The sequence below is a fragment of the Diceros bicornis genome, chromosome 34 (assembly GCF_020826845.1).
Source record: "Diceros bicornis minor isolate mBicDic1 chromosome 34, mDicBic1.mat.cur, whole genome shotgun sequence".
Taxonomy (NCBI): Eukaryota; Metazoa; Chordata; class Mammalia; order Perissodactyla; family Rhinocerotidae; genus Diceros; species Diceros bicornis.
Genome location: NC_080773.1, coordinates 19,253,781 through 19,314,728, shown reverse-complemented (window position 1 = coordinate 19,314,728; position 60,948 = coordinate 19,253,781). Strand labels below are relative to the sequence as shown.

At 53.5% G+C, this 60,948-nt stretch overlaps 4 protein-coding genes, 1 long non-coding RNA gene and 2 pseudogenes across 6 annotated transcripts; all 7 read right to left on the bottom strand.

Moving 5' to 3' along the window:
* Nucleotides 1-335: 335 nt before the first annotated feature.
* Nucleotides 336-2,586, bottom strand: APOC4 (apolipoprotein C4). The gene is made up of 3 exons (XM_058530984.1): nucleotides 2,472-2,586; nucleotides 813-954; nucleotides 336-529 (listed from the first exon to the last, which is right to left on the bottom strand). The coding sequence occupies exons 1-3, from the start codon at nucleotides 2,545-2,547 to the stop codon at nucleotides 364-366; spliced, it is 384 nt and encodes a 127-aa protein (XP_058386967.1). The 5' UTR covers nucleotides 2,548-2,586; the 3' UTR covers nucleotides 336-363.
* Nucleotides 2,587-9,020: 6,434 nt separating this feature from the next.
* Nucleotides 9,021-11,948, bottom strand: LOC131396978 (apolipoprotein C-I-like). Its single transcript, XM_058529544.1, has 4 exons — nucleotides 11,835-11,948; nucleotides 11,673-11,749; nucleotides 11,030-11,177; nucleotides 9,021-9,904 (listed from the first exon to the last, which is right to left on the bottom strand). The coding sequence occupies exons 2-4, from the start codon at nucleotides 11,728-11,730 to the stop codon at nucleotides 9,760-9,762; spliced, it is 351 nt and encodes a 116-aa protein (XP_058385527.1). The 5' UTR covers nucleotides 11,731-11,749; nucleotides 11,835-11,948; the 3' UTR covers nucleotides 9,021-9,759.
* An 11,055-nt stretch (nucleotides 11,949-23,003) lies between these two features.
* Nucleotides 23,004-34,633, bottom strand: LOC131396977 (uncharacterized). The gene is made up of 5 exons (XR_009216709.1): nucleotides 34,283-34,633; nucleotides 28,703-28,782; nucleotides 28,041-28,100; nucleotides 27,172-27,276; nucleotides 23,004-23,122 (listed from the first exon to the last, which is right to left on the bottom strand). It is a non-coding gene; the product is annotated as an uncharacterized LOC131396977 (long non-coding RNA).
* Nucleotides 34,634-34,656: 23 nt separating this feature from the next.
* LOC131396976 (DNA-directed RNA polymerase II subunit RPB1-like) lies at nucleotides 34,657-38,103 on the bottom strand. Its single transcript, XM_058529543.1, has 5 exons — nucleotides 38,030-38,103; nucleotides 37,962-37,993; nucleotides 37,800-37,876; nucleotides 37,173-37,320; nucleotides 34,657-36,047 (listed from the first exon to the last, which is right to left on the bottom strand). The coding sequence occupies exons 3-5, from the start codon at nucleotides 37,855-37,857 to the stop codon at nucleotides 35,282-35,284; spliced, it is 972 nt and encodes a 323-aa protein (XP_058385526.1). The 5' UTR covers nucleotides 37,858-37,876; nucleotides 37,962-37,993; nucleotides 38,030-38,103; the 3' UTR covers nucleotides 34,657-35,281.
* A 3,799-nt stretch (nucleotides 38,104-41,902) lies between these two features.
* APOE (apolipoprotein E) lies at nucleotides 41,903-44,649 on the bottom strand. 2 transcript variants are annotated; one of them, XM_058529542.1, is made up of 4 exons: nucleotides 44,588-44,649; nucleotides 43,768-43,833; nucleotides 43,059-43,260; nucleotides 41,903-42,735 (listed from the first exon to the last, which is right to left on the bottom strand). In XM_058529542.1, the coding sequence occupies exons 2-4, from the start codon at nucleotides 43,808-43,810 to the stop codon at nucleotides 42,030-42,032; spliced, it is 951 nt and encodes a 316-aa protein (XP_058385525.1). In that variant the 5' UTR covers nucleotides 43,811-43,833; nucleotides 44,588-44,649; the 3' UTR covers nucleotides 41,903-42,029. The 2 variants fall into 2 exon arrangements, with proteins under 2 accessions (XP_058385525.1, XP_058385524.1); XM_058529541.1 differs by lacking the exon at nucleotides 44,588-44,649 and adding an exon at nucleotides 44,082-44,251.
* A 2,036-nt stretch (nucleotides 44,650-46,685) lies between these two features.
* LOC131397591 (mitochondrial import receptor subunit TOM40 homolog) lies at nucleotides 46,686-49,647 on the bottom strand (annotated as a pseudogene).
* Nucleotides 49,648-54,575: 4,928 nt separating this feature from the next.
* On the bottom strand, nucleotides 54,576-57,475 carry LOC131397589 (mitochondrial import receptor subunit TOM40 homolog; annotated as a pseudogene).
* Between the last annotated feature and the right edge of the window lie 3,473 nt (nucleotides 57,476-60,948).

The following is a 60,948-nucleotide window of genomic DNA, read 5'->3' as shown; positions in this document are numbered from 1 at the left end:
TGGAGAGGTTGGGGGCTCCGGTCACCCACCAGGAGTGGGGTCTGGCGTCTCCATCGTGTGAGAAGGGAAGGCAGAGCACTGAATGAGGGGTCACTGTGGGCACCTACCAACCCTGCCTGCTCTCCAGCCTTCACCCCCTGTCCCCAACTGAGGAGCCTGTAGTCTCCCGTCCTCCTCAAGCCCACAAAGGTGGGTCTCAGGACTGGGGGAGGGAGGCATCCCCCCACCGTGCCCCCCCTTCCCGCTATCACTTCTCCTAGTCGTTAACTGCTGGGGGTGGTTGGGTGGCTGGAGTTATCTCCGGCCGCATTGGGGAGGGCCCGGGACAGGGACACAGAGAAGAATTTCTTTATGGTGAACAGTTTAACCCTGGTCCCCGTCCCCGCAGAGGAGCTGGGGACACATGTTGTAGGCCTTGTTCAGGAGGCTCTCCTTGGAGCTGCGGAGCCAGGCCTGGGCGCGGGGACGCAGGTCCCTCAGGTGGTCATCATAGTAGGTCTGCATGAAGTCCCGGAAGGCCGAGGGGCCCCTGTGGGAGAGGGGACATCACAGCTGAGACCCCAGCTACCCCCGAGACTTCGCCCCCGTACACCTGCCTCCCTCTGACCCAGGAGTCTCTGCTCTCTACTCCCACCCGCCACTCCTCTCAGACCCAGGGCTCACAGCCCTACCCCCACCCCCTGCCACTCCCTCGGAATTCAAGAGTCCAGGCCCCGGCCCCTCCTCCCCCAGACCCAGGGGTGCGGGCCCCCCGGCCCCTCCTCCCTCAGACCCAGGAGTCCAGGCCCCCAGCCCCCTCTGCACACACTCACCAGAACCACCGCCACCTCTCTCTGGTCTTGGTCACCAGCGGCTCCATGAACTCCTTCACTTTGCCCCGCACCAGGCCCCAGAGACCACTGGCCCGCCCTGGCGGGGGACTTGGGGATCCTGTAGGCACTTCCTGCTGGCATGCTAGGTGAGACCAGAGGGCAACTTGGGTGGGCTGTGACCCCAGAACCCTTCCTCCTCCGTCTCCCCCGATGCCCACCATCACTCTCTTGGAGGCCTAAGGGCGGCCGGTCCTCTCACCGCTGGCCCCTCCTGTCACCCCTCGGTCTGCCTGTGGTTTTCTCCCTCAGCCTGAACCCCACCTCTCTCTCCCCCCATCCTCCTCCTGATGCCTCCTTCTCTACCTGCTCTTGCACCCCCACTGTGCCCCTCACGCTGTGTGAACCACCTCCACAGGCAGTGGATGGAGGGCACAGGAGGACTTTGTGGCCCCAGTGATGGAGAGTGGCTTAGCCGTGCTGTCCCTTCCTCCTGGTGGGCCAGGGATTCTGCCACGGATCCCATTTCACTTCCTGGCACACACCTGTCTCTCCAGCACCCACCCACCTGGGCACAGCCTCACCTGTGGAGACCAGCTATCACATGGGGACATGTGTACGCGTACGGACAGAGGCACCCGTGTGAACTGTGGTGTGCCCTCGGCCCATGACTGAACCTCTTCAAGACTCAGTTCCCCCTTCTGTAGATTGGGATAATGATAGGCCCCACCTCGTAGGGTTATTGTGAGAATTCAGAGTTAACACCTAGAAGGCACTTGAAATGGTGCTTTGCACATCGTAGGCATTATATAACTGTCAGCATTTTATTTTATTTTATTTATTTTTTTAAATTTTATTTATTTATTTTTCCCTCAAAGCCCCAGTAGATAGTTGTTATGTCATAGTTGCACATCCTTCTAGTTGCTGTATGCGGGACGCGGCCTCAGCATGGCTGAAGAAGCGGTGCATCAGTGCGTGCCCGGGATCCAAACCTGGACCGCCAGCAGCGGAGCGCGCGCACCCAACCACCAAGCCACGGGGCCGGCCCCCTGTCAGCATTTTAAATGTGTGGGCCTGTCCTGTGGCGCAGTGGTTAAGTTTGCATGCTCCACTTTGGCGGCCTGGGGTTCGCAGATTCAAATCTCAGGCACGGACCGATGTACAGCTCATCAAGCCATGCTGTGGCGGCATCACACATACGAAATAGAGGAAGATGGGCACAGATGTTAGCTCAGGGCCAATCTTCCTCAGCAAAAAGAGGAGGATTGGCAACAGATGTTAGCTCAAGACCAATCTTCCTCGCCAAAAAAAATTCTAAATGCACATGCAGAACCCAGACATACATACCAGTACACACAGACACCCTCACACGTGTCCATACACTCAAATCTTTTGCATACATACTCCACAAAGACCCACATGTGCACACAAATACACACTAGTTAACGGACACACATTTAGGACAACTGCATACTCGTGCTTACACAGACACAAAGGCGTGTATGTGACCACTATCACTTGTGCCAACCCCATGTTACACACTTCACACACACCAGATACGTGCACACATCTGCATACCACAGTGTGTACAAACCCACACAGACAGTCACGTACCCCACGCCACTGTGGAGTCCCCACACCCACCCACCTGCTCCTCCTCACCCACAACCCAGGCCAGGACCAGAACGTAGATGCAGAAGGAGGGCAGGGCCCAGGGCCTGCGTCCAGGGAGCGACATTTCTGGGGGCTCTGTCCCTCTGTGCTCGGCTCTCTGGGCTGAGGGAGGGCGAGGCTTCACGGAGCAGAGCCCTCCCCTGGCTGCCTCCCCACGCCCCTTGGCAGAGACTTCAGAGAGAAGGGCCCAGGTGACGGTGACAATCAGGCCATGCCCGCCCCTGCTGGCCTCCCTCCCTCCTACCCTCCCAGCACCCTCGCCTGACAGGGGAAGACAGAAGGTTCCTGCACTGAACCAGGTTCAAATCCTGGCTCCGCCTCCCGTGACAGCCCCTTCTTCTGGCCTCAGTTTCCTCTTCTGTAAAATGGGCCTGCAATCCATCTTTCCTTAATTGAATATAATGACACAAGGAAGCTCTTAACACATAGCCTGGCAATATAGGTGCTCACAGATTATTGCTGTTTATTTCTTTTTCGTCTCTAAAATCTCTTGGGTGCTGGGCTACAGGGCCAGATACACACTCACAGCGAGAGCTGGGTAAGTACGTTCCCTTCTCTGGGCTTCCACGTTTTCATCTGTAAATGGGGATGGTGATAAGCGTCTGCCTCCCAGAGTCCCTGTGAAGGCTGGGAGAGGCCCTGCGAGGGAAGGCTCCAGGCGCTCACAGTAGGAGGTTGTCCACACCAGGCTTGGGCCCCACCCTAGACGGAAGGAAAATGAGCCTTTTCTCTTGGAGAGCCCAGCCACGAGCCAGGGCACCCCGCTCGGCCAGGGAACCGTGGGCTGGATTCCTTGGTCTAGGGTTGCCAGATAAAATACAGGTCACCCAATGACGTTTGAATTTTGATAAATAATAGCTTTTTCCTTTTAGTATAAGTATGTTCCATGCAATATTTGAGAATGATACTAAAAATGATTTGTTGTTTATCTGGAATTCAGATCTAACCGGGATCCTGTATTTTTTAAAATTTTTTATTTATTTATTTTTGTGCTGAGGAAGACTGGTCCTGGGCTAACATCTGTGCTCATCTTTCTCCACTTTATATGGGACGCCGCCACAGCGTGGCCTGACAAGCGGTGTGTCGGTGCGCGCCCGGGATCGAACCCGGGCCGCCAGCAGCCGAGTGTGCGCACTTAACTGCTATGCCACAAGGCCAGCCCCAGGGGAACCTGTATTTTTATGTGACATTATCTGACAACCCCACCTTGGCCAATACCTAAATGACTAGACAGTACCATCCTGACCCAGAGGCTTCCAGCAGAATGTTGTCCCTCCCGGTGGCCCCAGCACGGGCTCTGACACACAGTAGCGGCTCAGCAAATGTTTCCTGGAGTTCCTCACTAACAGTCATCAGCAAAATAAAACCTCCTAGGGTTTCTGTTTGGGAAGGTGAGAAAGTTCCAGAAATAGGTAGTGGTGATGGTTGCACAACTTAATGTCACTGAACTGTATGCCTAAACATGGTTAAAATGGTAAACTTTACATTATGTGTTTTACCATAATAAGAAAGAGAAAAGGAAAAATCCACCATGCAGTGTGTTATGAGAAGCAGCACAGTGTGGGGTTCAGAGCCTGGCTCCACATCCCTCCGGCTGTGTGACCTGGTGCAAGTTGCTTAACCTCTCTGGGCCTGTTTCTTCGTCCATGAATGGGAGTCACGGACTACTTTCCCTGGGTAAGTAAAAGGAGATTGTTTATGGAAAGTGCTGTGAGCAGCGCCAGATCCACTACAAAGGGCCTTGGTCAATGTCGCCACTGTTGGTTAAGCACACGCTGAGTACGCGCTATGCACCAGGCGCCATGGCAGGGCTTCAGCGCGTTAACTCATTGAATTAACTCACAACAGCCTGATGAAGAGGGCATCTTTATCATTCCCATTTGACAGATGAGGAAACTGAGGCTGCCAGGGTGGGGGTGAGACCACTTACCAATGGCTCCTCAACCGGCAAGTGGCGAATTTGAACCGGGCCCTCTCACACTACCTAGCCAAGCCAGGACAACCTCTGCCCCACCTCCCACCGGAATCCTGGAGCACAAGAGGGAGGTGGGAGCAGGGCCCGGGGTGGGGTGGGCCCTGGGGGAGGTCTCTGACCCCCGCTCCAGCTCCAAGGTCAGCAAGGGCTGTTTGCTTTCGCTGCTTGTGATGTTTGCTCATCTCGGGGCCAGGAACAGGCTGAACGTCGCTCAGGGTGGGCCTCAAAAACAACTGGCAGTGAGGGGATGGGGGCAGAGAGGTCCCAGGGAGGGAGTGCAGTGTGGACTGGTGGGTCCTGAGACCCCAGTGTGTGTGTCTGGGGGCAGGGAGAATCTCATCCTGAGCCTGCAACCTTGTGTCTGCAAGATCACCAGTCCTGACTGCCAGACCCCAAAGCACTCTCTCTCTCTGTTTTCCTTGACCCCAGGATCCCTGCCCCAGTCCGCACCCCATCCCCTCACTCCTAAATCCCTGCCCCCACCTCTCTTCTAGTGCCCCTAACCACTGACCTCCCCGGCTGCTCTGGGTCATGGCAGGGAAGTAGGAAGAAAAAGAGGTGGAAATGTCCCCTTCTTTATCTCTTCTTTCTGCCTTCTGTCTGGGAGATCTTTCATTCATTTTTAATGATTGAGCTATTCACATACCATGAAATTCACCCTTTTATTTAATTTTATTTTTTTCAAATTTTTTTTATTTTTATTTTTGTGAGGAAGATCAGCCCTGAGCTAACATCCATGCTAATCCTCCTCTTTTTGCTGAGGAAGACCGGCTCTGAGCTAACATCTATCGCCAATCCTCCTCCTTTTTTCCCCCAAAGCCCCAGTAGATAGTTGTATGTCACAGTTGCACGTCCTTCTAGTTGCTATATGTGGGACGTCGCCTCAGCATGGCCGGAGAAGCGGTGTGTCAGTGCACGCCCGGGATCTGAACCCGGGCCGCCAGTAGCAGAGTGTGAGCACTTAACCGCTAAGCCACTGGGCCGGTCCCACCCTTTTATTTTTATTTTTTGTTTTTTTGTGAGGAAGATCAGCCCTGAGCTAACATCTGTTGCCGAGTCTCCTCTTTTTTGCTGAGGAAGATTGACCCTGAGCTAACATCTGTGCCCATCTTCCTCTATTTTGTATGTGGGACGCCGCCACAGCATGGGCTGACAAGCAGTGCGTTGGTGCGTGCCTGGGATCCGAACCCCAGGCCGCCGAAGCAGAGCGCACACACCTAACCCCTGCGCCACTGGGCCGGCCCCAAAATTCACCCCTTTAAAGTGCATGTTTCAATTGTTTTTAGTATATTTGCAAAGCTGTGCAACTATCACCGCCATCTAATTCCAGAACATTCTCATCACCCGAAAAGGAAGCCCCATTCCCATTAGCAGTCACTCCCCATTGCCTTCTCCCCTCAGCAGAGCAACCACTAACCTGCTTTCTGTCTCTATAGATTTCCCTTTTCTGGACATTTCGTATGAATGGAGTCATGCACTTGTGGCCATGAAAGCACAGTGTTTTCATGGTTCATCCATGCTGTAACAGGCATCAGTACTTCATTCTTTTTTATGACTGAATAATATTCCACTGTATGGATGGACATATACATACACCGGATGTACACACACTCTGTGGATTTTTTTATCCATTCATCAGTTAGTGGGCGTTTGGGATGTTTCCACTTTTGGGCTATTATGAATAATACTGCTGTGAACATTTGTGTACAAGTTTTTGTGTGGACATGTTACAGTCCTTTTGGGTAGGTGCTTAGCAGTGGAATTGCTGCATCATGTGGTAATCCTGATCACCTTCTTAGGAACTGCTCAACTGGTATCGAAAGTGGCCGCATTCGTTCATTTTTGTACTGTTTCCCATCCATGTGTTTGTACAATAAACGTTCATGGGTCAAAAAATTCTGTTGCTCGTCACACTCTTCCCCAATTCTCTTTGCGTGACTCTGAACTGTCTTTCAGGTTTCAGGTGCAATGTCCCCTCCTCGAGGGAGCTCTCCCTGACCCCGTAGGCTGAGCCAGGTGCCACCTGGTGTCCTGATCCCTGCCCTCCCCTCTGTGTGTTGTGTGTGCCACAGGTGAGGCTGTCTGAATGTGCTGGGCACTCAGGGGTGTGGCAGGGAACAAGATAGCCTCCATGAACTTGACATCCTAACAGAGGGAGACACAGACAGTAAACAAGTAAGCGAATAGATATGTGATATATCAGAGGGTAATAAATACTGAAAAGAAAGGCAGATAAAGAGATAAAGGAGAGCAATATGGGGGGGGCACGATGCGAGGGGGGATTTTTTTTGTGTGTGTGAGGAAGATCAGTCCTGAGCTAACATCCATGCCAATCCTCCTCTTTTTTGCTGAGGAAGACTGGCCCTGAGCTAATACCCGTGCTGATCTTCCTCCACTTTATTTGGGGTGCCGCCACAGCATGGTCTGACAAGCAGTGCGTCGGTGCGCACCCAGGATCTGAACCTGGGCCACCAGCAGCAGAGCACGCACACTTCACTGCTACTCCATGGGCCTGGCCCCCAGGGGATATTTTGAACAGAGACCTGGAGGAGATGAGAGTGAACTAGGCAGATATCTGGACACCTGGGGGAAGAACATTCCAGGCAGAGAGAACAGCAAGTGCAAAGGCCCTGAGGTAGGGGCCGGCCCAGCTGTTAGAGGTGCCATGAGGAGGGAGGGGGAGAGGGATAGGGGATGAGGCCACAGAGGTGATGGGGTCAGAGACAGTAGAGCTTGTAGATCTTGGTAGGCTCTTTGGGTTTCCTCTGAGGGTGGAAGGAGGGTTCCGAGCAGAGGAGGGGCGTGATCTGACTTGTTCTAACAGGATGCCCCTGGCTGCTGAGTGGGAAGAGAGAGTAGGAGCTTAGGGGAGTTGAGGGCATTAGTACAGAGAGTTCTATTTATTTATTTCCTACCTTTGTTCTGCATCCTTACCCCTCTTCCTCTCCCCTCCTTAAGCACTCCTCAGATGTGCTTGGAGTATGGGAGTCATGAAAGATATCAAATACACAAGGTTGTGCCATGTGGGTCTGTTCTAATTCTACATCAGTGACACCACCTAATGGATCTTCTCTGGATTCTTTTCCACTCAACGCTGCATTGTTAGATGTCTCCGTGTTGTTGCGAGAACAACTAGCTCATCCTTTCTGCCGCTCCATGGTGTTCAACATTTTTTTTCATTCCCCTAGTGATGACCCCTAGGTCACTTCCAGCTCCCGTCCCCACAAATAACGTAGCAATGAACATCCTCGTCCATGCCCATATGTTTCTCTGGCCCCTGCATTGGGCCAGACATGGGATCATGGGACACAGGACACACAAATGCTTAATGTCACTGGAAGTGTCTGGTTTCTAGAAGTTTCCAGGTTGCTCCCCATAACAATGACCCAGGCCACAGTCCTGAGGAGTGTTGCAGCTTCCCAGGGGCCCACGTCCTCACCAACACCTGGCATTTTGCTCTTCTGCTCTCTGCCGAGTGACCGGGAGCTGACTGGTGTCTGTGGTTGTTTTCCTCTCCCTGCCCCTGAGTTGGAGGTTCTCTTCACACGCAGATGTGCACTCTCTGCAGGAACTGCCCGTCCATCCCCTCTGTCCATGTGACTCTCTTGAGTCTCCAGCCTGAGAGCTTCCTAGGGCTGATAAAAATGACTGAAATATCAATTGACTGACTGCAAAATGCTGGGAAAATGGCCAACTAAAAATTAGTAAGTATTGGATCAAATTGATAAAAAATACATCGTCGTGCCAACCAGCCAACCGCAGTGCAACGCCTCCTCCGATTTCTATCGAGGAATGTGGGTGCACTGTAATATGCCGGATATGATGCCAGCGAGGCCTGGGGCAGGACGTGTGTGCACAGTCGCAGCCGCATGCTCGGCAGGGTGAGGAGGAAAGTGGAGTGAGAATGTGACCCTGAACTTCTCCTCGGGTTCAAATCCTGGCTCTCCCCACTTTGGGCTTTGTGATGTCCCACACGTGACTTTAGTTTTCTCTGCCTCAGTTTCTTCACCTAATAGGGGCAGTGACTGCATCTCCCTCAGAGGGGTTTTGTGAAAATGCAGTGCTTAGGGTTTTTTTTTCAGGTTTAGTGTAATTAATTATTTTATCAGGTATCACAGTCCCGTGGGAGAGAGAGAGCTCTCTGAAGACAGCGACGACCCAGGGTGGGCAGGGCTGGGATGGAGGTGCTTGAGCCAAGGGGAGGTCAAGGAGGGCTTCCTGGAGGAGGGAACATCAAAGCTGAGACTGTAAGGATGGGGATTGTGTCAGTCTGTAGCTCATGTCCTTCCCTGGCCCTCATCCAGATCCCTTTTCCTGATCCTTTGAAGTGTAATAAACACCTCCTGTGTGCACAGTGATGAGTCAACCCAGTCCCTTCTCTTGGGCAGCCCAGCCAGGGCAGAGCAGAGCAGAGTGACAGCCCCAGGCTGGGGTCCACTCCAGTTCTGCACTTCCTGGCTGTGTGACCTTGCACGAGTGGCTTCGTTACACAACCAGGTTCGCTTTGCCTGCCACATGATTATACGAATCACCAAGACAATGAGTTTGCAAAGAAAAGGATTTAATCACAAGGCGGCCAAGCGAGGAGGCAGGAGAATCAATCTCAGATCCACTGTCCCAAAAATAGGGACCCAAGGATATTTATGGGGTAGGAGCAGGATGGTCTGAAGTGGGAATAGATGATTGGAGGGGAGGAGAGGTGAGGTAATTGATAATCTGTGCAAGCGTAGTCAAGCTTCGTGCCTCTTCATAAGGACGCGTGTTCACAAAATGGAGGCATTAGCATGATCTGAGGGTGGAGTCTTTACCCTCTTGACGTCAAAAGGTCACTTCTGGAGAATTTGCAGGCCCAGTTGATGGGTTGGTGGTCTCAACCAGCCTGAACTGGACGAGGGGTCTCAGTTCCTGAAAAACCACTCGTAATTACTCTGTGGATAAGATGGGGTCAGTTGAACTGGTCCTGGGGGGCCCGTGGTGACACCTTCAACTCACAGGTCTTGATGCCCTCATGGGAATAATAGGGCCCAGCTCGCAAGGTTCTTGTGAGGATTCTTTTGAGATCGTGAAATTCAAAGTCCTCAGCACAGAGCAAGTAGAGAATGTTCGATACAGGTGAGTCCTTGCCTCTCTTCCCTGAAGGCACGACCCCCACCCTGTCCCATAGCCCCCCTCCCACAGCAAAGAAGCACTCAGAATTCTCTCTAGCATTTTTATTGCTGGTGGGGGTGGGGGGAATATGGGGCATCATGTGGGAAATCTCCTGTACAGGTGCCCAGGGTATGGAGAATTTCAGAGCCTTCTTCACGGACACGGCAGCCAGGACGGTAGCCACCCCTCCTGGTGTTTCGTGGAGTGGAGTTTTGGGGTATGCTTGTCTTTTGGTACATGCAGGTGTTGTGGTGTAGGCTTGTGATATAATTTCCCTGTTGGCTTCAATACGGGTGCCCTGTAGGGAGAGGTAGGGGAGAGGTCATTGTGTTTTGCCTCCCCCTAGAATGCCTAATCCCACCCCTGACCTAACTCCCTGATCTTTCCCTTCCCCCAAGACAGTTAGGAGGAGCCCCAGGCTGGGTGGCCCCACTTCTGTGCATGTTTCCGAGATGGACCAGAGCCACTTGAAGTCGGAACACCTCACCCTGGCCTGGTTTCAAGGCCGCCCTCTCTGGCTCCCAAGCCTGCTCTTGCCCTGACTGTCCCCTGCTGATTCAAGGGCACATTGCAGCCTCCCTGCCTTTGCTCAGGCTGTGCCCCTGGCCTAGATGTCACCCTCTCCTTGATTATGTGCAGATCTTCCTGCCTCAGGGCCTTTGCACTCCCCCTCCACAGGGAACATTCTCCCCAAATTCGTAGTCCCAGCTGGTTTTTCTGTCATTCAGATCTCAATTGAAAGTGTTGTCTCTTCAGAGACGATCCAGTCTCCGTGTCTACAAAAGCCCCTCCCCGTCCTTGGTTGTTCACACCCACCCTGTTATTGTCTTCTCAGTGCTCAGCTCCCTCTGGCTCATCTCCTGGAATCCCCTCCTTCATGGTCTGTTCCTGCCCCCCTCTGCCTCCCCCCAGAATGTCGGCTCCCCGTGGGCTGAGACTTCATCTTGTTCGTCATGATTATTGCCCACATTGGAACAGGTCCTGGCCCTTAGCAGATGCTCCATGAATATCTGTTCAGGAATGGATGCTTTTCTCACTCCTCAGACAGAGCCACTGGGGGTGAAATGATTATGGAGCATCTGCACTGTGCCCGGCACGACGCAAGTCCTCCAGTTTCCTTCCCCCAGAACCACCCATTGTACAGATGCAGACACTGAGGCTCCTGATCAGAGAGGGAGGAGTGGGTCTTCCCCAGCCTGTGGACACAGGTCTGTCCAAGTCCCCGGCTTGGGTCTTTCACCACCACCCAGGACCATGCTCACAGTGAGCCTGGATGGAGTCAGGGAACCTGTCCCCCGAGTCTGAGCACCCAGAGATACAGCTGTGTGACCACAGGGACCTTGTCAGCCTCTCCCAGCCTCAGTTTCCCCAATGTGTTCATTCATACGCCCTAGGCCTCTCATGCCGTGGGAAGGGTCCTGACCAGGTCATTGAAGCAGAGTCGTTCTTCTTCAACTTGTCAGGGACTCCCTGATCCTTGTTGCCCAGCGTGTGTGCACTCTCTTTCACGATATCCGGGATGGCATCCAGGATGCTGGAGGGCTCCGGGCCCGCCTGGGCCAGGGATGGGCCTGTCCACGGATAGGGGTGCAAACATTTCCCTGCTGGGAGGCCTCAGGAGGAGACTCCAGGGGTGGGAAAGGAGATCCATCAATGGGATTCTTGGGGCGCATGGTGTTAGGATGATGGGAGGGGACACCGGAGCACATGGGGCTGGAGCCACTGGGAATTGCCTTACTCTCACCACTGGACACCTGCCCCTGGCCCCAGCCCCTTTCCAGGCTATAAAAGCAAGACAGCCAATCCTGGAGGGGTGAGAGTCAGTACGTCATCAGTTGCTGGGGCTCCGCTGGGCAGATTTGCTAGCCCCTGGACCACCCTGTAGAGGTGCCTGAGACCCACTTGGCAGGGGACAGGGGCAGGGGGGTGATCAGTGGACAGTAGGGGAATCAGGGCACAGGAGGGGCCCCAGAGCTCTCAAGGGTCCTCTAAGCCTGGACCCCAGGCCCGTGGCCAGCTTCGCACTCCCCAATCTCAATCTCCCAGAGTCTCCTCTCCTCTTTTACCTTCGCAGACCATCCACAGAGCCACCAGCAGGACCGGGAGCGACAGGAGGAGCCTCATGGCTGGTGGGAGGGGCACTCTGGAGGCAGAGGCAAGGATGGGGGTGATCAGTGAGACCCTTCTCCCTCCCCCAGGTCCCTCCTGGCAAGTCAGCGAGCACCTACCTGGACCAGTGAGGGACAGGACAGGTGAGCACCTGCCTGGACCAGTGAGGGACAAGTGAGGTGAGAGAACCTGGCCTGGCCTGGGCCTTTATTAGGCTGGGGAGGGGTGGGGCAGGTTGCCTTCCCTCCCCTGGGCCTCCCCTGGGCCTGCCTCCCCGTGTCCTCTCACCTTTTCCATTTGGGCCCCTTGCTGGTGGGGGTGGGTCGGGTCCCTTTGGCCCAAAGCCTCTTGCTGTTCATCGCCTGCACCTCCAAATCTCCCTGACTGTGGGGACCTCAGCCTGCTCCAGCCCCTCCCCCCAGGGGACAGTCCCCACCCTCCCCTCCTGCTGCAGCCCCCTCTCCCAGCCTCAGGGGTCTCAGTCTCTCTCTGGGTGACTCAGGAATCAGTTCACACTGTACCCCCAGGCCCCTCTTCCATGCCACCCCCTTCTTCACAAGCCTCCTCAGCCCGAACAACTCCCACTCCACACTCTGGGGTCACGCCCCCCACTCCTATCCCCTCCCCGCCACCTCCAATTTCACTCTCAGACTCACCCCTCAAGTCCCACAACTTGCATCTGGGAGCATGCAGCCCTCCCTGGATGCGCTCAGGGGTCTAACCTTCACAGCCCTCACTTTCCCTTCTGGGGAGGGGTCTTCTCAGCCTGTCTAAACCACAAAACCTCAGCTGCAAGGCTCCAGTGTGTGTCCCTCCATCCATCCCACCAGGTCCCCTCTTCCACTGCTCCCCCATCTCCAAGCCTTCAGGGCCCCTGTAAATACTCCATCTGCTCTTCTTCCCCCTCTCAGGCCCCTCCAGGCACGATGACCCCCCATCTCCCCTCCCAGCACCCCATCAGCCTCCCAGGGCTGGGTCCGGTGCTTCCCCCTCTTCTCAGCTGCCTCTGACCGCCAGTGACCCCTGGCAGCTACGGGTTGGGTCCTGGCCCTGGACTCTAGCTCCGCTGGCCTCCAGCCCCCACAACCACATGTCAGCCTGGAGATGAAAGGGACACACAGTCACTACCCTGGCAGGATTGCAACACCCCTCTGGGCAGCTCAGCACTTCCGCTCCCTGTCAGCCCCCAGCCGCCTTCCCTGACATCTGCTCCCCTCCCTGCCCCGCCCCAAAGGAAGAGAATGACAGCTTGGTTTTTCCAGTCCCATCCTCATCTCAGCTATAGGGGTTTCTTTTTACCCTGGGGAAACTGAGGCTCAGCCAAGAACATTCAGTGGCTCAGAGAGGGGCTAAGTGGGGGGGGGGGGGCTTCTTTATCCCTCTCCTTCCCGGACTTCAGGCTGTGTCTCTGGATCCCTGCTCGGATCAGCCTCCACCCCACAGCACCCCTGCCGGCCTGTGTTCCCCTGAGCTCCTTCCCCAGCCCCTGTTCCCCGGGTAGAGCTGACTGGGGCTGTGGTGAGGGGGACGCCGCTCTCTGCTCAGACTCTCCTCTGTGAGGATTCAGAATTCAGCTTTTCCAGGGAGACACATGGCTGGTGCCCCCTCTCTCCCCAACGCCTTGGGGAACAGGCTGAGAGGGGTGGCCCCAGCTGCAGGGCACACAGGGAGCAGTGGAATGCTGAGCGGGAACCAGGCCCCTGGCCTCGGAGCCCACTGACCCTTCCCCTCCTGACTCAGCTCTGGGTGAGTCATCTGCGGGGGGGAGCCGCCTCCACGGGGCACTCAAGGCGGGGCCGGGAAGCTCTCGTGGTGCAGAGTGTGCAGGAGCCCAAGCAGGCAGAGCGACGTGGAGAAGGGCAGGCCTGGCCTGTCCCCTGTGGTGGGAACCCTGCTCCCCTCCTCTGAGAACTGAGGGCCTGGGAGAGGAGAGCCCGGGTGCCTCCTGGCTTCAACCCTTGCTTCTCTGAGTGTTAGCTCCACACTTGACCTCCCAGGCCTGACCTCCATGGGGCAGTGCAGACCCTCCCACGGTGTCCTCTCCCTTCTCTCTGCAGCCTGGATCCAGCTCCCAGTACGCTGTCGGGATAGACAAGAGGTCCACGTCCCAGCTGGGGGAGAGAAGGAACGAGAATGAGGGCAGAGGACAGGGAAGCACATCTCAGAGGGAATGGGCTTGCTAACCCCAGAAGGAGGGAGACAGGCAGAGGGCCCAGGGACAAGAAAACGGTGGGGAAGACACACCTGGAGGAAGGAGGGAGAAGAGAAAACAGAAACAAGCAGGGTGGGGACAAGAGAACCAGGAAGACGGAGAGAGAACAGAGAGAGGTGGAAGAAAACAGAAAGCAGAAAAATGAAGCCCCTTAGGGAGAGCAGGACTGAGACAGAGGCCAGGAGGGGCAGGAGCAGAATCAGCTCAGAAAACAGGGAGGAGAGTGAGAAAAAACCACAGTGGCTTCACCATGATGGGGGCCTCAGGTCTTTGAGTCACAGCACCTCTCTGAAGCAGGTATTGTGAAGCTGAGATGAGAGGGAAGAGTGTGAGAGACTGAGCCAGCATGAGAGAGGGAGACAGAGAGGAACATACCAGAGACAGGAGAGCTGAGAAGGAGAATCAGCCAGAGGGAAGGCCGGGAGCTTGAACTGGAAAAACGACGCAAGAAATGAACAGAGACCCCTAAGAGCTGTTGACAGGGACAGAAAGAAGTAACAAATGATGTAGCTGTGAACATCCTCGTCCATCTTCCCATATGTTTCTCTGGCCCCTGCACTGGACCATACTTGGGATCACTAGGACACAGTACACACAGATACTTAATATCACTGGAAACAACCAGGTTTCTCTCCACAACAGTGACCCGGGCCACAGTCCTGAGCAGTGTGTGCAGCTTCCCAGGGGCCCATGTAACCATCATAGAGCAATCCTTGCTGGCCCTATTGTATCCATAACAAAATGTCAAAGTTGTTCTGCAGGGGCGATGAGCAAAAACTACAAGTCATGTAACTGGAGCGTGCTCAGTGGATGGAAACCTTCTCCTCAGATGACCTCAAGTCACCTAGCAAAGTTCCGTAACAACGAAACTCAATGTGAAGAGAAAGCTGTGTGGGGATCCTAATAAGCCAGGGGTCCCTTGATTTGTAGCACATGGGACTTATAAGATTGTTATACTCTCACTCTCCAATCAGACACCACCAAGCTAGTGTTATGCATACCCACTCCCACTCCCAACTTCATAAAAGTCTGTCCCTGCTTCAGCTCCAGGAGACAGATTTGAGCCTTGCCTCCTGTCTCCTTGCTGGTGGACCTTGCAATAAAGCTCTTTCTTCTCTCAAAAGCAGGTGCCGTAGTATTGGCTTCTATGGGCATCAGGCAGCAAGCTCTTTCTTGGTAACAAATTTGGCAACAAGGAAGGAAATTCTGTTCTCTTGACCACTTGCCTGAAGCTTGGTTGGCCCTCAACAGGGCACTGGCCCTTATCATTGACCCCGGCCCTCCTTCTTCCAATTGTCCTGGGCACCTGACTCTGGGACCTAGACAATATGCCTATTGCAAAAAGGAAGGCCATTGGAAAAGAGAATGCCCCAGCCATTCTCAGAAGTTGAGAGAGAAAATCAATGTGCCTGACCACCAGATGCCGCAGTTTGCTGACAGTGACCAAGAATGACGGGGCCCAGGAGCCCCTATGGATTCCGCCAGCATCATTGACTTTTCCTACAAGGAACCCTGGGTGACAACTGCTGTGAGAAAAATACTTGTAGACTTTCTGACACTGGTGCTACTTTTTCTGTACTAAACACCAGACAGCCCCCCTTTCCCTCAAGACCATGTCCATTACTGGTGTATCTGAGGAAGTCTCTCATACATATTTCATACAACCGCTCAATTGTCACATAGAAAAAACATATCTATGGCACAGCTTTCTGTATATGCCTGAGTGCCCTATTCCATCATTGGGACGAGATCTACTAACAGAATGAAATGCCCAAGTGACTTTTTCACTAGAGAAAGTAGACATTAAAGTCTTCCCAGATCACGGCTGCACTCTTCAAGCCACCCTGTTGCAAGTAAGAGAGGAGTCTTAATCAAAAGTCCCTGAAGAAGTTCTACGACAGATAAGAGTGGATGTTCGTGCTGACAAGAGGCTGGGAAGAGCCAAGATGGTTGGTCCAATAGAAGTAAACTTATGCCCAGACACCAAGACTCCAAATTTGAAGCAATACCCTTTAAAGAGGCATGTGAAAGAGGGTATAAAGCCTCTGAGAGCCAGCTTTCTTAAATGCCAATGAATCTGACTTGGTCACTCCCTATATAGCACTCCCACCCTGCCGGTTCAAAAACCTGGGACCAGAGACCAGCGTTTTGTACAGGCTTTGAGAGCCATCCATCAAACTGTAGAGGATATACATCCGGAGGTGCCGAATCCTTACGCTCTGCTTGCAGCTTCATCTGGGGACTTTTGTTGTTTACAGTTCTGGACTTAAAGGTGCCTTTTACTGCATTCCTGTAAACCCTGAGTCTCAGGAGCTGTTTGCCTTTGAGTGGCACGATCCAGAGACTATTATAAAACAACAATATTGTTGCATGGTCCTCCCACAAGGATTCCAAAATGCCCCCACCATCATTGGGGAAGCCCTAGCCCAGGACTTAAGGGATCTCCCGTTAAATGAAGAAATCTTACTCCAACATGTGGATGACAACTGATTGCTAGTAAAACTGAGGAAGCTTCAGACCAAAATACAATCGTGGCTTTAAACTTCCTGGCAGAATGAGGATATAAAGTCTCCAAGGGGAAGGCACAAATTTCTCAACCAGCTGTAAATTATTTAGGATTTGAGTTATCAAAAGGACAAAGAAACTTATTACAGTCTCGAAGGGAGGCACTGGCTAGGGTGGCTGTCCCCACCACCAGAAGACAACTGTGAGGACTTTTAGGATTGGCTGGCTTTTGTTGTATTTGGATCCTTAATTTGGGACTTGTGGCTAAACCCCTAAATGAAGCTCTTAAAGGAAATGACTGTGAGCCATCAAACTGGACTGCGGAATGCCGTAAGGGGTTTCATGCCATCAAGGAGAAACTTTTAACAGCCCCAGCACTTGCTCTCCTGGACATTGAAAAGCCATTTGATCTTGTTGTATGCAAAAGGCGGGCCGTGAATCTTGGAGTGCTAACTCAGAATTTAGGTGCGCCAGAAGGCCAGTAGCTTGTTTCTCAAAACAATTGGACAATATAACTCAGGGTGGCAAATTTGCCTCCAGGCTGTGGCTGCGACCTATGACCTTTTTTGAGAGGCTGGAGAATTTACCCGGGGCCAGCCTACTCCTGTGCACACTCCTCGCTGTGTGCTGCCTCTACTTGAACAGAAGGGTGGATATTGGCTCACTTCGGGAAGATTGGGCAAAGATCAGACCATACTACTGGACAGCCCAAATGTAAAATTGAAGGTGGTATCCACCCTAAACCTAGACACCATGTTTCCCAGTCTGACAGGAGAACCTGTCCATGATTACGTACAAATAATTGAAGAAGTTTATTCTAGTGGACCCGACCTGACTGACAGACATGGAAGTGTTTACTGATGGGAGCAGCTTCATGGACTGTGGACTCTGGAAGGCCAAGTATGCAGTAGTAACTCATCACGAAATCCTAGAAGTGGAAGCACCCCCTCCAGGTACGTCTACCCAGAAGGAAGAGCTCATAGCCCTTGCAAGAGCCCTGCATCTTGGAGCTAAGAGAAAAGTAACCATTTATACTGATTCTAAGTGTGCCTTCTGTGTTGTGCTTGAACATGGGGTCCATATGGAAAGAGAGAGGTCTATTAACATCAGGAAGAAAGAGATCAAACATGTGGGGGAGGTACTGGCCCTATTAGGAAAAGTGGCCATCGTACATTGCCTGGTCCACCAAAAGTCTGACAGTTATATAGCTAAAGGAAATAATTTGGCCGATCAGGCCGCAAAACTGGCAGCCAGAACCAAAAACCCAGATCCTAAGGCCCCAGCACTCATCCTGAGTGTGGATCTGTCCCTTTTAGCCTCAGTATTCAGAAATGGATCTAGACAGAGCAGATGAATGGGGATTTCATGCTGACTCTCGAGACTTAGATGGTGATCACGACCAAACAACCAAAGAAGGCTGGATTTATGATGAACAGGGACTAGTGCTTATACCCGAGCACTGAATGGAAGGAATTGTTACTCTCCTACATCAAGGAAACCACTATGGGAGAGATGCAACTTATCATTGGCTACAAAAGTTTATTGTTGGTCCACAAATGCAAAGGGCCATCCAAAAGGTAGTACAAAATTGCCTGATTTGCACCAGAAGCAATCCCTAAACCAGGCCACCACCAATAATCAAAGGGGTGCAAACCCGAGGGACAGAACCAGGACATGATTGGCAAATTGACTTTACTGCTCTGCCTAGAGCCATGGAAAGTCATAGATATTTGCTGGTATTTGTGGACACCATCACAGGATGGGTTGAAGCTTTTCCATGCAGGACAGAAAAGGCTTCTGAAGTAACAAAGTCCTTATTAAAAGAAATGATCCCTCCCTTTGGGCTGCCTCTTTCAAATCAAAGTGATAATGGAGGAGCTTTCATAGCCAAGGTAACACAAGAGGTGTCTGAGGCCCTCGGAATACAATGGAAGTTACATGGTTCATGGAGGCTTCAGTCTACAGGAAAAACTGAAAAGATGAACCACGCTCTAAAGAAAACAGTTGCCAAAATACATCAGGAAACTAAGTTAACATGCGATAAAGTCTTGCCGGTTGCCCTGCTTAGGGTAAGAGTATCCCCTAGAAGTAGGCTTCAATTAGGCTGTTATGAAATGTTATATGAGACACTCTTCCCTAAAACTGAGTATTATTGCAGTCTTGGAAATGATCATATTGTAAAGGAATTAGATACTATAAAGTGTGTCCAGTCTCTAGGTGCTACTTTCTCTGCTGTACATAAATGTGCTTCTAGCCGAGTAATGTTCCCACAGATGTTCCCCTGTACTGTATTAGCCAGGGAGATGGGTCTTCCTCCAGACTTGGAAGAATCAACACCCTGAGAATCGACTACAGCCTAACCAGAATGGACTCTATGAAGCCCTTCTGGTTACATATTCTTTGGTTACATTAAAAGGACTTGAACCTTGGGTGCATCCCTCTCGAATAAAAATTATACCCATTTGTAGTTAGGATTCCCTTCATCCCCTCTATGATCCCCAAACAAGTCACACCCTTCAAGGACAATGGCAAACAGAAGGACCAAAACCATCCTAACACTGGGTGGCAATAGAGGCCTAAGGGTGACTTTTCCACCCGAGAGTGTTCTTATGAAACTTGAACTGACCTAAAGTAACTTTTTAGGAAAAAAGGAAAAAACAAACCATAAAACCCAGGGGACTGTTGAATCTCCAGATAAAGAAGCAGCTATTCCCGTTCCTGGAACCAGCCTCTGCCTGATCAGGTTGAGGGACCCGGAGCAGCCAACAGCTGAAGGAGACAGCTTACCCGGGATCCCGGCCCCGGCCTGTGTTGATGCAATTTCATTTTACCTTGCTCTCACATACACTAGCCTGCACTGCCTAATTAATCACTGTTACCTCCTCGTTTTAAATCCCGCAAAAGATTATTCAAAATTTTCGGCTTCTCCCTCGGATAATACTCCGTGGGGACTAGCTCTCTGATGATGAAACCCCGTCATTAACGCATCTTTGCCTGACTCCTTCTGGTACATTGACTGAACCATTTTCTTTGTTGATTCAAATCCAGACTATAAAATGTCCCTTACTCTTCTTTACTATGGTCTTTTGTTCATCTTGGGCTCTCAAGCTTGGAGAGATAATTCCTTAATAAGAATGTCACAGGTTCTTTCAAAATCAGGAAACCTTACTGACTGTAGGATCTGCCGCCCAAAGCCCTACTCAGTACCTCATCATAGTGACCCTATAATAACGCCAGTAATCAATTTCTCAAGCATACCTAATTTCACTGTGACCTATGACAAAAAAACCTTTAGAAGTAACCTATGGGGTCAGTTGATCGACATAGGATCTCCTGTCCCCTGTTTTTCCCTAACTGAGCCTAAATTTGGTCTTCTTCTTGTGTCCTCAGATGAAAAGAATGACCCTGGCATCTCCTCTTGTCAAGGCTTCAGTCATGGTGCCTCTTGGTCAGGATGTTGTAAAAATTGTACCTATTTTTCCCAGCCTGTCTCCCTCCCATATGTAATATCTAAGTGTTTCAACTGAACCAACAAAAATCGAAACGCTCCACTATGTATAAAGACAAGACAGGAAAAAACACATTTTTAGGGGGCACCCACACCTCTGCCAAGTGCAGGTTAAGTTATTCCTCCAGGACATTGCCACACGCTGACCCCTGGCTTGACCATGTCCTAGATGAGGTCCCCCAAAATGAAAGCCTAAATTTTAACGCTGTGTCTGGTATTCCATGCGCCCCCTCAGGGTCCAGCTTTGTGTGTCCAAACAGTAACCCTGGGCCTATATATACCTTGATACCTTGATAGCTGACACATAGGAGGTACTTATCTATTAGGATACTGAGTCACTCTTTTCTCTGTATCTAACTCAAGCAAAGCCCAGCATCGGACTAGTTCTTTAAAATTTTTACTAGAACTAAAAGATCTATATTAGATGAGGATTCGATCTGGGGAACACCTGACAAATATTTGCCTGGGGGTCAGCCAAATTCTGCTGGTTATTTCTTTAGATGAATTCTATTCCCCTGGTGCATTGTGGCAGCTCGTGAACACATGATTAGAAATCTCTCTTTCACCTTAGGAGTGATAGCCAGAGAAACGGCCCAAACTTTAGCCGCCCAGCATAAAACATTAGATTCCTTGGCTAAAGTAGTATTAGATAACCGAGTTGCTCTGGGTAACATACTAGCTAAGCAAGGAGTTGTTTGTGCTGGAGCAAACTTTTCCTGTTGTGTCTGTATAATACCTCTTCAGGGGTTGAAACTCATATAGATAAAATTAGACAGCAGGCCGCCTGGTTCCAACAAGTGTTGGATCTCTTATGAGATCCAACCCAAGAACCTGGGTTGGATCTCATAAGAAATATCTTCTCCTGGATCCCAGTGGGAATAAGGCTGTACTTGAAGCGTTACTTAAGTTGAGTATTGTTATTTTGTGCTTGTTAGGATTTTTATTCCTTCTTGTCAAACTCTGTGTTTGCTGTTGTGTCTCATATCCTGAAACACACACCCTCAAAGCATACGATGACCATTCAACATAAAGACCCAGACCCTGGGACCCCTGGACATTTGCAGCTAAACGCAAAGTAATTTCATTCCTCGAAGCCCAAATCTTCACCCCTAAACAGCAGGAAGTAGTTAGAATGGTCATCGCCAATCAGAATGAGGAATGGACAAAGCAAAGGGGGGATTTGTAACCATCATAGAGCAATCCATACTGTTCCTAGTGTATCCTCTTGTATCCATAATGAAATGTCAAAGTTGTTCCGCAGGGGCAACGAGCAAAATCTGCAAGTCATGTAGCTGGAGCGTGCTCAGAGGATGGAAACCTTGTCTTAGATGACCTCGAGCCGCCTAGGAACCAAAAGTTTCCCAACGATGGAACTCAATGTGCAGAGAAAGCAGTGCGGGAAACCTAATAAGAAGCGAGGGGTCCCTTGATTTGTAGCACACTGGACTTATAAGACTGTTACACTCCCACCCTCCAATCAGATTCCGCCAAGCTAGTGTTCTGCATACCCACTCCCACTCCCAACTTCATAAAACTCTGTTCCCGCTTCAGCTCCAGGAGACAGATTTGAGCCTTGCCTCCTGTCTCCTTGCTGGTGGGCCTTGCAATAAAGCTCTTTCTTTTCTCCAAAGCCAGTGCCGCACATCAGGCTGCAAGCCCTTGCTCAGTAATACCCACATCCTCACCAACGCCTGGCATTTTCTGCTCTTCTGCTCTCTGCTGGGTGACTGGGTGCTGACTGGTGTCTGTGGTTGTTTTCCTCTCCCTGCCCCTGAGTTGGAGGCTCTCTTCACATGCAGATGTGCACTCTCTCCAGGAACTGCCCGTCCATCCCCTCTGTCCCTGTGAGTCTCTTGAGTCTCCAGCCTGAGAGCTTCCCAGGGGCTGATAAAAATGATTGAAATATCAATTGATGGGATGCAAAGTGCTGGAAAAATGGCCAACTAAAATTAGTAACTGTTGGATTAAATCGGTACAGAATAGACCGTTATGCCAACCAGCCAACCGCAGTGCAACGCCTCCTATGATTTCTATCTAACGAGGAAGGTGGGTGCATTGTCATATGTGGGGTAAGATGCCAGCGAGGCCTGGGGCAGGACATGTGTGCACAGTCACAGCCGCATGCTCTGCAGGGTGAGGAAGAAAGTGGGGTGAGAATGTGAGCCTGGCACCCTCCTTGGGTTCAAATCCTGGCTCTACCCACTTTTGGTTTGTGATTTATACAAGTGACTTTAGCCTTCTGTGCCTCAGTTTCTTCCTCTGTGAAATAGGAGCAGTGACAGCATCTACCTCAGAGGGGTTTTGTGAAAATGTAATGTCTAGAGTTTTTTGGTTTTACTTTGTTTTCTTTCAGATTTAGTATAATTAAACATTTAATCAAGTATTATTGAGCCCCTGCACCATGCCCAGTCTTGTGCTGGGCTGTGCCTGGGGACACAGTGGTGACAACAGCTCTGGCCCTGTTCTTCTGGGGCTCATAGTCCAGTGGGGAAGACAGACGTCCCCGGACAGTGATGACCCATGATGGACAAGGCTCCAACAGCTTGGAAGTCAAGGAGGGCTTCCTGGAGGAGGGGGCATCAAAGCTGGTGGTGATTGGGCTGGTCTCTAGCTCATGTCCTATCCTGGCCCTCATCCAGATCCCTCCTCCTGATCCACTGAAAGTATAAACAACACCTCCGGTGTGCATGGTGATGAATCAACCCAGTCTCTTCTCTTGGGCAGCCCAGCCAGGGCAGAGCAGAGCAGAGCGACAGCCCCAGGCTGGAGTCCACTCCGGTTCTCTACTTCCTGGCTCTGTGACCTTGCACAAGTGACCTCACGTCTCTGGGCCTCAAAGCCCTCATGGGATTAAGTGTCTTCAACTTTTGAAGCCTGGTACCTGAGGGTTACTGTAAATATTCAGTAAGAACTTGATTGCTCTTCGACCTTGTTCCCAATACAGAAACAATTGAAAAGAAGTTAATCTTGTTAATTTGCTGTTTTCTTGTTTAACCTGAGGGGTGACTCAAGGGTCACAAGGATTTAGAAGCTTGTTTTGCAGAAGAAAAAGAATGCCTTTAAGCAGGTTAGTGGGGCCGGCCCAGTGGCATAGTGGTTGGGTTCCGTGCTCTGCTTCAGCGGCCGGGGGCTTGCAGGTTCGAATCCCAGGTGTGGACTGATGCACTGCTCATCAAGCCGTGCTGTGGCGGTGTCCCACATACAAAATAGATGAAGATGGGCACAGATGTTAGCTCAGCATTAATCTTCCTCACCAAAAAGAGGAAGATTGGCAATAGATGTTAGCTCAATAATAAGAAGCCAAAAGTACATACACTTAGATATATTTAGCTGTAATGTTTCAGTATTTTATCTTATTTGAAAATGACCTAGATACTCAACACATTTTTATCATTTAACTTATCTTAGCAAAACTCTAAAGTTTTAAGTAACCAAAAAGAACTTGGAAGCTGTTCTTTCAAGTATACAGATCATAAAACATAATTATTATACCCCAAAACTCTTACTCTTTTTCATCTATCTAAATCATTTGTTTCCAACAATTGTGGTTCGATTACCCACAAAAACTTCATGAGACATTAGATAAAATCAGGTATCATTTGGGGGCCGCCCCAGTGGCGCAAGCAGTTAAGTGCTTGCGCTCCGCTGCGGCAGCCTGGGGTTTGCCGGTTCGGATCCTGGGCGCGCACCGATGCACCGCTTGGCAAGCCATGCTGTGGTGGCGTCCCATATAAAGTGGAGGAAGATGGGGATGGATGTTAGCCCAGGGCCAGTCTTCCTCAGCAAAAAAAGAGGAGGATTGGCAGATGTTAGCTCAGGGCTGATCTTCCTCACAAAAGAAAAAAAATCAGCTATCATTTAAAGCTATTATTTTGCTGACAAATTTGTAACAGGTAACATGAGCTTATTTGACTAGTAAACCCAGGCTGCGTGTCAGTATCATATCCAAATACTGACAACTCTGGGGACACGCCTGTTTCAATCAAACCAACAAACTTAAATAAAGCTTTCAGTTAGCAAAGATTAATTTATGTCATGTTAACTTGAAAGACATTCAGGTTAATTTCTATTACGTCTAGAATTTATATAAGCTCTTCCTTTAAGCCAATTGAATAGAGTTCTTCAGAAATTATACCATCCAGAGGTAAAATATCACACATATATAACACACATATAGACACACATACACAGAGTCTCCACAGCTATTGTTTTAAAATTACTGCCATGAATCAGGTGCAGTAATATAAAGCTCCCTAGTTATGAATCCAAATTTTGTTTTAAGCCTTTTTTACTAATATATGTGGAGAAGACACTCAAGATGCTAGATTTTTGGTGAGGGTGCTCTTATGGCCACATTTGGTCTTTCTCCCTTTTTTTTCTTCAGTCTTAGGAATTGGTGATGGGCTAGATAACACTTCCCAGAGAGGCGAGGCAATAATCCTTTCTGAGGTAAAGGAACTGGTTGGAATCTGAACTCCCTCTAGGGCTGCTTTTCCAGTCTTACAAGGATTTTTTTACTGATAATTGCTCTTGATTTCTCAGAAATTGGATGGTAACTTAAATGACATTATAGGTTGATCTACCTGTCCAACTACATCATAAAGGCACAGAGAAGCCACTCAAGTTTTCTCCAAGATGGAGCATCTGGGGCATACCCCATCCAATAGAAAGTGTTTCCAATTAGTTAAAATGCACCCAAGGGGTGAGTCTCCAGGGATGCTTGGGGCTTTCCCCATGGCAGTAAAGCCAGTGTCTGACTGACAGCAGGACCGGAGAAGGGTGCAGAGCCTGACTGCGGGCATCAATACAGCTATAAGATCTAGTCAAGTCCCACTCAGCCCCGGCACTTGTTCCCTGAGCCAGCACAAAGCAAGCCAGGGAGGCAAGAGGCACAAGTCTGGAGTGGGCTGGGGGCCAGGACTCCCAACGCTGGGATTGAGAGTTAAGTCCCTCGCAAAAGCTTGTCAAATTTTCAATTTTACAGAAGGTCCAGGTTCTGCTCAGGTCCAGCCTGAACTTAACCCCGACTTGGTGACAACAGAGGAGGTGACGAACGACACAGACAAAGAAGGAAAAGAGGTGATCAGGTCTCGCCCTCATGGCCTCTTCTCAAGGATTATCAAGATAAGGGTCACACAAACAACAGTTTCTGTGCCAGGACACACAACCCTGGCAGGGTAGTTTAAACCCGAAACCAAAACTGCCAAGAGAGGGCACCCTTCTTGGGGTCGCCAGGGTGATGTGGCCTGGAAACCAGAGAGGAGTTCTCAGGGGTTGAGCCTTTGACTCTTTAAAGATTCCTTTGTTTCTTGGTTCAAAAACTCAAAAGGAGCCCAAAATGGTCACTGTAACTTTAAATTATCTCAGCTTAAGGGCAGGCATGGTGGCACAGTGGTTAAGTGCGTGCGCTCTGCTCCGGTGGCCCGGGGTTTGCAGATTTGGATCCCGGGTGCACACCTATGCACGGCTTGTCAAGCCATGCTGTGGCAGTGTCCCGTATAAAGTAGAGGAAGATGGGCACAGATGTTAGCCCAGGGCAATCTTCCTTAGCAAAAAAGACGAAGATTGGCATCGGATGTTAGCTCAGGGCTGATCTTCCTCATCGATAAATAAATAAATAAATAATCCCAGGTTATCTCGCTAGCTGTTTACAGTTATCTCCATTTTAGGGGGCTTTTCCCAAGGCAGCTGTAACAAACAAGGTAATTTCTAAAGAGAGTTTGTTACCATCACTGAGAAACTCAGTCCCCAAACAGTCAATTTTAAGCTATTTACCGACACAGACACAGGCACAGAAAAACCAGACACCAGTGAATAGTTCCCAGATTTAGGGTATGAAGTCCAACAACTGTTCCCGCTCTGACTGCATGCCCAGATGGTCCTATTGGACCCCAGATGGCCCTGCCATAAATGGAAGGACCCCACGTTGCACTGCCATAAGCAGAAGGATCCCAGATGGAGGGGAAAGGAGTTCATGAGCGTCCTTGAGGTGACTTACCCTATTCCAGATTGGGCCCGTTGACTCACCAGATGCAGCCATTTCTCTTCCTACCACAATCATCATTAGGAGCCATCTGGCATAAGTATGGGAAAGCAGGAAGGACAGTTCCCTGAGACAAAGAGAGCCTCAGCAGCCACTAGGGACTCACCCAACAGGTTGCCCGTCTGAGGTCAACTGGCCACGAGCAGGACTTAATGTCCCACCTGGGGTACCAAATTGTTACCACCCAAGGGGGGTCGTCTGCCTGCTGCAAGAGATGTCAATAGTCAAGAGGCAAGGAGGTAGGAGAAAGGACTTTTTATTACAGCTTGCTAGCAAGGGGGAAGATGGCTGGGGGGACTAATGTTCAAAAGAACCATCTTACAGAACAAATGTTACTGCATGAAGGGCACGATCTGCTCACCGCAAGACAAAAACCAATCATCGAGAGGCAAGATGGTGGCAGTTTATTACAGTTTATTATTACCGGTCAGTTTATTATAGCTTGCTAGCAAGGGAGAAGATGGCCAACTAATGTCTGAAAGAACCATCTTAAGGGGGCACGAAATCTTGAAGTAGTTATATAGGCCAGTGGGTTATAGGGGAGGGGGTTAGGAATGTTGACCCTCTGGTGTTACAGACTGGGAGTCGCCACACCAGATCTTTCAGTTTTCATCGATGATGGCTAACAGCATAGACTACTCTGTGTTCAGGTGTCATCACATTCCTAAGGAACTCAAAACAACAAAGGTACCATCTTATCACAGCTGGGAGGTACATGCACAAACCAGGGTCATAAAATCTACAGAGCAGGTAGGTCTCCTGGTGGGTGCATGTCCAGCTGGGTTAGTCAGTCAGAGGTCATTCAAAGTTACAATAGGGTTTCTTTTCTACAATATGGCTTCCCTTATGTCAAGCTTGCATTGAGCTGGTATCAACTCCCCCCTTTTGTTTTTCGTTCCTCAATCTTGGAGGAGGGACATCCTGTTGATGAGGGACATAGGTTTTTCCCTCTCATTGAACCAGTCTCTTAGTAAGACGGTGATGCAGGTGAGCTCCCAAAGTTAGGCCTATATTGTGTAAGCAAGTAACCGGGTATTTAATAAGACAAAAAGAAAAACAAAGTTAATGGTGGGAGCAAATTATAAACCAGTTTCTGAGGTGAGAGTCAAGAAGATCTCTAGATATCAGCGTTAAAGAATCTTTTGCAGTTTGAAATGCCTCTGATGATGTCATTGGGTATTCAGGTACCTTTCTGAGTGGCTTACACAGCAACAGACATGAATCTCTCTTAAGTTTATATCAAGTCCTCCAGCTTCAGTTTGCAAGGCTTCAGGAAAAAAGGCAGCTTTAGTTCTCAGTGATTCCAAGTGAAAATGATGAAGAAAATAAAAATGGTTAGTTTGGAGATTTGTAGCCAGATATTTCAGGAGACTAGAAGAATTCAGGATCCAGTCCTGGATCCTTTGTTTTACATCCTTAAAAGATGTAAAACACAAACCTCAGGGGCCGGCCTGGTGGCACAGCCGTTAAGTGTGCACACTCTGCTGTGGTGGCCCGGGGTTCACAGGTTTGGATCCTGGGTGCACACCATATGCACCGCTTGTCAAGCCACGCTGTGGTAGTGTCCCATATAAAGTGGAGGAAAATGGGCATGGATGTTAGACCAGGGCCAATATTCCTCAGCAAAAAAAAAAGAGGAGAATTGGCATTGGATGTTAGCTCAATGCTGGTCTTCCTCACACACACACACACACACACACACATACACACACACACACACAAAACCTCAAATATAATTAACGGAGCTAGAATCTAATATCCATGAATGTGTACTATAGTTTCTACTGAAACATAGTTTTTCTCTTTAAAATCACCATCATTTTTACCAAAGATAGCCAATTTAGACTCATTGGTTTGCAAAATAAGTCTAGTTTCAATAAACTTGGCCCAATTATTTACATAAGTGCAGCAAGAATAGCAATCGATTATACAGACTCTTTCAAATCTACTTTGCTGGAACTTTTTATAAGGAATCTCAGATTGAACTTTAAAGGCCTCTCGAGGCCTGGAAAGCAAAACCAAGGACTTTGTCATCACATTTTCCCTGCAATACCTACAGATTTGGGTGAATTCCTCTCTTCTTTTGAGGTTCCCCAAAATATTGAGATTCCAGGCACCTGCCAGAAAAGTGACCTTCCTTATTTACCCAGTAAGTTTGCTGGGAATGCTGTACGCAAGGTACCACTCCAATATTTCCAAGTGGCTTTATTCCATAAAGTCCAATCTTTGTCTCTCAAAAGCTGTCTGGTCATATCTGAGTCTATGCATGTTTCTCTCAAATATGACATTCCAGTCAAAGCTTTGGTAATATAACCAATGCTTTCAATTGTGTCCTGTTATAAGGAGAACAGATTCTTATTGAAATTATGCAAATAACTATATTGCCATGAAAATAACAATATTCACTTACTAAGAGTTTCCAAATTCTGGAGCAATCAGTAGAGAGAAAAAGATAAATGTTTCAATTCTGTTTACAAAAGTATAATTTACTAAATTGCTATAAGTCATAGTTAGCTTAAGAGAAAAGAGAAAAAGTTTTCCTTAAATCTGAAAAACCACATATTTTTAAAATCAGCAATATTTCAAACAAAAGTCATAAAAATTTATAATCATCCTCAGAAGTTAATTTAGTCCTGTGTAATTGATTTTTGATCTTCACCTTCTGTTAGCAGTTTTATGGGGCCATCAGTTTCTCTGTTAGAGTTCTGTAATTTCTTACCCAGTTCAGTTTCATAATCTGATAGTTTGTCAGAAACCTGTATTCCAGAGTAAATGTCAGAGTCCTTTCCATGAATCTCTCTGAAAATGAAAACATTTGCAAAAGCATCAGAGTAAAACAATAACTGTCTGTAAATGCCAAAAGACTTAAAAATGACAATTGACAGATAAACTTGATTAATTTTGTGACATACAACACTTTAAGATAATAACTAGAATTATGACTGATAACTAGGACAGATCAGAATTCTAGGAATGTTATATAATTTTTAAAACACTTATATCAGTAACATTTAACCACATAATACCACCTAAGAAGGTTTATCATCACTTATTTGACAATGCTTCCCACGTAATTTAACATACCAAATAAGCCTAATAAGTTTAGTATCTTCCTCCTTATAGGAAGAGAACAAATTTCTTTGAGAGGTCCCAGGAGCCCTCTGAAAATTCTTAAAGGAAAAAAAATTTTTTTTTCTTCTTCCAGGGCAAAAGAAAGACTTCATTCAGGACTTGAATATTTTTTGAGTGAGGGAAACTTGTCAAAAATATCAAAAGATTTTAAAACACTTGATCAAGTAGGAAACAATGCTCACTGTGAAACAATGCTCAGTTATCCATTCAATCAAAGTGACAACAGAAAGAGTTAAGGGCAAATAGAAAGTTAAAACAGTCAAAAAATATTAATAGAGAGAATTCAGTCTTTTTGAACATAGGAAATTATTTTAACAAAACATAGTTTTTCTGTCTTTTAGGTAGAATTACTCAAAGGTAAAGAAAAACCTTTTTTTAAAGCAAATATATCATTTTTGTTGTTTGCTATAGCTTTATTTCTTTTTTTTTACTCTTTTTTTTATTGTGAAATTTTTGTTGTACATTATTGTTTATCAGTCACCATATAAATGCATCCCTCCACCTCTTGTGCCCACCCCACAACCCCCTTGCCCTGGTAACCACCAAACAGTTCTAGCTGTCCGTGTGTTGGTTTATCTTCCACATATGAGTGAAGTCATGCACTGTTTGTCTTTCTCTTTCTGGCTTATTTCACTTAACGTAATACCCTCCAGGTCCATCCATGTTGTTGCAAATGGGACAATTTTGTCTTTTTTTATGGCTGAGTAGTATTCCATGGTATATATATATACCAAATCTTCTTTATCCAATCATCAGTCAAGGGATGCTTGGGTTGCTTCCATGTCTTGGCTATAGTGAATAATGCTGCAATGAACTTAGGGGTGCATAAGCCTCTTCAGATTGTTGATTTCATGTTCATTGGGTAGATACCCAGTAGTGGGATAGCTGGATCATAAGATATTTCTATTTTTATTTTTTTGAGGAATCTCCATACTGTTTTCTATAGAGGCTGCACCAGTTTGCATTCCCACCAGCAGTGAATTAGGATTCCCATTTCTCCACAGCCTCTCCAGCATTTGTTGCTTTTTGTCTTGGTGATTATAGCTATTCTAACAGGTGTAAGATGATATCTCAGTGTTTTGATTTGCATTTCCCTGATTATTAGTGATGTTGAGCATCTTTTCATGTGCCTAGTGGCCATCTGTATATCTTCTTTGGAGAAGCCTCTGTTCATTTCCTCTGCCCATTTTTTGATTGGGTTGTTTGTTTTTTTTGTTATTCAGTTGCATGAGTTCCTTATATATTATGGAGATTAATCCCTTGTCAGATATATGATTTGCAAATATTTTTTCCCAGCTGGTGGGTTCCCTATTCATTTTGACCCTGGTTTCATTTGCCTTGTAGAAGCTCTTTAATCTGATGAAGTTCCACTTCTTTATTTTTTCTTTTGTTTCCCTTGTCTGAGTAGACATGGAATTCAAAAAGATCCCTTTATGGATGATGACGAGTAGTGTACTACCTATATTTTCCTCCAGGAGTTTTATAGTTAAAGAAAAACCTTTTATAATCTCTTTCTCAACAGCAGACTAAGAGTTTAAGAAAATTATCTCTTTTAAGAGAAAGAAAACCAAATATTAATTTTTGTAACCGCTTACTTTTTATGTTAAAACTTATTCAATTAATTAAACTTATTTTGATCTTAGCCAACTTGACCATGCATAAGACTCTTTGTAGGGTTCCTCTTCCACAAACCTTCTATAACTTTCTTTTTACATTCAGAATTTGTCCCATGCCTTCCTTTCTTCCCTTCTAGTACTTTAGGACAAGTTTATCTTTCTTAACAAAACAAACAAAAATATTTCCATTCTTTATACCTTCTGTACTGAAAACATACGTCTTTCCTTAAATACAAACATATTTTCCTTAATTTTTAGTAGATTTAATCACATATTAGAATTTTTAACCCTTAGAAACCTTAATTTTTAAGTAAAAACTAAGAAGCAAGCAATTATAAACTTCTTTTACATTAGCTTTCTGTGGCCTGACAAACCTACAAACACTTTTCACAATTTCTGGAAATGTGTTACTTTATAGTGCAATCTCAATAAAACACAAGACATGTTTACCAATAGACCCAAAACACCTTTTAGTTTTTCTGTAATAAGCTAAAAGTAGACAAACCTATATTTAGCAATCAACGTCTAATATCTTATCTTATTTGAAAATGATCTAAACACTCAATGAATTTTTATCATTTAATTTAATTTAACCTAGCAAAACTTCAAAGTTTCAAGTTACCAAGAGATTTTGGAAGTTATTTTAGGTATATACACCATAACACATAATTATTGTTAAAAGTTCACCCAACACTCATCTTTTTCATGTCTATTTAGTTACTTGTTCCCAGTAATTATCTAGATTGCCTACAAGACTTCACGAGACATTAGACAAAATTAACCATTATTTTAAGTTATTATTTTTGCTAACCAGTTTTGTAATAGAGATGGCATCAGCTTATTTGACCAATAAATGTAGAATAAAGGCTGTATGTCTGCATCACACTCAAATACTGACAACTCTGAGGACGTGCCTATTTCAATCAAATCAACAAATTTAAACAAGCTTTCATTTACCAAAGATTATTCCATATCATGTTAACTTGAAAGACATTGGGTTAGTTGCCTTTAGAAATAATTTTTGTAAGCACTTACTTTAAGCCAATCGAATAGAGCTCTTTAGAAACTATACCATCCAGAGGTAAAATATCACACATATAACATACATACAGACACACATACACAGAGACTGCACAGCTATTGTTTTAAAATTACTGCCATGAATCAGGTATAAAGCTGCCTAGCTATGAATCCAAAATTTTTTTTAAGCCTTTTTACTAATACTTATGGAGAAGACACCCAAGATGCTAGATTTTTGGTGTAGGCACTCTTATGGCCGTTTTCCTTGCTTTTTTCTTTTTCTTGAGTCCTAGAAATTAGTTATGGGCTAGATATTCCCCAGAGGATTTAAAAGCTCTTTGAGATAAGGGATATGGGCCTCTAGAGCTGCATTTCCAGTCTTACAAGGATTTTTTTTACGGACAATTGCTCTTAATTTCTCAGAAATTGGTTTGTAACTTAAATGACATTATAGGTTGATCTACCTGTCCAACTATATCACAAAGGCACAGAGAAACCACTCAAGCTTTCTCCAAGATGGAGTTTCTGGGTCATATTTGCCTTATCAATTTTTAACTTCCCAATATCTACAAGCACTTATGGCTTAACTATGGATGCAAGAGGCGTCCCCAAAAGAGAGTGCCAAAGGAGCAGCCCTCACAAGATCCGGAAAGTTCACTCTCCAAAAATAGCCCAAGAAAGCAACGGCTTCTGCTGCACAGGTGGTAGTGCATTAACAAACAACAAAGGTTGAGACGACAAAGGCCCCCAATAGACTGGGACCCCTCCTGACCAAAGAAGTCACAAAGCCAAGCTCTCAAGACATAGCACTAGGGAAAAAAACAAACCTTCACCTTATATACACATTAATGGCTTTAGCTATGCTTTGGGTCTCTTGGAGCCAGAATAATACCTAGGAGGGAGGTACTGTGGGGTTGGGGACTGTGTGTGTTTTTACAGAGTACCTCATCGTTGCACAGACATTTTCTTGAAGTTGGTGGGGGACTTGTGTCATCTACCCTGTTCCGTGATCAACTGATCCTTTCACAGGAGACTTCTTGTGGTGGCCAGCGCCCTAATGGCTCTTAACTGCATGACCCATGCCCACCAATATTGTGGCTCTTTTGGCTTCCAAGATGCCCTTAGCAACAGCTTCCAACTTATGCACATACTCCATAGGCGGGCCCTATGGCAAAGTCTACTGCAGGCCTGCGCAGACAACAGGCTTATGGAGATGCCTGCATCTTGCTCTATCGGTTTTCCTTTATGAAAAATAACAAGGAAACAGAGACAAGGAAAAATAGCGACCATCTCTGGGAGGAGAAGGATCAATAAACCAATGAGTACTCAGTAGCTCGTACTACTTCCTTGTAGCTGGAAGTCACTCAGTTCAGGAGAATGCAGCCTAAGGGGTTACAGGTTAAACGCTTATTGAATTAGCATTTCCCAATATTTCTGAATTTAGACACGGCTGGTCATAAGTATATTTATGATGCAGCTAGAATCAGATAGCTAAAATTTCAAGCATCCCCCAAATCAAGACCCTTACAATGAAGGCCCAGCCAAGGCTTTCTTCTAATGGCCAATGTAATTCCCGAGGCTGATGGCAGTTTGGTAGGACTCTTAGCCACAAACAGGAGTGCAACCCACATTTCTGTCTGACTATCTCTGACCTCAAAATGGGGTGAATCTATATTTTTGTCAGGCTGTATTTTGGGACCACCCCCACCAACCTGACAATTATCAAGCCAAGGCCTCAGGACACAAAACAATCTTCGTAAGATTCTGCTGTTTTCTGTAACCATTTACAGCTTCTGGAAGCTTTCCGTCGAAAGGTGGAGCCCTTGACGCTTTAAAGATTAAAGAGTTTTCCTTGTTCCTTGGTTTGGAGGCTCAAAAAGACCCCAAAATTGCCATTGTAATTTTAAATTGTCCCGGCTTACCTTGTCAGCTGTTTACAGTTATCCCCATTTTAGGGGGCTTTTCCCAAGGTGGCCACAACAAACAAGGTAATTTCTAAAGAGAGTCTGTTATGATCACCAAGAAACTCAGTCCCCAAACAGCCAATTTTAACAAATAAAACACTCAGACATAGACAAACATGAACAGACACCAAAATCCAATACTCTGGGACTCTAACCCAGAGCTTGGGACTCTCACCTGATCCTTTTGAATGGCCCAGCGGCTGTAACCCTTTTGTATTGTCTCCCAGAATCCTAGCCTTGGGACTTTAACCCAGCAAACAAATCTCACCAGTGGGGCCTCTAACCCACTATCCTGATGAGATATTAGACAATTTTAGGCACAGGCGCATTTTAATGATGTCACTCACCCAAAAGATGTCTGATCCTGGAGCTCTTTATGGACACAGACACAGACAGACACAGACAAACCAGACACCAGGGAACCAGTTCCCAGATTCTGGGTGAAGTCCTATACATCTTCCCACTCTGGAGGGCACCCTATTAACCGGATGGTCTCGCTTCTCAAAGAGGGGAGCCCAGATGGAGGGGAAGGAAAATTTTTGGTGGTGGACCCCCAAGGTGACTTACCCTACTCCAGATGTGAGCCCATCGACACACCAGATGTAGCCTTTTCTCTTTACACCATAGGGAGCATTAGGAGGCAGTCGGTGTCGGCACGGGAGAGCAAGTAGGGCAGATCCCGAGACAAAGAGAGCCTCGGCAGCCACTAGGGACTCACCTGACAAGTCGCCTGTCCCAGGTCAGCTGGCCATGAGCAGGGACTTTAAGGTCCCGCCAGAGTTGCCAGATTTTTGTTACCGCACAAAGGGCACCATCTGCTTGCTGCGAGACAAAACCCAATTGTCAACAGGCAAGATGGTGGCAGAGAAAGGACTTTTTACTATAGCTTGCTAGCAAGGGGGAAGATGGCTGACCAATGTCTGAAAGAACCATCTTAAGGGGGCACAAAATCTTACAGCAGCTATATCAGCCGTTGGGTTATTGGGGAGGGGTTAGGAATGTTGACCCTCTGGTGTTACAGACTGGGAGTCACCACACCAGATCTTTCAGTCTCCATTGATGGTGCCTATCAGCACAGACTGTCTGTTCGGGGGTCATCACATTCCAAAGGAACTCAAAAGGACAAAATTACCATCTTGTCGCAGCTGGGAGGTACATGCACAAGCCGGGGTCGTAAAATCTACAGAGCAGTTAGATCTCCAGGAGGGTGTGTGTCCAGCTGGGCTAGTTAGTCAGAGGTCATTCAAAGTTACAACAGGGTTTCTTTTCTACAATATGGCTTCCCGTATGTCAACCCTGTCTTGAGCCGGAATCAAAACTTGAGATTAAGCGGTTTGGTGTCACTCTCAGGTCTCAATGCCCTCAAGGCATTTATAGAGCCCATCTCCCAAGGTTTTTGTGAGGATTCTTTTGAGATCGTGACGTTCTAAGGCCTCAGCACAGAGCAAGTAGAGAACGCTCAATAAGGTGAGACCTTGCCTCTCTTTCCTGAAGGCGCAACCCCCACTCTGTCCCGATAACCCCATCCCCACAGCAAAGAAGCACGCAGAATTCTCTCTAGGATTTTTATTGCTGGTGGGGGGTGGAGGGGATATGACACGTCACGTGGGAAGTCTTCGGCACAGAGGCTGGGGATGTGGAGAACTTCAGAGCCTCTGTCTGGGGCACAGCAGGAGAGAAGAGGGGAGGATCTTCCTTGTGTGTAGGGGTAACGGGTGCATCCTTCTCACATGTAGGGGTAACAGGTGCATCCTTCTTGTGCGTAGGGGTAACAGGTGCATGCTTCTTGTGTGTAGGGGCAACAGGTGCATGCTTCTTGTGCGTAGGGGCAACAGGTGCATCCTTCTTGTGCATAGGGGCAACAGGTGCATGCTTCTTGTGTGTAGGGGTAACAGGTGCATGCTTCTTGTGCGTAGGAGTAACAGGTGCATGCTTCTTGTGCGTAGGGGTAACAGGTGCATCCTTCTTGTGCATAGGGGTAACAGGTGCATGCTTCTTGTGCATAGGGGTAACAGGTGCATGCTTCTTGTGCGTAGGGGTAACAGGTGCATCCTTCTTGTGCATAGGGGTAACAGGTGCATGCTTCTTGTGCGTAGGGGTAACAGGTGCATCCTTCTCGTGTGTAGGAGTAACAGGTGCATCCTTCTTGTGTGTAGGGGTAACGGGTGCATCCTTCTTGTGTGGAGGGGTGACGGGTGGATCCTCCTTCTGTGTAGGGGTAACAGGTGGATCCTCCTTGGGTGGAGGGGTAAGGGGTGGATTCTCCTCGTGTCGAGAGGGAATGTGTTCTATTATATCTGGTAGTTTTCCAATCGCCTTTGATGCCGCTTTCCTGTAGGGAGAGATGGGGGAGAGGTCATTGTGTTTTGCCTCCCTCTAAATGCCCAACCTCCACCCCCAACCTGACACCTTGATCTTTCCCTTCCCCCAAGAAGATTCAGAGGAGCCCCAAGCTGGGTGGCCCCACTTCTGTGCCTGTTTCCGAGATGGACCAGAGCCCCTGGAAGTCAGAACACCTCACCCTGGCCTGGTTTCAAGGCTGCCCTCTCTAGCTCCCAAGCCTGCTCTTGCCCTGACCATCCCCTGCTGATTCAAGGGCACTTTCCAGCCTCCCTGCCTTTGCCCAGGCTGTGCCCCTGGCCTAGATGTCACCCTCTCCTTGATTATGTGCAGATCTTCCTGCCTCAGGGCCTTTGCATGCCCCCTCCACAAGGAACATTCTCTCCAAATTTCTAGTCCTGGGTGGATTTTCCTATCATTCAGATTCTGATTGAAAATGTTATCTCTTCAGAGAAGACCCAGTCTCCTTGTCTACAAAAGCCCCTCCCCGTCCTTGGTTGTTCACACCCACCCTGTTATTGTCTTCTCAGTGCTCAGCTCCCTCTGGCTCATCTCCTGGAATCCCCTCATTCATGGTCTGTTCCTCCCCGCTCTGCCTCCCCCAAGAATGTCGGCTCCCCGTGGGCTGAGACTTCATCTTGTTCGTCATGATTATTGCCCACATTGGAACAGGTCCCGGCCCTTAGCAGATGCTCCATGAATATCTGTTCAGGAATGGATGCTTTTCTCACTCCTCAGACAGAGCCACTGGGGGTGAAATGATTATGGAGCATCTGCACTGTGCCCGGCACGACGCAAGTCCTCCAGTTTCCTTCCCCCAGAACCACCCATTGTACAGATGCAGACACTGAGGCTCCTGATCAGAGAGGGAGGAGTGGGTCTTCCCCAGCCTGTGGACGCAGGTCTGTCCAAGTCCCCGGCTTGGGTCTTTCACCACCACCCAGGACCATGTCCACAGTGAGCCTGGATGGAGTCAGGGAACCTGTCCCCCGAGTCTGAGCACCCAGAGATACAGCTGTGTGACCACAGGGACCTTGTCAGCCTCTCCCAGCCTCAGTTTCCCCAATGTGTTCATCGATACACCCCTGCCCTCCCATGCCCTGGGAAGAGTCCTGACCAGGTCAATTTAGCAACATCCTTCTTGTTGATCTTGCTGATGGATTTCACGGTGTTCTTCCCCAGGCTCTTTCCAATCTTCTTCAGCACACCCGAGATGAAATCGAAGATCCCGGCTGGCTCTGGGTCAGCCTGGGCTGGAGTTGGGCCTGCCCAGCAGATGGGTAGGGGTGCAAACATTTCAGTATTGGGAGGATTTAGGATGAGATTCCAGGGACGGGAAAGGAGATCCCTGGGAATCATGGTGTTAGAATGTGGGGAGGGTAGTGGCGCACCCAGGTGGGACTCAAGCTGCTGGAATTGCCTTACTGTCACCACTAGACACCTCCCCCCATGGACCTTGCCAGGCTGTAAAAGCAAGACAGCCAATCCTGGAGGGGTGAGAGTCAGTACGTCATCAGTTGCTAGGGCTCCACCGGGCAGATTTCCCACCTACTAGACTGCCTTTTAGAGATCCTGAGACCCAGCAGGCGGGGTGGGGGGTGGGGGTGATCGGTGGACAGTAGGGGAACCAGATTACAGGAGGGGCCCCAGAGCTCTCAAGGGTCCTCTAAGCCTGGACCCCAGGCCCGTGGCCAGCTTCGCACTCCCTCATCTCAATCTCCCAGAGTCTCCTCTCCTCTTTTACCTTCGCAGACCATCCACAGAGCCACCAGCAGGACCGGGAGCGACAGGAGGAGCCTCATGGCTGGTGGGAGGGGCACTCTGGAGGCAGAGGCAAGGATGGGGGTGATCAGTGAGACCCTTCTCCCTCCCCCAGGTCCCTCCCGGCAAGTCAGCGAGCACCTACCTGGACCAGTGAGGGACAGGACAGGTGAGCACCTGCCTGGACCAATGATGGACAGAACAGGTGAGCACCTGCCTGGACCAGTGAGGGACAGGTGAGGTGAGGGAGCCTGGCTGGCCTGGGCCTTTATTAGGCTGGGGAGGGGTGGGGCAGGTTGCCTTCCCTCCCCTGGGCCTCCCCTGGGCCTGCCTCCCCGTGTCCTCTCACCTTTTCCATTTGGGCCCCTTGCTGGTGGGAGCGGGTTGGGTCCCTTTGGCCCAAAGCCTCTTGCTGTTCATCACCCGCACCTCCAAATCTCCCTGACTGTGGGGACCTCAGCCTGCTCCAGCCCCTCCCCCCAGCCTCAGTGGGCTCTCAGTCTCTCTCTGGGTGACTCAGGAATCAGTTCACACTGTACCCTCCACCCCCTTCTTCACAAGCCTCTTCAGCCTGAAAGGGAGGAAGACTAACCTCTACCCACTCTGGGTCCTTTCTGGCTGGGCTACAAATTAAATTGACATGAGACAGATTAACAGGAGAAAATCAAACAAAGCTTCATAACATGTCTACATGGGAGAGACCCAGGAAAACCTGGGTAATGACAAAATGGCAGAGGTTCTCCTCTTCAATACTATCTTCAGCTAAAGACAAAGGAGGATGTTGGGGGGTGGTCAGCTATGGGAGATTACCAGAAAAGCACAGTAACCAAGAGTAAGGCTAATATGCAGATTTAAGTCCTCGCCTTCCACACTGATAAGAGTTTCTACAGATGAGGTCATCCCCCCTTCTTCCCGGTACAGAGAGGGAGATACCTTTACAAATGGAGATTTCCCTTATAAAGGTAAATGTCCCTTACAAAGGGTAACTTCTACTTTTACTTGGTTTTCAGAGCTTTGATAAGAATGGGTTTAGCAAGGACCATCCCAGTCTATCTATACCCAGAGACATCTATGGTGATGGCCTGTCCTGGGGACAGGCCTTGTATCTTAAATTCTTTTAGGCAGTTAGTAGAGGGGGAGGTCCAAGTTTCTTTCTGAGTCTTCTGAGCCTTTATTGTCTTCGTCTCGAAATAATCCTTATACCAGAGTGGCACATCTTGGGGCAGCCTGCCCTGGACCCCATCAAGCCCAAACAACTCCCACTCCACACTCTGGCGTCACACAGTCTGCCCCCCACTCCTACTACCACCACAGCACCTCCAATCTCACTCTCAGACTTGCTCCTCAAGTCCCACAACTTGCATCTGGGAGCATGCAGCCCTCCCTGGATGCTCCCTGGGGTCTCCACAGCCCCCACTCTCCCTTTCGGGGAGGGGTCTTTTCAGCCTGTCTGTACTGCAAAACCTCAGCTGCAAGGCTCCCAGTGTGTGCCCCTCCGTCCATTCTCCCAGGTCCCCTCTTCCCTTGCTCCCCCATCTCCAAGGCTTCAGGGCCCCTGTAAACACTCCATCTGCTTTTCTTCCCCCTCTCAAGCCCCTCCAGGCACCAAACACCCTCCATTTCCCTCCCAGCACCCCATCAGCCTCCCAGGGCTGGATCCGGTGCTTCCCCCACTTCTCAGCTGCCTCTGACCGCCAGTGACCCCTGGCAGCTGCGGGTTGGGTCCCGGCACCAGACTGTAGCTTGGCTGGCCTCGTGCCCCCACAACCACGAGTCAGCCTGGAGATGAAAGCGACACACAGTCACTATCCTGGCAGGATTGCAACACCCCTCTGGCCAGCTCAGCACTTGTGGTCCCTGTCAGCCCCCAGCCGCCTTCCCTGACATCTGCTTCCCTGGTGAGCCAGCCCCCCCAGACACCCACCTGACTGTCTGCTCCTCCTGCCCCGCCCCAAAGGAAGAGAATGACAACTTGGTTTTTCCAGTCCCATCCTCATCTCAGCTATAGGGGTTTCTGTTTACCCTGGGGAAACTGAGGCACAGCCTAGACCATTCAACGGCTCAGTGAGTGGCTAAGTGGGATGCGGGCCTTTTGTCCCTCCCCTTCCTGGACTTCAGGCTGTGTCTCTGGACCCCTGCTCGGATCAGCCTCCACCCCCCAGCACCCCTGCCAGCCTGTGTTCCCCTGAGCTCCTTCCCCAGCCCCTGTTCCCCGGGTAGAGCTGACTGGGGCTGTGGTGAGTGGGGACACCGCTCTCTGCTCAGACTCTCCTCTGTGAGGATTCAGAATTCAGCTCTTCCAGGGAGACACATGGCTGGTGCCCCCTCTCTCCCTGACGCCTGGGGGAACAGGCTGAGAGGGGTGGCCCCAGCCCCAGGGCACACAGGGAACAGTGGAATGCTGAGCGGGGACCAGGCCCCTGGCCTCTGAGCCCTCTGACCCTTCCCCTCCTGACTCAGCTCTGGGTGAGTCATCTGTTGGGGGGAGCCGCCTCCACTGGGCACTCCAGGCGGGGCTGGGAAGCTCTCGTGGTGCAGAGTGTGCAGGATCCCAAGCAGGCAGAGGGACGTGGAGAAGGGCAGGCCTGGCCTGTCCCCTGTGGTGGGAACCCTGCTCCCTTCCTCTGAGAACTGAGGGCGTGGAAGAGGAGAGCCTTGGTGGCTCGCGGCTTCAACCCTTTGATAAATAAATGGCAAGCAATAGGATATATTGGAGCATATGAGGAAGCGAATTGGTGTAAAACTAATTCGGCCTGACCTTGTTTTTCCAAAAGGTCCTGTGGCCTTTGAACTTGCATTGTATATCTGCTTTAAGCATTTACCATGTCCCAAAGACAAGAACAAATGCCCTTAAGATAAGGATGCAACTTCCCCCACATTGGCATTTCCTAAGCATGAGCATTTCTCCCTAGGCTAGGATTTGATTGCTGTGCTCATCCTGTGACCACCCGACTTGAGACAGGAGACCTGGTACCTGCTGTGCCCATCAATCACTGTGCCGACAGGGCAATCTCATGACTGTTGTAAAAGGGACATTGCAATCATATGTGATACATGCTCTTTGACGGTATACAACCACTCTGTACACCCCTCTTCTTTGATGCCCTTCCTTCTTTGGGGAAGGGAGGCCCTGGACTATATGGTCCTCAAATTTGGCTCATAATAAACTCACCCCAATTTTGATTTATGGATTATTTGCATCTATACCTTGCTTCTCTGAGTGTTAACTCTCATCTTGATCTCCCAGGCCTGACCTCCATGGGGCAGTGCAGCCCCTCCCAGGGTGTCCTCTCCCTTCCCTCTGCGGCCTGGACCCAGCTCCCAGTAGCCTTGTCGGGATAGACAATAGGTTCACATCCCAGCCAGAGGAGAGAAGGAAGGAGAATGAGAACAGAGGACAGGGAAGCACAGCTCAGAGGGAAGGGACTTGCTAACCCAGCAGGAGGGAGACAGGCAGAGGGCCCAAGGACAAGAGAATGGTGGGGAAGACACACCTGGAGGAAGGAGCGAGAAGGGAAAAAGGAAACAAGCAGGGCGGGGGGCAAGAAAAACCGGAGGAGGGAGAGAGCACAGAGAGAGGTGAAAGAAGACAGAAAGCAGAAAAATGAAGCCCCTTAGGGAGAGCAGGACTGAGACAGAGGCCAGGAGGGGCAGGAGCAGAATCAGCTCAGACAACAGGGAGAACGAGAGTGGGAAAAAACCACAGTGGTTTCACCATGACGGTGGCCTCAGGTCTTTGAGTCACAACACCTCTCTGAAGCAGGTGTCAGCAGGTGAAGGTGGGCAAACCGAGGCCGGGAGAGGTTGCTTTTTTGCCCAGGGGTGGATTTGTTGTAGGACTTGTTTCCTGGAGACAGAATGGAAACAGAGGCAGAGAAGCGAGAGTGAAGAGTAATGAGCAGAGACACTGGAAAAAGGGAAGGCTCAGAACGGGGACAGAAGGAAGCAGAGACTGAGAGATGTGAGAGAAAGCAGCAGACACACATGGGCAGAGGGGACAGGAGACGGAGCTGTGTGGCCCCTGTGGGGCGGGAAAGAGAAGCCGAGGCTTGAGCCGTGAGAAATCAGACACGCACACACAGCAGCTGCCGTAAAGCTCCATGCATCTTTATTAATCCAGGGCCCACCAGGAGGACAGCCGGGGTAGGGAGGGCGCCTCCTGCAGGCTGGGGGGGGAGGCAGGGGGCGTGGCGCAGGAGCGGGGGCAGGGCGCTCACTGCTTCTCACTGGGCACAGAGGTGGGCACGGCGCCCACGGCCAACTGCACCTTCTCCACCAGCTCGGCCCACTTTTGCTGCATGTCTTGCACGAGGGGCTCGAACCAGCTCTTGAGGCGGCCCTGGAAGGCCTCGGCCTGCAGGCGCACCTGGTTGGCCTGCTCCTCCACCTTGGCCCGCACCTCCTGCACCTGCTCACGCACCTCGTCCAGGCGGTCCCCCACCGGGAAGCCCGCCTTCTCCAGCCGCCCGCGCAGCCGCTGGGCCCAGGCCTCGGCCCGCTCCTGCAGCGGCTTGCTGACCAGGGTGTGCACGGTGGCGGCCTGCTCCGCCAGCGGCCCCAGGTGCTCGCGGAGCGTGTTCACGCTGCGCGCGGCGCCCTCCCGGATCCCGGCCTGGTACACCGCCAGGCGCCGCTGCAGGTCCTCGGCGTCGCGGAGCAGTCTCTTGCGCAGCTTCCGCAGGTGGGCGCTCAGGCGCCCCCGCAGCTCCTCGGTGCTCTGGCCCACCATGGCCTGCAGCTCGCCGCGGTACTGCGCCAAGCGGCTGCGCACCTCCTCCATGTCCGCCCCCAGCCGGGCCTGGGCCGCCTGCAGCTCCTTGGACACGCGGGCCTTCGTCTCCTCGGTCACGGGGCCCAGCTGCTCCTCCAGCTCCGACTTGCACGCCTTCACCTCCTTCATGGTGTCGTCCATCAGCGCCCTGGGGGCCGAGAGGGCGGAGCGTGGGCGTGGAGAGGGAGAAAGACCCGGCGGTGGAGGGCAAGATGGGGACAGAGAGACCCCGAGAGGGAGAGACGGGAGAGGAGGAAGGGCCAAGACAGAAGCAGAGATGGGAGGGAGGAGTGTGAGCGACCAAGCTAGCGTGATGGAGGGAGGCAGAATCAGAGGGAGGGAAGGCCAGGGCCTCGAATGGAAAAAGGAAGCAAGAAATGAACAGAGACAGAAAGAAACCCAGACCCGTGGGGGCTGAGTCCAGAAGGAACTGCCCACCAGGAGGGTCAGGGGCCAGGGGGGGACACTCACGTCAGTTCCTCGGTGACCTGGCTGCTCAACAGCTGCTCCTGCACCTTCTCGGACAGCGTCTGCACCCAGCGCAGATAGTTCCAGAAGCGGCCCAAGGCCTGCTCCCAGGGCTGGCTGGCCTGCCACGTGGCCCACTCCTTCCCCAGCTGCACCTCGGGCCCCGGCTGCACCTCGGGCCCCGGCTCCACGTCGGCCCCGCATCCTGCGCAGAGCAAGTTCCCGGCGATCAGGGCTGTTTGCCCGCTCCAGGCACACAGTACCTGGTATACAGTAGGTGCTCCACAAATGCTCATGCGCTTCTCCAGCGCACGAGTGGGCAAGGAGCGGGTGGAGGGACGCCCGGCCTATTTAATCACTTGACATGCATTTATTGAGGGGATCTGTCTGTGCTTCACGTAGGGCCGTGCTGGGGTGATGGAGTATTAAAATAATCCCAGTGACACTTATCTAATGCTCATTACCTGCCTCACAACAATGCATTAGAAACTGTGATAACTCCCGTTTTAAGGATGGGGAAACTGAGGCCCAAAGAGAGGAAAATGGCGGCTCAGAGTCAGTGAATGTCAGAAGAGGCCTCAGACCTGGGCCTCCCCTCAAGGGGGCGACAGACCAGCAGAAGAGGGGACCCAGGGACGGAAGGGGGGCAAGGAGTCCACGGGAGGACGGGAGGGGGAGCGGCAGGGAGCCTGAGCATGCCCCGGCCCCATACCTGCCAGGAGCGTAACCACCAACGCAGCCCACAGAACCTTCATCTTGCCGTCTGCGATTGGTCAATCTGCGGGAGGGAGACACTGTCAATCAACAGCCAGTAGGACTCTTCCCACCCAGAGCCCCGCTGCCCCCGGTCTTCAAAGGCTTTCCCCCGCCCCAGATGGGCATCAGCTTAATCCAATCACAAACATTTACCGAGGCCCCTCCCTTGTCTATTTAGATCCCTCCTGTCTTCTCCTATCTCCCCATCCCCGGGTCCGCCTCCGCCTCCCAAATTCCATCCCCCTCTCCCAGGGTTCAAATTCCACTCACTCTGCCCCGAGTTCCCGGTGAGTCCCAACAGGGCTTTCTAAATTCCAACCTCGCATTCCTCGTTCTACCTTCACATTCTAAGCTCCAACTTCACATCAAGTGCCATCTTCCATACATTAGCTAATTTAATCCTCATTTAAAAGTGCGCCTTCAATCGACGCTCTAGCTGCCCCGCCGCCACCTCTGCGCCTACAATTAATGGAGATCTGAGGACGATGGGGGCACCCAGCAGGCGCTTAATAAATGACAGTCTCAATTTGTGGCTTTTGCTATGGCTCATCCGGGTCTTCCTACAGGCCAAGGTGCTCCCCCCACGCCACCTTCCAGCCAAGGCGGGAAGCCCCTGAGACCCACCCCTCCCGTAGCTCCGGTCCCCTTGCCTCACCCCCAGCTCCCACTTCTGTCCCGTCCCATAGGACAGTCACCTCCTCTCCCCGAAGCCCGTTCCCCACAGAAGCCCTAAGCTGGAATCTGTGCCCCCTCCCCTCCCCCGCTCTGCTTCTCACCGGTCCTGGGGAACCGTGTCCTTCGCCTCCGCTGGGGCTGAATAAAACTCAGGGATCCAGACTCGTCCAATTAAAGGGCTGCCCCCTGCCCCGCCTACTCCTCCCGAGCTAGGACCAGCTGGGCCGGCCCCCAGTCACGAGGTGGGCTGTTCCCCCCTTAGCACAGCAGGAAGGGGGAAGGAGGTGGGGCTCGCAGGCCCTGTGACCCCCCCCCAACAGTCCTCACGAAGGGAGGTGACATCTCACCCAATTCTGGGAGGCTGGGTATGGAATGGACAGGAGCTGGCAGCTGCCCAGAACCCCCATTCCCTGCCCCTCTCTTTTTCTGTGGATGAATAACATTTGAGGAGGGGGCGGGGGGCCGGAAATCCTGGAGCACAGGAAGGAAGGGGCTGGGGGCTTGGATTCCTGAGGTCTCAGAGAGCAGGGGCTGGGGGCCCAGACAGAAATGGGACAGGAGGGGTGGAGACAGTGAAAAGCATCTGCTAAAAGCAGAGGCTTTGAAAGTGCAACCTGGGTTTTAAGCCCAGCTCCCTCTTTGGCTGTGACCTTGGGCACAGGGAAGAACCTCTCAGAGCCCCTTTTTCCATTTATAAAATGAAAAGCCAGCATTTCGCCCTAAACCTAGCATTGTGGATTCCAGGAGCCCACAGACTGTGCCTTTTTCAGGGCACAAAGCATTCCTGTTGCTCAGTTAGGACTGCAGACTCTGGAACCAAATGGTCCAGGCCTGAATATGGGCTGCCAGCTGTGTGACCTTGGGCAAATGACCTAGCCTCTCTGAACATCCAGTTTCTTGGTCCACAGAACCAGGAACTAGCTACGCTTACACAGTTGTTTGCTGATGAAACAAGCTACTGGACGTGGGAAGTCCTGAGGACAGACCTGGGACACAGTGGGTTCTGTATTAGAGCTGACTGCTGTGAGTGGCCACGAAGAGCGCTCCAATGCTGTCACCTTCCCAGCAGCCCTGTTACATGAATCCCAGCTGTTTCACAGATGACAGACAGAGGTTCAGGGATGAGGTGGATGGTGAAGCCACACAGGAGGACCTGGAGGAGCTGGGATTTGTTCCTGGTCCTTCCAGGGTGTGGGAACCTCGGATTCCATGGGGTCAGGGGAGGCCAAACGCCTACTCTCAGAAAGGGAGCCTCAGTGCCAGCTGGGCCCAGGTTGTTTGCTTTGGCCTCAGAAGTTGCTGGCAGTGTGGGTGGGGGAGCTCCTCTGGGTAATGAGGGGTCATCTCTGCCCAGCCACCTCCCGCCCAGACCGTGCATGTGGGTGACAGACGGGGTTTCAGTTCCCCTGTCTGGAGGGGATCAGGGGTGTCAGCTCATCTGAGCCCTAGGTGGCAAATGCGACAGCTCCTCGTCCTCCCCTTCAGAGGCCTGAGACACGGGGACCCAGCCCCCACCCCTCTCCCCACCTCTGCCTCAGACCCCAGCAAGTCCCCAGAGGCCTGAGTCCGGGAGCCCAGGCCCTTCTCCCCCTCAGACACAGTCATTGATTCTGAAGCCTTTCCAGGTGCCTGGATTCTTCCAGAAGCTTCTGATAGCTCTGACCTTCCTATCAGAAAGAAGTCTTAAGACCCCATCATGACTTGTCTGTGTTGGAAACTGGAAGGACCTTGGAGTCCCCGCTTATCGTCCCCATCCCTGCCCTCAGAGACAGCGTCATCCCTGTGTCCACAGCTCCCAGGGACAAAGTCCTGTGCAGCCACTCTGGCCAGGTCCAGCTGGGGTCAAGGGACCGAAAGACCGCGCCCCCCTGCTGAGGGAAGGCCTGTGATGCCCCAGCAGGGCACAAGTCAGGGGCCGTGTGAGCCAGGGCTGGGATATTCCCCTGTGAGCTGGGTCCCGGCGGCGGCCAGGCTTGACCCCCTGTGGGTGGCGTCAGGCTTTTGGGCGCCGACACTGCAGCGCCCCCTACCGGCCACCGTGGGAAGATCGGCCGGACGGAATGGGCAGAGGCCAGAGACACGAGCAGGACAACCCAGGCCTCCCGTTTCGCTTTTTTATGTATATTTTTTGTTCTTGTTTCTTTTTTTTTTTTTCTGTAAAATGTCCCGGTTCTTCCATAACTTATAAACATGATTTCTACCGAGGGGCTGGGAGGGAAAGGGGGCGGGGCGGAGGACGGGGGTGGGGAAGCTCCTCTCCGCGCTGCCCCCTCGGGGCCGGGCACAGGGACCTCCGGGGGACGGCGACGCCCCGACACCTCCCTGAGGTTGTGGCCGCCTCTGCCCCTGGTGCTCAGAATCCCGCGTCCTCCCGGATTCTGGAATCCCTTCCCGGATCCCGGCCCCCTGGGCGCGCTGCCCCTGCTGCTCCGACCCTGGAGCCCCCGTGGTTCCGGACCCCCCTCAGCTGCTGGGGCGGTGGGTCCCCTCCGTTGCGCTGCCCCCGGACCCCCGAGGAGGGAGGGGAGGGCGGGGAGGGGGCTGGGTCCCCCCCCCACGAGGCAGGGGCGGGGAGGGGTCTGGAGGAGGAGGGCGTGGAAGGCGGGCAGGAGGGCTCAGCCGATGGTGAGGCCGAAGCCGCACTGGAACTTGTTCTTGCGGTGGTTCAGGAAGGCCCCGAGGGCCAGCGTCAGGGGCAGCGGGGGCAGCTTCTTCTCCAGCGTGGCGCCCACGATCCAGTTGCTGTCCACGGAGCCTGTGGGGGACGGCGGTGCTGAGAGCCGGTGCCGGCCGCCCGCCCTGTCCCCGTGGGCTGGCAACCAGGCCGCCTCAGATGCCACCAGCCAGCCTGCCGGTTCCCAGACCTCCGACAGGGTTCCCGCACCAGGTCCCTCGCCCCTGAGAGCAACGGCCTTATTCCTCTTCCTCCTCAGCTCTCAGCTCAGTGACCTCCCCCTCCAGGAAGCCCTCCACCCCCCATGGCTCCCCCAGCCCAGCTGTGTCCACACGAAGTCATCACTCTCTGGGAATGGGCCTGTCCCCTCCACTGTGCGCCCTGTGAGGACAGGGCCTGGTCACCGTGGTGTCCCTAGCACCCTCAGCACACGGCTGACCAGAGCAGGTGCTCAGAATCTGCCGAATGAGAGACTGAAATCTCCTCTGGGGCCCAGAGCCTTCCAGATGTGTGAGTGCATGGAGCCGTCCCCACACCCTGGAAAGGGGTGATCACTCATTTAACGGGAGCAGAGAAGCAGCCGACCTGGATCTCAACCCCCTGACACCAGGCTGAGCGCGGAGCCAGGGTCAGGAGGCCGCAGGGCAGGCCTCAGAGGCAGAGACCCAGGACCTCAACACCACCTCAGAGCCCTGCCCAGGCAGACTGAGGCAGCAGCCAGGGAGCCTTCACACACCCCACATTGAGAACCACTGAGGTCCCAGAAGAGACTGAAGACTGAAGACTAGAGCCAGTCAGCCCAGGGGAAGGTTCTGGATCTGGCTGTGACTGTGCAACCTCCAGCGGCCTCAGTTTCCACTAATGTGAGACGAGTGGGGCGGATGGGCTCCAAGCTGCAGTCCACTCATGACCAAGGAGAGAGAGGGCCGAGGGCAGAGAGCGGAGGGCTGCTGGCGGGGTGGGGAGCAGCATGGCGGGTGCGAAGCTCAGGCCCCGGCCCCCAGCTTCTGAAGAAGCGTCCCAGGGAGTCTGCAGGTCCCCAACAGTCCCAGCTCGCCGCTCTCACCATCTCCTATGCCTACACACCATCTAGAGCCGTGTCGTCTCTCGTGTGTCCTCCAGGAGGAGACTGAGGCCTGTACCATCTCCTCTGGCCTGCACACCCTCTAGAGCTGAGTCCCCTCTCGCCCGTCCTCCAGGAGGGAGACTGAGGCCTGTACCTTTGAAGAGCAGGTTGGCCTTGGGCAGGTCCAGCTGGTACCCGAAGGAGACACTGGTGTCCTGCATCCTTGTGCTGGCCTCAAACTCCACGCCCACCTGCAGCTGAGGGGCCCGGGCAGCAGAGTCAGCCTCCCGGCTGCGCTCCCGGGCACTCCAGCCCCCAGCCACCCCCGCCTGGATGTGCGTCCTGGAGCCGGTGTCGGATGAGCTCACCTGGTCACTGGCTTTGTGGTAGTAGGTGGCGTGCTTGCCTGCCTGGCCCAGCGTGACCGTCACCAACCAGTTGTTCACTGTGAGAGAGGGTAGGGGTGGGGCAGGTTCCCAAGGGGACTTGGGCCTCTGGGATCCCAGGTTCCCCTCCTCCCTGAGACCCCAGGCTCCAGACCCCCAGTCCCTCCTCCCTCAGACCCAGGGCTCCGACCCCAGGCCCCTCTTCCCTTGTACCCAAGAGTCTGGCCCCAGCCCCTCCTCACTGGGACACAGGATTCCGGACCCCAGCCCTGACTCTACCCTTGCGCCCCAGGTTCACATGTGTATTATTTCCCCGCTAGAGACATGACAGTGCCCTCCTCCCCGGGCCGCTGGTGGCAGACCAGCTCTCCACCCAGGGCCAGACCCCGCGTGATGCTCTGCAGCTAGTGAGCCCTGAGGATTCTGGGCCTGGCACTGTGTGTCCAGCCAGATTCCTGCTCCAAGTCGCCTTCCAGGCTCCCCGCTGCTGAAGGCTCTGGGTCTGCCCTCAGGCAGGACTCGCCATGTGGAGACTTCTGTCTAGTCCTCTGTCTCTCCAGAGGGATGGCCCTGAGGCCTCCCAGAGTGTTAGCTAACAAGTGACTGTCCCCCGCTGGGCTGAAGGCCTCGAGCCCAAGGACCAAGGCAGACAGAGACAGAGTGAGAGGACACGACCCAGTGAGAAAGAGGAAGCCCAGAGGACACCGGACAGCGGGGACACGCAGGGACAAGGAGACACAGAGGTTGGGGAGGGAGGGGGAGAACGAGGGCACTGGGACAGGGCTGAGCATGGGGCATGGAGACGCTTCCCAGAGAAAGAAAAGCAGAGGCACAGGCCCAGCTGGCCCCAGGGAGCAGGGCAGGAGTGAGGGGACAGTACTGGGGGTCTCACGTTTGCGGGATCGCCTGGGTGAGGGCTGCCAGTGGGACCAGGGAGGCCAAGGGGTCCCGGATCGGCCCAGGTGGGGTCCTCTGGGTGGCTGGGGTCAGGGCCTGAGCTGGCCCCTGTGGGCTCGCGTGGGCCGCTGTGCCCATCTCTTCTCCCAACGAGGAGATGGTGCAATTCTACCCGTCTAGCCAGCTGTTAAACCCTGACCAGCACAGCTCTGGCCGGGCTTCTCCACTCATTTAATTGAGGGGGAAACTGAGGCCCAGAGAGGGAAAAGGAACTGTCTAGAGGAACAGAGAGCTCTGGCAGCTATTGGGACTCAGGCCAGGAGACCCCTAATAATCTCTCTGACCATCCCTCTCCCTCCTGGGCCTGCCGCACCCCTGCCCCCCGCCCACCCTCCCCTCTGCTCCCCTGCCCCAGTCGCATGCTCTCCAAGCACCTTCCCAGACAGCCACAGAGGAACCTGGTTACAGCAACAGCTGACCCTGTTCCCCCTGCTCACGACCATCCATGGCTCCCCAGTGCCCAGGAGACCCGGTTCCTCACACACGGCTGGGAGGCCCTGGGGGCTGGGTCACAGCTTCCAATAGATCCACTTCCTCCTCCCAGAGCACAGCCAGCCCCGCCCCCTCCAGGCTGCAGGAGCCCAGAGCTCGCTCGCTCTCTGCCATCAGCCCCCTGCACACAGTCCCTTCTGCCCCGTGGACCCTTCCCTCTGCTCAGTCTGCCCGACTCAATATTTGCCCCTGATATTAACTGGATTTGGATCCTTCTCTCCAGCACGACCCTGACTGGGGCCACCACCACCACGTGACACTGCAGTCCCCCCATCCACTCCCTCGCCCTGGTCCCCCTGCAGGTGGCGAGCAGACAGAGCAGCCCCTGGGAGTCTGTGAGGACCCCAGACGGAGCATGGTCCCTGCTGCTTGCGTCTCTACAGATCCCCACGTGTGTATCCTGAGGAATCTGGCTTGTTCCCACATGCACCCCATCCTCTCTGCTCCCCGAGCACATTCCCGGGGCCTCAGGCCCAGGTGCTCATCCTCCAGAGCTGCACAGCTCGCTGCCCAGACTGCCCTCATACAGGCCTTTTTGGGAACATCTCCTCGTTCCTGCAACTCGAGCTCCCTAACCTCTATTGTTCCCTCCTGCTCACATCCAGACCCAGTTCCCCGTGGCCCGTGAGCTCCCGAGGCTGGGCTGGGTCAGGACCAGCAGTTCTCCACCAGGGGCCACTCTGCAGGGTCTGGAGGGGCCATGAAGAACCTGGTGAGTTCAAAACCCCGAGAGAAGGAGAGACAGTGGGTCAGAGGTCTGTGAGGGCAGAAAGGAGGACTCCAGCAGGGAGAGAGCAGAGATAAAGATGGGGTGAGAGGACAGAGGGAGGTGGGGCAGCCACCCCCTGGCCTCTCCTGCTCTGCTGGGCCCATCAGGATTCCTTGGGGACGTCGCCAAGGGCAGGAAGGGCAGCCACCCAGGGGGGAGCTCAGGTGGGGCTGCACCCGAGGGGGGCCGTTCTTGCCCCAGGCAGACAGGACGTCCCCCCTCCACACCTGGGGCTCCAGGGCCTCTGGGCCATCCCTCGGGCGGTGCCCTCTCCACCTTCCCGCGGACCAGACCCCGACCCCCATTGAGAGAAGCGTCCCTGTGACTCCAGAAGGGACAGGCCCCCCTGTATGAGCTCTCCTGGCCTGACCCTTCCTGGGGGGGTCCCTCACCAAAGGAGTGACGTCACTGTGTGATGATCTGTTTAAGGCCAATGTCCCCACTGGCCTGGGAGCCCCGGGAGGGAGGAAGGGGCCGTCTGGGTCTCTCTGGGTCCCAGCACCGCCTGCCCAGGGCCGGGCACCCACCAGGTGCTCGGAAGGAAGCAGAGGCCCCAGAGAAGGAGAGAGAGGACCAGGGAGAAGCCGGGCTCTCGAGTTAGGCCGAGATGCAATTCCAGCTCCTGTGCCTCCTGCCCTGGGATCCCCGGGGACTCATGTCGCCCCGGGCCTTGTCCCCTCATCTGTGAGATGGGGCCACGAACACACCGACCCACCCCGCCCACTGTGGGGGCCACGGGATCCAACACGCAGGGACCCTCACTGTGCATCTGGCCTGCGCTGAGGGCCGGGGATGGGCTCTGCCACTGCGTCCTTCACCGAGGGGGCTCGCTGCCCTTCTGCCATGTGACAGATGAGGGAAGCGAGGCTCAGAGGGGTGGGGCCACCAGAGGTCTGAGTCCAACATCTGTGCTAGTTCCTGTGTGCCAGCACCACCCTGGCCCAGTAGCCCTGATTTGATTAGTGTCTGAGGGGAGAAGACACACCCGTAAGAACTGGGGGACAGAAGTGGCACTGGTGGCCTTGGGCTCCAGGGAAGGGGGAGCTGGAGGCCAGTGTTGGGGAGCACAGAAGGACGATGTCCGTGTTTGCAGGGGTGCGCGGTACCCTAGAGAAGAGCACGGACCCCGAAGTCCAACCCGCTGTGTGTCCTTGGAGAAGCGCTTCCCCTCTCTGGGCCTCGATGATGGGGCAATGGCAGCAGCTGGCACACAGGGCTGTCGAGAGGATTCCACCAGCCGTTCTCCTCACGGCTCCGTCCCCAGGGCCTAGAATGACTGAATGAGGGACAGGACACATGTAACATGCTCGGGGCCTGAGAAAGGGCAAGACGTCAGAAATGGGCCCTGCCATCACCCCCGCTCATTCCTCTGTTCCAGGCACAGTTCCAGGTCAGGGCACTCAGTGGGGACTAAGACAGGCAAGTTCCTGCCCTGAGAGAGCTGACATCCTGTGTGGGAGACAGGCGGTTCCAGCGAGACCACTTCAGAGGGAAGAGCGACAAAGACCAGCGACAGGGTGAGGACACAGCACAGACACGAGTGACACTGTGGTCCTGGCAGGCCTCTTAGTGAGGGGGACGTGTGTGCCCGGACTCCCCCACTCAGCCACAGCAGGAGCAGAGAGAAGAATTCCAGGCAGGAGGGACAGCATGTGCAAAGGTCCTGGGGAAGGAAGACGCAGTGGCTCCAGGAAGTGTCAGAAAAGCCCCCCTGGGGCCCCACAGCAATAAGTGTGTGAGCAGAGGGATGATGCTGTCAGAGCTCAGCAGGGGACAGAACAGGCCTCTCCCTGCCCTGAGGCCCCTCATTCTGTGGGGCCCCACAGTGCAGCCTCGCCTCGGAGGCCTCTTGTGTCCTGGATTTGATGACCCTTTGTGGCCCTTCCCTCCCTCCTCACCTGTCCAGCTGCTCCCTTCTCCCTGCCATGGTCACCCCTTCTCTCCCTAAGGAAGCTCAGAGGTGAGGCCTCAACCGAGAAGCTCCCTCGCCTGCGGCAGGCAGAGGCCCGGGCTCTCCCCGACCCTCCGGGGATGCTGGCTTCCCGCCCTCACAGCCTCGTCCCTCCATCCTCCCCGCCCAGGAGCCGGCTCTCCCCACAGAGCAAATGGCAGCGCAGACAGACTCCGATGCAGGAATCAGCAACTCCATCCTTCCTGTCGTTCAGGCCCAAACCACGGGGCCATCCTGACGCCTCTCTGACGCCTCATCCTGACGTCCCCTCCATCAGCACGTCCACCGGCTCCACTTCCAAAGTCCATCCAGCCCCACACCTGTCCCCCTCTCCCCTGCCCTGGGGGAACCCCCTGTAGTCTGTCCTCCTCATGTCAGCACCAGGCGCCTCAGACCCCGTCCCTCTCATGCTCAGACCTCGGGCGGCCCTGAGTCCTTCAGGGTCAAGGCTAAAGTACAGCCCCACGCCTGTCCTTGGAGGGGCCCAGTGCCAGCTGGGCCCAGGCTGCTTGCTTTGGCCTCAGAAGTTGCTGGCAGGGTAGGTGGGGGAGCTCCTCTGGGTAATGAGGGGTCATCTCTGCCCAGCCACCTCTCGCCCAGACCGTGCGTGTGGGTGACAGACGGGGTTTCAGTTCCCCTGTCTGGAGGGGATCAGGGGTGTCAGCTCATCTGAGCCCTAGGTGGCAAATGCGACAGCTCCTCAACCTCCCCTTCAGAGGCCTGAGACACGGGGACCCAGTCCCATCCCCTGAACTGAGTCAGACCCCAGCCCGTCCCGAGGCCCAGGAGTCCTGGAGCCCTGGCCCCTCTCCCTCGGACACAGTCATTGATTCTGAAGCCTTTCCAGGTGCCTGAATTCTTCCAGAAGCTTCTGATAGCTCTGACATTCCTATCAGAAAGAAGTCCTACGACGCCATCATGCCCTGTCCCTTTTGGACCCTGGAAAGACCTTGGGGTCCCAGTTCATTGTCCCCACCCCTGCCCTCAGAGACAGCGTCATCCCTGTGTCCACAGCTCCCAGGGACAAAGTCCTGTGCAGCCACTCTAGCCAGGTCCAGCTGGGGTCAAGGGACCCAAAGGGCGCGCCCCCCCTGCTGAGGGAAGGCCTGTGATGCCCCAGCAGGGCACAAGTCAGGGGCCGTGTGAGCCAGGGCTGGGATATTCCCCTGTGAGCTGGGTCCCGGCGGCGGCCAGGCTGGACCCCCTGTGGGTGGCGTCAGGCTTCTGGGCGCCGACACTGCAGCGCCCCCTACCGGCCACCGTGGGAAGGTCGGGCCGGACGGGATGGGCAGAGGCCAGAGACACGAGCAGGACAACCCAGGCCTCCCGTTTCGCTTTTTTATGTATATTTTTTGTTCTTCTTTTTTTTTTCTGTAAAATGTCCCGGTTCTTCCATAACTTATAAACATGATTTCTACCGAGGGGCTGAGAGGGGAAGGGGGCGGGGCGGAGGACGGGGGTGGGGAAACTCCTCTCGGCGCTGCCCCCTCGGGGCCGGGCCCAGGGACCTCCGGGGGACGGCGACGCCCCGACACCTCCCTGAGGTTGTGGCCGCCTCTGCCCCTGGTGCTCAGAATCCCGCGTCCTCCCGGATTCTGGAATCCCTTCCCGGACCCCGGCCCCCTGGGGCGCGCTGCCCCTGCTGCTCCGACCCTGGAGCCCCCGTGGTTCCGGACCCCCCTCAGCTGCTGGGGCGGTGGGTCCCCTCCGTTGCGCTGCCCCCGGACCCCCGAGGAGGGAGGGGAGGGCGGGGAGGGGGCTGGGTCTCCCCCCTCCCCACGAGACAGGAGCGGGGAGGGGTCTGGAGGAGGAGGGCGTGGAAGGCGGGCAGGAGGGCTCAGCCGATGGTGAGGCCGAAGCCGCACTGGAACTTGTTCTTGCGGTGGTTCAGGAAGGCCCCGAGGGCCAGCGTCAGGGGCAGCGGGGGCAGCTTCTTCTCCAGCGTGGCGCCCACGATCCAGTTGCTGTCCACGGAGCCTGTGGGGGACGGCGGTGCTGAGAGCCGGTGCCGGCCGCCGGCCCTGTCCTCGTGGGGTGGCAACCAGGCCGCCTCAGATGCCACCAGCCAGCCTGCCGGTTCCCAGACCTCCGACCACACCATCCCCGCACCAGGTCCCTCGCCCCTGAGAGCAACGGCCTTATTCCTCTTCCTCCTCAGCTCTCAGCTCAGTGACCTCCCCCTCCAGGAAGCCCTCCACCCCCCATGGCTCCCCCAGCCCAGCTGTGTCCACACAAGGTCATCACTCTCTGGGAATGGGCCTGTCCCCTCCACTGTGCGCCCTGTGAGGACAGGGCCTGGTCACCGTGGTGTCCCCAGCACCCTCAGCACACGGCTGACCAGAGCAGGTGCTCAGAATCTGCCGAATGAGAGACTGAAATCTCCTCTGGGGCCCAGAACCTTCCAGATGTGTGAGTGCATGGAGCCGTCCTCCCACCCTTGGAAAGAAGTGATCACTCACTTAACGGGAGCAGAGAAGCAGCCGACCTGGATCCCATCCCCCTCTGACACCAGGCTGAGCGCAGAGCCAGGGTCCGGAGGCCACAGGGCGGACCTCAGAGGCAGAGACCCAGGACCTCAACACCACCTCAGAGCCCTGCCCAGGCAGACTGAGGCAGCAGCCAGGGAGCCTTCACACACCCCACATTGAGAACCACTGAGGTCCCAGAAGAGACTGAAGACTGAAGACTAGAGCCAGTCAGCCCAGGGGGAGGTTCTGGATCTGGCCGTGACTGTGCAACCTCCAGGCGCCTCCGTTTCCACTAATGTGAGACGAGTAGGGCGGATGGGCTCCAAGCTGCAGTCCACTCACGACAAAGGAGAGGGAGGGCCAAGGGCAGAGAGCGGGGAGAGGGGCTGCTGGCAGGGTGGGGAGGGGCGTGGCGGGTGTGAAGCTCGGGGCCCTGGCTCCCACCTTCTGAAAAAGCATCCCGGAGAGTCAGCAGACCCCTAACAGTCCCAGCTCGCCGCTCTCACCATCTCCTATGCCTACACACCCTCTAGAGCTGAGTCGTCTCTTGCCTGTCCCCAGGAGGAGACTGAGGCCTGTACCATCTCCTCTGGCCTGCACACCCTCTAGAGCTGAGTCCCCTCTCGCCCGTCCTCCGGGAGGGAGACTGAGGCCTGTACCATCTCCTCTGGCCTGCACACCCTCTAGAGCCGAGTCCCCTCTCGCCCGTCCCCAGGAGGAGACTGAGGCCTGTACCATCTCCTCTGGCCTGCACACCCTCTAGAGCTGAGTCCCCTCTCGCCCGTCCTCCGGGAGGGAGACTGAGGCCTGTACCTTTGAAGAGCAGGTTAGCCTTGGGCAGGTCCAGCTGGTACCCGAAGGAGACACTGGTGTCCTGCATCCTTGTGCTGGCCTCAAATTCCACGCCCACCTGAAGCTGAGGGGCCAGGGCAGCAGAGTCAGGTTCCCGGCTGGGCCCCCCGGCACTCCAGCCCCCGGCCACCCCCGCCCGGACGTGGATCCTTGAGCCGGTGCCAGACGAGCTCACCTGGTCACTGGCTTTGTGGTAGTAGGTGGTGTGCAAGCCTGCCTGGCCCAGTGTGATTGTCGCCACCAAGTTGTTCACTGTGTGATGGTGGGGGTGGGGCAGGTTCCCAAGGGGACTTGGGCCTCTGGGATCCCAGGCTCTCCTCCTGCCTCAGACCCCGGGGTCCAGGCCCCCAGCCCCTCCTCCCTAGGACCCAGGAGTCCAGGCCCCCACCCCCTCCTCCCTCAGACCCAGGAGTCCCTGCCCCCACCCCCTCCTCCCTCAGACCCCGAGGTCCAGACTCACAGCCCCTCCTCCCTCAGACCCAGGGGTCCAGGCCCCCAGCCCCTCCTCCCTCAGACCCCGGGGTCCAGGCCCCAGCCCCTCCTTCCTCAGAACCAAGAGTCTGGCCCCAGCCCCTCCTCCCTGGGACACAGGATTCCGGACCCCAGCCCTGACTCTACCCTTGCGCCCCAGGTTCACATGTGTATTATTTCCCCGCTAGAGACATGACAGTGCCCTCCTCCCCGGGCCGCTGGTGGCAGACCAGCTCTCCACCCAGGGCCAGACCCCGCGTGATGCTCTGCAGCTAGTGAGCCCTGAGGATTCTGGGCCTGGCACTGTCTGTCCAGCCAGATTCCTGCTCCAAGTCGCCTTCCAGGCTCCCCGCTGCTGAAGGCTCTGGGTCTGCCCTCAGGCAGGACTCGCCATGTGGAGACTTCTGTCTAGTCCTCTGTCTCTCCAGAGGGATGGCCCTGAGGCCTCCCAGAGTGTTAGCTAACAAGTGACTGTCCCCCGCTGGGCTGAAGGCCTCGAGCCCAAGGACCAAGGCAGACAGAGACAGAGTGAGAGGACACGACCCAGTGAGAAAGAGGAAGCCCAGAGGACACCGGACAGCGGGGACACGCAGGGACAAGGAGACACAGAGGTTGGGGAGGGAGGGGGAGAACGAGGGCACTGGGACAGGGCTGAGCATGGGGCATGGAGACGCTTCCCAGAGAAAGAAAAGCAGAGGCACAGGCCCAGCTGGCCCCAGGGAGCAGGGCAGGAGTGAGGGGACAGTACTGGGGGTCTCACGTTTGCGGGATCGCCTGGGTGAGGGCTGCCAGTGGGACCAGGGAGGCCAAGGGGTCCCGGATCGGCCCAGGTGGGGTCCTCTGGGTGGCTGGGGTCAGGGCCTGAGCTGGCCCCTGTGGGCTCGCGTGGGCCGCTGTGCCCATCTCTTCTCCCAACGAGGAGATGGTGCAATTCTACCCGTCTAGCCAGCTGTTAAACCCTGACCAGCACAGCTCTGGCCGGGCTTCTCCACTCATTTAATTGAGGGGGAAACTGAGGCCCAGAGAGGGAAAAGGAACTGTCTAGAGGAACAGAGAGCTCTGGCAGCTATTGGGACTCAGGCCAGGAGACCCCTAATAATCTCTCTGACCATCCCTCTCCCTCCTGGGCCTGCCGCACCCCTGCCCCCCGCCCACCCTCCCCTCTGCTCCCCTGCCCCAGTCGCATGCTCTCCAAGCACCTTCCCAGACAGCCACAGAGGAACCTGGTTACAGCAACAGCTGACCCTGTTCCCCCTGCTCACGACCATCCATGGCTCCCCAGTGCCCAGGAGACCGGGCTCCTCACGCACGGCTGGGAGGCCCTGGGGGCTGGGTCACAGCTTCCAATAGATCCACTTCCTCCTCCCAGAGCACAGCCAGCCCCGCCCCCTCCAGGCTGCAGGAGCCCAGAGCTCGCTCGCTCTCTGCCATCAGCCCCCTGCACACAGTCCCTTCTGCCCCGTGGACCCTTCCCTCTGCTCAGTCTGCCCGACTCAATATTTGCCCCTGATATTAACTGGATTCGGCTCCTTCTCTCCAGCACGATCCTGATTGGGGCCACCACCACCACATGACACGGCAGTCCCCCACCCTGGTCCCCTGCAGGGGGCGAGCAGACAAAGCAGCCCCTGGGAGCCTGTGAGGACCCCAGTCAGTGCAAGGTCCCTCCTGCCTGAGTCTCCCTCCAGGTGCCCACATGCCAGCCCTGATGGATCTGGCTCGTTCCCGCATGCACCCCATCCTCTCTGCTCCCCGAGCACATTCCCGGGGCCTCTGGCCCAGGTGCTCACCCTCCAGAGCTGCACAGCTCGCTGCCCAGACTGCCCTCATACAGGCCTTTTTGGGAACATCTCCTCCTTCCTGCAACTCGAGCTCCCTAACCTCTATTGTTCCCTCCTGCTCACATCCAGACCCAGCTCCCCGTGGCCCGTGAGCTCCCGAGGCTGGGCTGGGTCAGGACCAGCAGTTCTTCACCAGGGGCCATTCTGCAGGGTCTGGAGGGGCCATGAAGAACCTGGTGACTTCAGGGCACTGGTCCAGTGGCATAGTGGTTAAGTTTGCGTGCTCCTCTTCCGCGGCCCAGATTTCGCAGTTTTGGATCCCAGGTGTGGACCTACACACCACTTGTCAGCCATGCTGTGGCAGCGTCCCATATACAAAATAGAGGAAGATGGGCACAGATGTTAGCTCAGGGGCGATCTTCCTCACCAAAAAAAAAAAAAAAAAAAAAGAAAGAAAGAAACTGGTGAGTTCAAAATCCCGAGAGAAGGAGAGACAGTGGGTCAGAGGTCTGTGAGAGCAGAGAGGAGGCCTCCAGCAGGGAGAGAGCAGAGATAAAGATGGGGTGAGAGGACAGAGGGAAGCGGGGTGGCCACCCCCAGGCCTCTCCCCTGCTCGGCTGGCCCATCAGGATTCCTTGGGGACGTCACCTGGGGCAGGAAGGGCAGCCACCCAGGGGGGAGCTCCGGTGGGGCATCCTTGGCCCCAGCCAGACAGGACGTCCCCCCTCCGCACACCGGGCTCTGGGGGCCTCTGGACCTTCACCCCTGCGGTGCCCTCACCAAGCACAAGAATTCAAGCACCTGGAAAGGCTTCAGAATCAATGACTGTGTCTGAGGGGGAGAAGGGCCTGGGCTCCAGGACTGGGGTCTGACCCAGAGGTTGGGGCAGAGGGGTGAGGGCTGTGGGGGCTGTGCGGGTAGGTCCCCTGTGGCTCAGGCCTCTGAAGGGGAGGTTGAGGAGCTGTCTGTTTTGCCACCTAGGGCTCAGATGAGCTGACACCCAATCCCCTCCAGACGGGAACTGAAACCCCGTCTGTCACCCACACGCACATGGTGAGAAGGGAGGTGGCTGGGCAGAGATGAACCCTCATTACCCAGAGGAGCTCCCCCACCCACCCTGCCAGCAACTTCTGAGGCCAAAGCAAACAGCCTGGGCCCGCCTGGCACTGGGCCCCTCCGAGGACAGGCGTGGGGCTATACTGGAGCCTTGACCCTGAAGGACTCAGGGCCGCCCGAGGTCTGAGCATGAGAGGGACGGGGTCCGAGGCGCCTGGTGCTGACATGAGGAGAACAGACTACAGGGGGTTCCCCCAGGGCAGGGGAGGGGGAGAGGTGTGGGGCTGGATGGACTTTGGAAGTGGAGCCGGTGGACGTGCTGATGGAGGGGACGTCAGGATGAGGCGTCAGAGAGGCGTCAGGATGGCCCCGTGGTTTGGGCCTGAACGACGGGAAGGATGGAGTTGCTGATTCCTGCATCGGAGTCTGTCTGCGCTGCCATTTGCTCTGTGGGGAGAGCCGGCTCCTGGGCGGGGAGGATGGAGGGACGAGGCTGTGAGGGCGGGAAGCCAGCATCCCCGGAGGGTCGGGGAGAGCCCGGGCCTCTGCCTGCCGCAGGCGAGGGAGCTTCTCGGTTGAGGCCTCACCTCTGAGCTTCCTCAGGGAGAGAAGGGGTGACCATGGCAGGGAGAAGGGAGCAGCTGGACAGGTGAGGAGGGAGGGAAGGGCCACAAAGGGTCATCAAATCCAGGACACGGAGGACGGGGGCATGAGAGGCCTCCGAGGTGAGGCTGCATCGAGGGGGCCCTGTGGAATGAGGGGCCTCAGGACAGGGGGAAGCCGGTTCCGCTCCCTGCTAACCTCTGACAGCATTGCCCCGCTGCTCACACACTCACTGCTGTGGGGCCCTGGAACTTTTCTGATCCTCCCTGGAACCACTGGGTATTCCTCCTCCAGGACCTTTGCACATGCTGTCCCTCCTGCCTGGAATTCTTCTCTCTGCTCCTGCTATGGCTGAGTGGGGGAGTCAGGGCACACACGTCCCCCTCACTAAGAGGCCTACCAGGACCACAGTGTCACTCGTGTCTGTGCTGTGTCCTCACCCTGTCACTGGTCTTTGTCGCTCTTCCCTCTGAAGTGGTCTCGCTGGAACCGCCTGTCTCCCACACAGGATGTCAGCTCTCTCGGGGCAGGAACTTGCCTGTCTTAGTCCCCACTGAGTGCCCTGACCTGGAACTGTGCCTGGAACAGAGGAATGAGCGGGGGTGATGGCAGGTCCCATTTCTGACATGTTGCCCTTTCTCAGGCCCTGAGCATGTTACATGTGTCCTGTCCCTCATTCAGTCATTCTAGGCCCTGGGGACGGAGCCGTGAGGAGAACGGCTGGTGGAATCCTCTCGACAGCCCTGTGTGCCAGGTGCTGCCATTGCCCCGTCATCGAGGCCCAGAGAGGGGAAGCGCTTCCCCAAGGACACACAGCAGGTTGGACTTCGGGGTCCGTGCTCTTCTCTAGGGCACCGCGCACCCCTGCAAACACAGACATCGTCCGTCTGTGCTCCCCAACACTGGCCTCCAGCTCCCCCTTCCCTGGAGCCCAAG

Excerpts from the sequence above, each read along its gene's own strand:
- APOC4 (XM_058530984.1), bottom strand. The coding sequence starts at position 2,547 with ATGTCGCTCCCTGGACGCAGGCCCTGGGCCCTGCCCTCCTTCTGCATC. Across the intron at positions 955-2,471 it reads GGTCCTGGCCTGGGTTGTGG|CATGCCAGCAGGAAGTGCCT; the intron begins GTGAGGAGGAGC and ends GGTCTCACCTAG. Across the intron at positions 530-812 it reads GAGAGGTGGCGGTGGTTCTG|GGGCCCCTCGGCCTTCCGGG; the intron begins GTGAGTGTGTGC and ends CCTCTCCCACAG.
- LOC131396978 (XM_058529544.1), bottom strand. The coding sequence starts at position 11,730 with ATGAGGCTCCTCCTGTCGCTCCCGGTCCTGCTGGTGGCTCTGTGGATG. Across the intron at positions 11,178-11,672 it reads TCTGTGGATGGTCTGCGAAG|GCCCATCCCTGGCCCAGGCG; the intron begins GTAAAAGAGGAG and ends ATCCGTGGACAG. Across the intron at positions 9,905-11,029 it reads GACTCTGCTTCAATGACCTG|GGCACCCGTATTGAAGCCAA; the intron begins GTCAGGACCCTT and ends CTCTCCCTACAG.
- LOC131396976 (XM_058529543.1), bottom strand. The coding sequence starts at position 37,857 with ATGAGGCTCCTCCTGTCGCTCCCGGTCCTGCTGGTGGCTCTGTGGATG. Across the intron at positions 37,321-37,799 it reads TCTGTGGATGGTCTGCGAAG|GCCCAACTCCAGCCCAGGCT; the intron begins GTAAAAGAGGAG and ends TCTGCTGGGCAG. Across the intron at positions 36,048-37,172 it reads GATGTTGCTAAATTGACCTG|GAAAGCGGCATCAAAGGCGA; the intron begins GTCAGGACTCTT and ends CTCTCCCTACAG.
- APOE (XM_058529542.1), bottom strand. The coding sequence starts at position 43,810 with ATGAAGGTTCTGTGGGCTGCGTTGGTGGTTACGCTCCTGGCAG. Across the intron at positions 43,261-43,767 it reads GGTGGTTACGCTCCTGGCAG|GATGCGGGGCCGACGTGGAG; the intron begins GTATGGGGCCGG and ends TGCTCTGCGCAG. Across the intron at positions 42,736-43,058 it reads CAGGTCACCGAGGAACTGAC|GGCGCTGATGGACGACACCA; the intron begins GTGAGTGTCCCC and ends CTCGGCCCCCAG.